Genomic DNA, 68,494 nt, shown 5'->3' with positions numbered 1-68,494 from the left:
GATGAGCTAGAAGAAGTCGGCTATCGGTCCCGGGGATAAGCCGCGACCAATCCCTTATCGCCAAGAAGTTAGATCCACATCTTAGAGCCGATGATAGCCTGCTTAAAAGAATACCCCGATTGCTCGGCATGGGATCACAGAGATGCCCGGGCTGGGACAGGAGCATCATCGGAGCATCGGCTCCCCTTAAGAAAGGATTTCGGCCATTCCAACAACGAGCACGCCGCATGAAGGCCGAAATTCGAAGAGGTCAAGAAAGAGATCGAGAAGATGTTGGTCACCGAGTTCATCGTGCCATGTGCATGCCGAATGATTCCCGTATCGTCACTCCGTAGAGAAGAAGGACTGCTGATGGCGTGTGCCATAGATTTCCGAGATCTCATCGCAGCCACTCCAAAAGATGAATATCCGATGCCTCGTGGCGAAACGTTGATCAATGCAACGCCGGCCACAATGTGCTGAGTCATGGATGGCAACGCTGGCTATAACCAAATCATTCATGGCCCGTAAGATATACACAAGACCGTATCTGCAGGTACCAGGCTCGTAGGTTTGTTCTGAATATGTAGTCATGACCTTGGGTTGAAGAATGCCGGTGCAACGTATCAAAGAGCCATGAATTATATATTTCACGCATCTGACCGGCAAGTTGGTGGAAATCTACATCGATGACGTGGTGGTCAAACTCGTTCCATGGAGGGACACTTGGATGATTTACGACGACCTAGACCGAATCCTCGGAAGTTCGGATCGAGAATGAATCCAAAGAAGTGTGCTTGGTGTACGCGCCGGTCATCCCTAGGTTTTCCCGTTCATGAACGGGGAATTGAGATCGGCCCGAAAAGTCAAGAGGCAAGGCGCAATCATGTAGCCGCCTACCACGAAGAAGGAGGAGCCCAACGTCTTGATCGGCAAGATCAACTGTCCGGCCGCATTCATCTCTCAACCTCGTCAGACGAATCGAGCCGTTCATAGCGTTGGTGGAAAATTAAATCTGATGACGAGTTTCACCGGGGAGCGTAACAACAACTGGCTTTGACGAAATTAAGCGTTATCCGACAACGCCGCCCGTGCTAGTTCCCGCCCAACAAGACATGCCGTTCTATATCTACTTATCGGAGTAGCCGACACCGTCCATCGCTTCGGTGGTGGTGCAACTCTATGAGGGTGCTTGAAAAGGTCGCTTCACCTCGCCAGAGTGATGTTGGACGCGGAGACAAGGCATCCCGAGGTCGAGAAGCTTTGCCTTTGCCTCGCTCTTCACCTGCACCAAGCTTCATCATATCCTTTTGACGGCAGAGATCATCGCCGTATGCAAGTCGAGACGTGTCATGAACATGCCGTCGCCCCTGTTTTGAAAGGCCGATCTTGGTAAGTGGATGTTTGCGTTGTCGGAGTTCGACTCTGTATCGCTCCGTATTGAAGCAGTTCAAGGGACACGTAGCGTTGGCCGATCTTATAGGGGCCGAACGGATTAATACTAATATAAGAGACTATCCGTACGTGCATGGGATATGTTCTTCGATGGATCGGGCTTGTGACGATGGTTGTGGCACGGCATTCGCTCGTGTCGCCGCGGGGGCAACATATTCTCTCGCTATCGGCTATCTAACTTCTTGCACCAACAATGTTGCTGAGTATGAGGCAGGCGCAATGGAATGGAGTTTCTTTGGAAGCCGGGGTAGAGGCGGTGGAGCTTTGGAGACTCGAAGTTGGTGATCTCCCAACCCACTGACGATAAAGTGCGAGAGTGAGTCACTTTTTCCATATTGATGGAATGTCGTGAGCCGACTGACACATTTTCGTGCATCAATTTCAATTGGGTCCCAAGGTCTCGTTACCGACGCCAATGATTCAACGCACGATGGCGTCAGATACAAGGACATACCATGACGGCCGAAGTTCAGGTGTGCGCTTCCTCGGAACAAAGATGATTGGAGAGCCGATATCTTCAATTATTTGAAGGATTCGGCTCGGGGTGCACCTAAACTGGATAAGATACACAGGCTATGAAATATGTCCTTATAGGAGATGACATGTTCTACAGACGCTGGAAGGGTTACATACCAAATGCCTCAGACCAACAGTCTAATCAGCTTTACATGAGGCGCATGAAGGCGCTCGTGAACTCACCTAATCTGCTCATAAGATGAAGTGGTTAATTAGGCAATCGTGGTTTTATTGGCCTACCATGCTTGAGGACCGCTTCCAAGTACTACTACAGGATGCCAAGCGTGTCGATGTTCGGAAAATTCAGATGGTACCCGCATTACCGATGAACCCCATCATCAAACCTTGGCCATTTCGAGGTTGGGGCATGGATATGATCACGAAAATCCATCCTCCGTCGAGCAAAACCACGCAGTGGATTTCGGCTATTACAGATTATTTCACCAAATGGGGCTGGAGGTCGTCCTCATGAAGGGCTAGCTGTAAATCGAAGATGTTATCCAATTTGTCAAAGAACATGTCATTCATAGGTTCGGGATTCCCAAACCATCACGCACCGATGGAGGTTCGGTTTTGTCTCTAAAGAATTCAGAGTTCTCTACGATGACATGGGGATTAAGCTAATCCGATCATCCCCATACTATGCTCAAGCCTACGGCAAGCCGAAGCATCCAATCAAGCCTGATCAAGCTGATTAAGAGGAAGATTGACGACAGAACCTTAGGTGTAGTGTATGAGACGTTGCCGAAGCCTTGTGGGCCTATCACATGTCATGCCATGGAGCTATAAAGACTTCGCCGCATCACACTTGTCTATAGAGCGAAGCCGTATTACCTGGGAAAATTACGGCCTGATCGAGACGTGTCACGCCGAATAACCCGACACCCGAAGAATATGCAACCCCGATGAGTGACACTATTGAGGATGCAACGGAACTTAGACTTTGGTCGTTGGAGAAGATTAAAGAGAACAGCCAGGTAGCTCGGTGCATACAATAAGAAGGTGAGACCAAAGGAGTTTCAAGTTGGTGATCTAGTATGGAAGCCGTGTTGCCACTAGGAACCAAGGATAAAGCATATGGCAAATGGTCTCCTAATTGGCACCTGGTCCTTACAAAGTCATCCAGCGCTTCCAAGTGCAATGCCTACAGTGCTTGAACAGTATGGATGGTGTGAAGTTCCATGGCCGTCAATGGCCAACATCTCAAGAAGCACTTCCTAAGCATGTGGGATGATGACGCTGAGATATGGGGGCCGATTTTAAACCGCCGTAAAAAAAAATGTGTGGCTACATACAAATCACAGCCGATGCACGTACATCGACTTGAGAAAATATGCGAAGACAACAAGATAGTTAGCAAGCCGATGCACGGACATCGACTTCCCAGAATAATAAAAGCCGATGCATTGTTATCGACTCTAGAGGAACAAGCTCAATTGAGCAGGTTAACGTATCGATTCGTGATCGTAGATCATGATATTTGAGATAAATCTCCTAGTGGATTTGCTGAGGAGTTGAATCTGTGCGGTTAAAGTTGGAGGATGGTTTGGACATGGGCTGGACCTGTTTGACCGTGTGAATAGGAAACTAGTGCAAGCCGATGCCCTGCCACCGGCTCTCTGTACAGCGACTTCGTTCGACAATCGGCAAAGTTGACAAGAAAGCAAAATTAATGGGGAATATTTTCTTCATTGATAATGGGATTTCTTACAAAGAAAGAGCCGATTGCTCGAGGGAGGAAGAACAAAAGAAAGGTCTATTGACCAATCTACTACTACTAGGCCTATACTAGTAGATCCTAGTCTACGGGCCGTCGCTGCCTCGTCATCGCCCTCGAAGATCTCGTCGGCACCGGCTGCCGCGGGCTCTTCGCCACCGCTTCCCGCAGCCCCTACGGAGCTTCATCCTCCTCGTCATCGTCGCTGTCGTCGTCATCCCACCAAGTGCGGAGGCGTTCGCCGCCGCGGGTAACCCTCGAGGGAGTCGCCGTCGTCGCTCTTCCTCCTCCTCTTCCTCGCAGGAGGTGTAACCTGCCCCAGAGAACGAGTCGTCCCCGCTCTCCGACTCCAGCCCCCCCATCAGCCAGTGAACCTGGGAGGCTTCATCTCCGCCGGTCAAGGACTTGTCGTCCCTGGACTCAGACGGAGGAGGCGTGGTCCTCCTCGATCCCACTCCTCCGGGCGGCGTATGATCCCTCCTGCGCTCGTTGCTGAGGAGTGAAGACCGGCAGGAAAGACCGAGAGGAGGAAGAGGAGGAAGAGTCCATGGTGGGAGAAGGATTTTCGAGTGCTACAGAGGAATAGAGGATGAGGAGGGGATGGAGAAGCGAATTGCTCGATGCGGTTAAATAAAAGGGATACGGTGGAGATTCAAAGGCTACCAGCTTCCGAGGAAGTGGTGCTCCAAAGAAATTTTTTGCCAGGTCACGCGGGAGAAGCGGAGGAGGCAAGGCATCATGATGATGGATATCGCGACGGTTCTCGCTCGCCACGACATGACCCGATCACAGGGCAGAGTGATTTTGGAAATTGTCATTTCCAAAACCGGGGGGCATGTTATCACCGTAATTTGACCGGACTGAGGGTGGCCGCGATTAAAGATGGGCTTGAAGAATATACATGGAAGAAATACATGAATCGGCCTTATATGCAAAGTTTGGGCTAGTTTGCCCGTGTATCCGTAATATAGTAGGATACGTGTCGTTAGATAGAGTTTGGCTCGTGCACCTGGGGATTATTCTCACGTTAGAAAGCTCCACAGACTATAAATATGTATCTAGGTTTATGAAATAAACAACAATCACGTTCACCACAACCACCTTGTGCATCGCCAACTCCTTTGTCTCGAGGGTTTTCTTCCGGTAAGCATCATGTTGCTCTGCGATCTAGGCAGTACACGTTTTATATTTGTTGCTTGCAAGTGTTGCAGCCGGGAGCAGTTGATGGCGAGTACACATAGATTTTCATCAGACATGAAAAGTTGTTCGTGCAACCCTAGACGCTTCTGTTCTTGGTACCTATCTTAGGTGTAAGGGTGCACTTGATCATTGTTTTGTAGATTGACCAAGCATTGCCTACCTTCAAGGATTAGTTAGGTGAACGTCCAAGATTTAGGGGTGTTTGCTAGTCCTAACAGATATTCGGATCACATGTTGGTTTTTGTGTTTACGCAGGGTCGGTCATCGCAGTGGTCGCTGTGCTCAATCATCCAGTAGGATGTCTGATATGTTATGAAACCCTGTCAGAGGTAGTCGCTTTGTTTATTTTGATCAAGCAGGAGTAACTATTCATCGGCACTGCATGAATCAGGATCGCCCCTTGAGTCATCAGACTGTACCTCGGTAGGCCGATCGAGGTTGCATTTAATGTTTACGTGTATGCCATGCAGGAAACTAAGCGAGGAAAATCCAACACCTTCCCCGACCAGGTATATCAGGTGGCACGCCCTTGCACAAGCATCGGACGTGCGTGCCGAGCCCCTTGCGGCCGCTTTCACTCGGAGGGACCAGGCCAGCCGGGCATTCCGGGAGCCCCGGCTCTTGGCCGTGCTGCCCCGTCGCTGCTCGCCGGTGGGTTTCCGACCGCAACGGAACCCTTTCCACCTGATGCCGTGTGAGCGGGTTCTCCGGAAAGAGCCGATGAGGTCGGCTTCGAGGATCGCTTTGACCTCGTCATACTTCTTCTTGAGCTCCTCGGTCGGATCTTCGTACGTGATCGGAGTGCCTTCCGCCATCTCGGATGTAGATGGCGATGCGGTTGATGTTGAAGACTGTCCCACCGGGCGTGCCGTGAATGTGTTGCGGTCGGAAACCCACCGGCGAGCAGCGACGGGCAACACGATGAGAGCCGGGAGGCTCCCAGGACTGCGGCTGGCCCCGGTCCCTCGAGCGACGGCCCGCAAAGACTCGGCACGCACGCCCGATGCTGGTGCAAGGGCGTGACACCCGACCTATACCCGGTCGGGAAGGTGATGGATTTGCCTCGCTTAGTTTCTGCATGGCATACACGTAAACATTAAATACGAGCCTCGATCGGCTCTCAGGTTGTCCTATGAATCGGCTCAAGGAGCCGATTCACCCATGATTCGTACGAGGTGTACGATCATATGGTGGTCCTGCTTGATCAAAATAAAGCTAAAACGACCTACTACGATTTAGGGTTTTCACCACATAATCGGAACATCCTACGCGTGATTGAGCCTGGCGGCCACGCACGGTGATCGTAAACCGACCCTAGACAAGGCCTAAAAACCAACATGAAGTTGATCCCCGGAACATCCTGTCTAGGGCTAGCAAACTACACCCTACGCGCCACTGGATCCTTCAACCCGTTTGTAAGGCCTAACTATGCGGATATTAAACTAATCCTTGAAGAACAAGGAGTAATCATAACGGATCGGATCTACTAAATAATGATCAAGCGAGGTGCCGCCCTTACACCTAAGATAGGTGTAAGGGCGGCTAGACGTCTAAGGGTTGCACGGACGAAAGCATATGATACGATGAAACAATGCTAACCCTAACACATCTATGATAACTACGTTGCTCGCCATCAACAAGGCTTCAGCACGAGCAACGCATGAACAGGGAATAAACGTGTACTGCCTAGATCGCAAGATGCGATCTAGGCAGCATGATGCTTACCCGGAAGAAACCCTCGAGACAAGGGAGTTGGCGATGCGCCTAGATTGGTTTGTGGTGAACGTGATTGTTGTTTATTCCGTAAACCCTAGATACATATTTATAGTCCGTAGACTTTCTAACGTGGGAATAATCCCAACCGTGCACGAGCCAAATTCTATCTAACCGACACGTATCCTACTATATTTACAGATACACGGGCAAACTAGCCCAAACTTTGCATATAAGGCCGATTCATGTATTTCTTCCATGTATATTCTTCAAGCCCATCTTTAATCGCGGCCCACCTCTGATCCGGTCAAATTCTAGTGATAACAACATCTAATCCTTTGTTTACAGTAAGCCGGTGAGATTGACAACCTCACTGTTACGTTGGGGAAAGTACTTTGATTGTGTTGTGCAGGTTCCACGTTGGCGCCGGAATCCCTGGTGTTGCGCCGCACTACACTCCGCCGCCAACAACCTTCACGTGTTCCTTGACTCCTACTGGTTCGATAACCATGGTTTCTTACTGAGGGAAAACTTGCTGCTGTGCGCATCACACCTTCCTCTTGGGGTTCCCAAAGGACGTGTGTCTTACACGCCATCAGACTTCCGTGTAAAGCTCATAAGGAATGGCACTAATACTTGCACCAATGTCGCATAAACCATAATAACAATGATCACCAATTCTATCAGAGAGCATAGGAACACTGGCTTTCCTAGACTTATTAGGATGCGAAACAATATTAGAAGCATCTTCACAGAAAATAATATGACCATCTTCTACATTTTTAGTCACAAGATCTTTAACTATTGCAATAGAAGGTTCAACCTTTATTTGCTCTTCAGGTTCTATAGGTTTCTTTGCACTTTTATTAACCGCACTAGTTATAACAGAATACTCCTTCATTTTAATAGGGAAATGAGTTTTTTCAATATAAGCTTCAGGAAGAATATGATCAACAATTTCAATTACAACACATTTATTTATAGATGAATCAGTTTTATCTTTGTACGGTTCATGATACTTATCAAAATTCTTCCTAGGCAATTCAAAATGAGAGGCAAAAGCTTTATAAAAATTTGCAACAACTTGAGAGTCAAGACCATAAGTAGCACTCATATTACGAAATTTATCGAGTATCCATAAAAGTTTCAATGCATTCATAATCATAATTTATACCGACTCTCTATCTTTGTCGTTCTCCCATCCTTCGGTATTCTCCCGAATCCGATCAAGAAGGTCCCTTTTAAACTCTTCTTTGTTGCGTGTAAATGATCCAGAACAAGTAGTATCCAGCAAGGTTTTATCTTGAAAAGAAAGTCTTGCATAGAAATTATCAATAATGATATTACCAGGAAGCTCATGAATGAGGCATTTGAGCATTAAAGACTTCAATCTCCCCCATGCTTGGGCAATACTCTTTCCATCATGAGGCCAGAAATTATATATGCGGTTCCGGTCTTTGTGAATTTCACTTGGAGGATAGAATTTAGAATAAAATAGAGGCACAATATCCTTCCAATCAAGGGAATCCCCATTCTTACCAATTCCACTTACCATGATGAATTATAGCAGCAGGCAGAAATAAAAACAGCACGTACAGTAAAAGTTTTCCTTACCAATTCCACTTACCAATAGCACTTCACTCCCCAGCAACGGCGCCAGAAAATAGTCTTGATGACCCACAAGTATAGGGGGTGTATCGTAGTACTTTCTATACATAAGAGTGTCGAACCCAACAAGGAGCAGAAGGTGTTGACAAGCAGTTTCGATGAAGGATTCACTGTAAATGCTCACAGACAAATATTCAGGGGGTTTTGATATAGCAGATAAATAAAGTACGAGTAAATAAAATGCGAGAGTAATAGTTGCAGCGAGTGGCCCAATCCTTTTTAGCACAAAGGACAAGCCGGTTTGTTTACTTATGATGACCAAACGTTCTTGAGGACACACGGGATTTTAGTCTAGTGCTTTCGCTTCGTACAGCTGATTAATCTTCATTGTTTTGATAAGTGTTGTGTGGGTGAACCTATGCTAATGTATCGCCCTTCCTAGGACTAATACATACTTGTGATTATACCCCTTTCAAGCATCCGCAAATACAAGAAAGTAATTAAGATAAATCTAACCATAGCCTTAAACTCTGAGATCCTGCTATCCCTCCTGCATCGACATACCAACGGGGGTTTAGGTTTCTGTCACTCCGGCGACCCCACAATTAGCAAACGAATACAAGATGCATTCCCCTAGGCCCATAAAGGTGAAGTATCATGTAGTCGACGTTCACATGACACCACTAGAAGAATAACACCACAACTTAAATATCAAACCATTGAATATTACTCACCATAGTTCACTACTAACATTTCGACTTCACCCATGTCCTCAAGAACTAAACGAACTACTCACGAGACATCATATGGAACAAGATCAGAGGTGATATGATGATGAATAACAATCTGAACATAAACCTTGGTTCAATGGTTTCACTCAATAGCATCAATAACAAGGAGTAATCAATAGCGGGTGAGTTTCCCCTACCAAACAATCAAGATTCAACCCTAGATGTTACAGCGGTGACGAGGTGCAGCGGTGGAGTTGGCGGTGATGATGATGGAGATGATGGTGATGATGATCCCAATGATGTCCAGCTCGATGACGGTGACGATGGCGTCGATTTCCCCCTCTGGGAGGGAATTTCCCCGGCGGATTTCAGCCTGCCGAAGAGCTCTTTTCTCTCTGGTGTTTTCCGCCCCGCAGAGGCAGCTGTGTCTTCTCGCCATTATTGCCCGCACCTTAGGTTTTCGGGTAGATGAAGTACGCGAAAGAGAGGCGGCCGAGAGGGGCTGTGGGCCCCCTCCCCACAAGGCGGCGCGGCCAGGGCAGGGCCCGCGCCGGCCTATGGGGGGCCCATGGCGGCCCTCCTCGGCCCCTCCTTTTGGCTGGCTCATTCTTCCGAAAAATAAGATCTTCGGTGTAATTTCCGTCAATTGTTGATCTTCGGAAATATTGCATTCGACGGTGCTTTTTCCAGCGGAATCCCGACTCCGGTGAGTGATTCTCCAATAATCATGAAACGTGCAAAATAGGTGAAATAACATAAGTATCATCTCTAAATATGAAATATATCAATGAATAACAGTAAATTATGATATAAAATAGTGATGCAAAATGGACGTATCAGATCCATTTATCGTGGAAGAGATACAAAGGATCGAAGAAGGAAGACCATCAGAGTTTAACCTTGGCGAGTCTGGATCCTTATGGTTTCAAAAGAGGATTTGTGTTCCAGACATCATTAAAATCAAGGAAGTAATCCTAAAAGAAGCCCATGAAACACCATATTCAATTCATCCTGGAAGTACGAAGATGTACATGGATTTAAAAGAGTTGTTTTGGTGGAATAACATGAAGCGGGAAATTGCCCAGTACGTGGCAGAATGTCATACTTATCAGAGAGTAAAAGCTGAACATCAAAGTCCCGCAGGACCACTACAACCTCTACCAATTCCAGAATGGAAGTGGGAAGAATAGGAATGGATTTTATCACCGGACTACCCATGACTACTAAAAAGAAGGATATGATATGGGTAATCGTGGACCGGTTGACCAAGAGTGCACATTTTCTAGCAGTAAATCAGAAGGATACATGTGAGAAGCTTATAGATCTCTACATCAAAGAGATTGTGAGCAAACACGGAGTTCCAAAGAACATAGTATCAGATCGAGGATCTGTGTTCACATCTTCCTTTTGGAAACAATTACATGAAGCTTTAGGATCCAAGCTAGACTATAACACCGCTTATCACCCACAGATGGGAGGACAGACTGAGAGGACAAATCAGATACTAGAGGACATGCTCATGGCTTGTGCTTTAGATTTCGGAGGATCATGGGAAGAACACTTACCTTTAGCAGAGTTTTCATACAACAATAGCTATCAAAGCAGTATCAAGATGGCACCATTTGAAGCCTTGTATGGAAGAAAGTGTAGATCACCCATATGTTGGTATGAGGCAGGATCAACCAAGGAGTTTGACCCAGATTATGTGAAGGAGAAACAACTGATCATTGATGTGATCAGGGACACACTTAAGATAGCTCAAAGCCGCCTGAAAAGTTATACAGATCAAAAGAGGAGGAGATGGGAACCAAAAGTTGGAGACATGGTATACCTAAAGGTTAGTCCTATGAAAGGTCTTCAGAGATTCAGAGTTAAAGGGAAACTTAGTCCAAGATACATCGGACCTTTCAAGACATTGAGTCGAAGCCGAGGATTAGCTTTTGAATTGGAACTACCGGGGAAGTTAGCCCTAGTACACAATGTGTTTCATGTTTCACAACTTCGGAGATGTTTAAAGACACCAGATGATCCAGTATCCCATGAAGACCTAGATCTTCAGCCAGATTTGACCTACATCGAAAACCCAGCCAAGATTCTGGAAGAGAACTGGAAGCAACTCCGAAATAGAGCTATCAAGTATTGCAAGATACGGTGGAAACATCATCCTGAGAGGGAAGCCACCTGGGAGAAATAAGAGGACTTAAGGAAAGCATATCCAGAACTATTCAGGTATTACCAACCACAACTTCGGGACGAAGTTTTCTTTAAGGGGGAAAGGATGTAATATCCCAGGATTCGAGACGACTGCAGGGTAGATTTAGAAAATGGATGTGCATTGCATCGCAAAACTAGGGAAAATTTCGCGCTTAATTGCATAAAACCTAAAAGGGAACAAGTTTCTCTCTCGACACAAATTAGGGTTAGGGTTTCGAGAGTGCGACAAACTTGGACATGATCTCTTCTGAAATTAGGGTTTTGAAAAGAGAGGGGAACCATTGCATATCATGTATTAAGTTGCATGATTGAATTTGAAATGAGTTGAGTAGAAACTCAAACTCCAACCAAACCAAGTTAATTCATAATTCAAACAATTGTTTATTCAAACAATTATTATTTCAAATAATAATATTATATTATGATAATACAAATAAGAAAAGAATACAAATAATTTATGAAAAGCTCAATAGAGAAAACTTGAGCTTTATTGATCATCACACACAATTTACATTGTCTTTACAATATTCAAATGAATTAAATATTACATAACACATTTCAGAAATTGATAAATGAGAAAGAAAAGGAAAATTACAAGGTATATAGAACTAGCTAAACTACACTATATTCATCATCTTGATCTTCTTGATCAACAAGTGGAATGAGACATTCTTGATCATCCTATTGATCCCTGCAAAAACAAACACCAAAATAGAAAAACACATTAGGCCAAGTGGCAAGGTTAGCTAAGAAATGTGAGATTGGGAGGATAACATCAAACATGCCGAGCTGATCCATAGCACAGAAGTACCAGCCATGAGCAGTACAAGCAGCTCACAAGGTGAGGTGCATGCTCACCAGCACACTCACACAGGGGGAGTCACCACACACACAACACCTTGCTGTCGACCAAAGAAGTGACCAGAGAGGGATATATAAACTTTTCAGTCCCCAAACCCTAGAAGCCATCGACACAAGCTTCAGCAGGGTAAGAACAGCAAGAGCAGTTAGAACAGGAAGAACACTAAATAGCCAAAGCCACCCAACATCAATTCCACCAAGAACTGATTGATGTAGATCAAGGAAACGGTGGAGTAGCACCAGCACCAGCTAGCCAGGAGAAGCAGGACAAGCACCAGCAAATCACAGAAGCAAAACCTCTACAGCAACAAAGATTCTAGGAGCTGGAGTGAGGTATACCCAAATTCATGAGCAAACATTGGTTTTGCTCATAATATAAGCATGTGCATCACACACACCCAAGCCAGAGGGTAAGATTACCATGTTTGCATCATCAATTGGTGTTAAACCATTTGATGCTGGCAAAATATGGGACAAGCCTGTAGAGATTAACCCTAGGGAAGAATTGGTCAAACCAACTAAATCAAACAAAAGAATCCAGCAAGGAGTTGATCCACAACTAGCCTAGCCCAACTCACGTAGCAACTACTGGTTCATTAAACCGTCAGATATATAGACAGATTATTGTCTATTTGATTTTCAACATCAAAGGCTGCTGGCAATCCAAAAAGGAACACCCAGCAAGCAGTTATCCTATTCCAGCAAGCCAAAGTATGGTGGGAGATACGAGAGCAGCAGCCAAGTGCTTCTAAGGCCCACCAACCAACCAAAAGCATCCAGACAGTTAGCCAAATACAGATATCATCACCCAGATGGGTTCAAAGAGGAGCTAGGGTCCCCAAAAATTGTTCACATCCCTCTAGCTCAAGCAAATTAGTTATAAGATTCATCACTGCAAGCAGTTCATCTCATTTATCCAATAAATCATGACAAGCTATACAGATAAATGAAATACACAAACAACCAGTAACTTAAATACTTGCAAATGATCCAATTGATCAGTACAAGCATAAGTATATGCTTTATTAAGCATTAGCAATCACCAGCACATGTTGAGGTGCTACAAAGATACAGAGAGCATCACCAACAAGGCATAGACAGAAGCACAACAAGCAACCATCAAGCAGCTGATGATCATATGACCATCAGAGCTTGCTAGAGCCTGCTAGAGCCAAGCATAGTAAAACCCAAATTTATAGTTCTACTCAAGGGGACACAAGAATACCAATAAGACTTTAGAAATTGGGAATTCACTCTCAACCACACATGTATATCAATAGACTCACAAAGCAAGTGGTAATTTTACAGCAATTGATTTAAAATAGTAAAATGCAAAGAGTAAATAATAGCAGCAGATTTCCAGTTTTCACCGGAAGTAGTATTATGTAACTTTAAGTGACTAAAAGCGTAGGCATGAGATAGTAGAGGGGTGTTGTATGAATGATTTTGATCATATAATGTAATCCACAACTAACATAGCATCCATCTCTAATTCAGTTGTGTGTAAGGGTGTGCTCCAAATATATCTATACATACTAACAAAGAGAATTTGCATAACATCTTTTATCCTGCTTGCCCCATTTTACCGGGGCCAACTTTGAACTACAATAAATTAAGGTCTATACCTTTTGAATAGCTCGAAACAAAGCACTAAGATTCATGAACGCACAATATCCTTGAACTATCACATATTCCCCTTGTTTTTCCCTATCTCTCACCTTAGGAATTTGCAGGGTCAACATAATAATAAGAAATACACCTTGCAAATAGATACCAACCTCAAATATATGATAAAGAAATATAGGTTTAGTACTAAAATCGTATCACTCGGGTCTAGTAACAAGCATTAAACATAGCAAAGGTTTACCAACACTTATACACGAATATCTTGAAGACCAAACACCTCAAATCTCGATACATAGGAATGATTACATGATAAATATCATCCAAACCCCATCCACATCTTAAGCCTATAGATAACTAGTCACTAATGGTGCTGGAGAGTGATTCCATGGTGGTTGGTGATGATGTCGGTGGTGGTAATGATGAAGAAGCCCTCGAAATCCATCTCTCTAGGGTGGAGAGCACGATCAATCTAGCCCCTGAAATGAAGACCGTGATCTCGGCGGAGCTCTGTATCGCGAAACGTCCCGTGTCTCTGGCAGGGTAGGTTTTTAGGGTATATAAGGCACCACGTGAAGGTGGGCGAGACGATGACCGAGGGCCGAATGGGCCCTGGTGGCGCGCACCATGAAGGTGGGTGCGCCACCTGGCTCCGTTTGGGCCTCCTGACTCCCCTCTCGTGATCCAAATATCCAAGCCCTCTCTTTTGATGAAAAACTTCCTTGGTATTTTTCCCCGAATTTATTTCCTGCAAAAACTGACAGAAACGAGATTTTGCTAAAAACAACGTCAGATTCGATAGTTTTTATCCAAGTGTCGTGAGATTTTGGAGAAAATCTTTGAGCAAAGTGCTTGGAGAAGTAGTTATATTTGAGATGTATCAGATACATCATTATTCATGACTTTTTAGGATATTAACGGGACTTTGTTACAAAGTCCCTTTCATTGTTATTTAATTTCTGGGAGGTAAAACTCTCCTTTTTCGTATTTTCTGTTTTAGGGACCTTCTGGACGCCTAAAAATCAAAGTCAAAAAATATCTGATCAGTTTTTCATCAAGATAAAGACCGTGGGCAAAAGAAGTATGAGAGGGGAGCCATGAGGACCACAAGAGGCTAGGTGGCGCGCCCCTTCTGTTAGGCGCGCCACCTAGGCCCATTTGGCCCTCGAGCACCGTCTCGGCCCCTTCTTTTTATAGAACCTCGATCATGCCAGAAAACCTAAGGCATAATTTTCCCGAGATTTACAGAGGCGGCGGCGGAGGCGAAAATCCTCTCCTACTCCGGGAGAGGGCACATCCTGCAGCACCGGAGCCTTCGGTGAGGGTGAAATCGACGCCACCGTCATCACCACTCCTCTTGGCGTAGGATAAGGCCTCTCCATCAACATCTCCACTAGCACCATCATCACCATCTCCATCTCCAAGATTCACTTCATCCCCCTCATAGTTTGTGATTGATTGAACCCTAGATATCGTTTAAATGCTATTTCCATGATAGATTGTGTTGTAATCCATATGCCTCTCATCCATACCATGGTTGGCACTTGTGAGTAGATCTCCATGTTCCTGAGGGCATAGGATGAATTGGCTATGATTTCCATATAATATGCAATGAGTATTTGGTCAAGTTTTTATCTTTTATGTGGTTCTACCTATTTGTCTACAAATCCCATTTTTCATGCCCATACAAAACACATTGAGATAGATTATCATTTTGTTAGAGAGAGGTCTAGAGATTAAGTTCAACTATAATCATGATTAGGTTTCTGATGGTTTAACAAAAGCACTTCATGTTAGACATCTAGATGAGTTTAAGCGCAATCTAAATCTTTTTAAGAGTTTAGATTAAGGGGGATGTTAACCAAAAGTTGCACCGTATAGAGTAGTACTCCACCGGAATATACGTGGTTTGTGTACTGCTAAGGTGAGGGTTTTCTCACCCTATATAACATGTAACACGAGGCCCTAACGGGTGATTGTTTTCATCAATAGTCGACTGTGGGGTGCAAGGGTGGTAATTGATGTCGACAGCGAGGCAAGTTTCTTCAAGCGGTAGAAGGGATTGCTACGAGGATCAGCTGGACAGGGGTTGCTATAGGGAGCGGGCAGCCTTGCTACCATGGAGCTGTCGGCATTGCTACCGTGGCGCGGCGGCGTTGCTGCAATGGGCATCCAAACTTACTACAAGGGATGACCAGGGTTGCTACAAATGTCGGCATGTGTTACTACCATGGCATGGCGGAATCGCGGCTAGCGGTTGTCGGCGCTGCTAGCATTAACCATCGCGAGTGGCCGATGGAGGAGCGACTGCGGCGGATATGGGAGGCAGGGCGGTGAGGGCTGCTGCATCGGCGAGAAGGGCTGCTGCATCGGTGATGAACGCTGCGAGTTCTCCGCGAATCCACGATGTGACACTCTGGTGATGGCACTACGTGGTTCTCTAGCGATGCTACATAGATGGACCAATAGTGGCGATGCTGCAATTTTTTGCGACGGGAGTACCGGGAGGCGATGCTGCAGTTTCACGTGGGAATGTTTGACCCTGTATACGTTTATGATCATGCCATCATACGGTTGGCGGCGTGAGGATCGCGGGATTTGATCCCTCAGGGAACGCTCAACACGCCCGTTAACGAAATCTCTTTTTTATCCCAAAAAAAGGTCACCCAAATCCCTGGGGAGACCACGCCTACAATGACATGGTCTCTTGGTTAATTCTAAAGTGAAGACAACTGCTATTCTTTTCATATCGTGTTACACTTACCCGAATCCATTTCCGGGCATGGTTTTTTTAGATCAAAGGGATCATGTCCCCGATTTCATAAATGAAACCAACATTCTACATAGTTCCATCTGTACACACACCAAACGCAACAGACAAATGCATAAGTCTCCTAGGGGTATGTTTTTTACATCTTGATCACTACTGAGATTTGTTAAAACAGCAGACACAATTGGCGAAAACGAAGTAAAAGGAAACCGAGAGCCTAACAAGAAGCTCAGCTAGCTAATCCTTCCCTTTCCACCTCAACACCAGACAGGGTTTTGCTGCCAAAAACCACAAGTCGCCGGAATGCTCCCATTTTCGCACATCTTCTTACTCTTTCCTTCTCTTTATTCTTCTCCCCCTTTTCACATCGCCAGTCTTGGAATCCATGGCGTCCAACATCTCCTTGCTCTAAACACGTCCTTCGCAACCTTCTCCAGTAGCTTAGCGCAGGAGACCACAGCCGGTCCTTAATGCCCCCCTTCACCTGCAAAGAACTCCAACAGTTAATATAATAGTAAATCTTGAAAATCACTGCATAAGGTTCATCTGGCCATTTTCCCTCAAAACAAGCTGAATTCCTTGTCTTCCAGATACTCCATATTACAACAGCAATCCCCACAGCAAGCATTTCCTTTTTTTTCCCCAAAACTTTTCAACCAACTCCAAATACATTGGTCAGCTGAATCAAATTGGAAATTGAAACCAAAAGTACAACTAATCACATTCCAAACCAGCTAGTGAAAATTCCGAACCAGCTAGTGAAAAAAGAGTTGTTGCAAGTCTCTCTCTCTCCCTCTCTCTCTCTCTCTCCCTCCCTCCCTCCCTCCCTCCCTCCCTCCCTCTCTCTCTCTCCCTCTCTCTCTCCCTCTCCCTCTCCCTCTCCCTCTCCCTCTCCCTCTCCCTCTCCCTCTCTCTCTAAAGCCTCCCCTAAACAGTATATATCACTCTTACGGAAATTTATTTCTAGCCCCGACATCTGTTCAAACAACCATAGGATGACTTTCAGATTTCTAGCCTGCTCTATATAATCCTCAAGGAGGAGGATGGTGGCATCTGCATATTGCAGAATTGACACTCCCCCTTCTATTAGATCTGTAGCTAGCCCAATTAACAAATCCACATCTTGTGCTCTTTTTATGAAAACTGTTAAAATATCAACAGCAATATCAAAGAGAAGAGGGAAAAGGGGACCCCTGCCTCAGCCTTGATGTGTTGAAAAATAGGATCCAATTTCTCCATTAACATTAATCCCTACCTTATCACTGGTTACTGTTTTCATAACCAAATCCATCCATTGAGTTGGATATCCTTTCACCTCCATATATTGATACAAGAAAGACCATTTAACTTTATCAAAAGCTTTCTCAAAATTAATCTTAAAGAGGATCCCTGACTTCCTTCCGGCATGGTAGTGTAGTAAACACTACCGGTAGCGCATTGACATGAAAAAAGCACCAAGTTTCTGCAGGCAATTGAATACGAATTGCAAATGTAAATAAACCCAGCTGTTCAGATGTTGTTCTTTTATTACAAACGCTGCTCATGAGAATGGTGATCATTCTATTGTCGAGCTGCAGCAGTAAAGCAGGTGGCATGAACAAGAACGTAGGTAGATACAGATACATTACTACTCCGTAGTACAATCGCATCGATCATAGTTCCATCGAGAGAACCGAGCTGGCCGGGAGCTCACGCCGTCCAGCGTTTCACGTTCTTGGCCCAGATGATGTGGCCGTAGGGCATGAGGTGGCAGACCGGTGTGCCGCCGGGCTTGGTGCCGAGGAGCCTGAAGGAGATGTGCTCCGGGTTCCACATTGACGTGTCGGTGTGGCACACGGTGGCGATGGTCACCCCGTCGACGGCGCCGCGCGCGCCCTCCATCTCCACCATGTACGCCCTGGACGGGCCGGTGGTGTGGCAGCGGTACACGGTGTACGGGAAAGGCTCTGGGTGGCACGCCACGAAGACCGGGCCGCCCTCCACCCGCTGCACGGCGCGGACGGTGTACGTCTGCAGCGGCGCGCCGTCGCGGGGCAGCGTCGACGTCACCGGCCTTACGTCGCGTGTCCCCAGGACTCCCATGGCGCGCTCCACCAGCGCCTCCAGAGACGTCGCGCAGAACTTGGACTCCCCAGCCATTGTCGGCGTCTCGCAGGCGCGCAGCGTCGCCTCCATGCTGGATGCCATGGTGGACCCCGGCGCGACACCGAAAGCCGCGAGGACGCCTGGTAGAGCGGGCGCCATGAACGGGACGGAGTCGGCGACGCGGCGTGGCAGGAAGCCCAGCGCGGGGGCCGAGGCGGGAGGGAAGTGGAACGGGAGACGCTCCCCGACGCGCACGGACTCCTCGTGGAAGAATACCTTCGTCTTCGTCGGTTCCGCCTGGCCGCCACCCATAGCCGTGCTCGGCGCCTTGTAGTCGTACCCGAAAGGCGTGTCAGCAGCGGCGCCAGCAAGTCGTTCCCCTGCTTGGTTTGTGCTCGGCGCCTTGTAGTCGTACCCGAATGGGGTGTCGGCGGCGGCGACACGGCGTTCCTCGGCTTGGTTTGTGCTCGGTGCCTGCTTGCTGTAGCTGTACCCGTAAGGCGTGTCGGCGGCGCCTCCGCCGCGGTAGTCGTCGTAGTCGAAATCACCTGCTCGGGCAGCAGCGCCGGTGCGTTTGCTGGAGCCATCACCGGACGACGAGCGCCTGTAGTCTTGGTAGTCGAAGGGGGGCCGCTCCTCGGCCTTGCTCACGAAGCTGCTGGTGTCTGCGTGCAATATCCATCCATGCATTAACTCAACGTCGATCAATGCGTGCATTTTTGTAGTAGTGTGGGATCAAACTCGAGAGAATAAAGTCAGTGAAGGGAGACGAGGAACATGCATGCAGATGCAAGACGGACCTGCTGCAGGGCGGAGGAGGCGGAGGATGGCGTCCGGCAATGGCGAGTGCGGCAGCACGGTGCGCCAGAACACCTCGGCCGTCGCCGGCGCCGCGTGGCCCAGCTGCCCTCCAGCCTGAACCTGAGGAGAACGCAACCGTACGTGTTAATCACTCTGACACCAGTTTCACGCATGAATGGCGCCCTATCTCATGCAAAGATGCACGCCTAGCTCAGTGGCTTCTTGGGCCATTACCGCGACTAGGGCGGCAGCGAGGAGGGCGATGAGGAAACGCGCCATGGATGTGCGCTGCTCAGAGGTCGATTGAGGGCGTTGTGCGTGGGAGTGATGTGGTGATCAGGCGGCGATACTTATAGGCGCCCGGCTCGACGAGAAATTGACGCGTATTCGCATATCAAGCATCCAATTATGAACACTGCCCTATCAATTACTCCACTACCGAATGGTACATACTACTTGCTACATTCAGTATATTTCATTTACATCATCAAAGCGAGAGAGTTCGTACGCTGTAAGCATGTCAGCTATAGGGCATGTTTGACTCAAGGCCTGGGTATTAATAAAAAATTGGTGAAATGAAATCATTAGAAAATTTTCTTATGTAGGTTGTTAGTTTGTGGGTGTACGATTTCTCCTTTTTTTGAAATGGAGGGCAAGCCCCATCCTCTACATCAATCGATGCATACGGCTTTTTTTAATTAATTTTATTCAATAAAGAACTTACAAAGAGCATACACCAGAAAACCCAACGCCACCACGCAACACCTACATACAGAACAATAAGAGCAAAGCATGCCAACAGGGCCTTGTACCCTGAAAACGTGAAAACTCCTCATCAACTAGGAGTTGGAAACATAGCATACCGCTAAAAAATCATGTCCATTATATTTCATAGGAAATTTAGCTCCATCGTAGTCCACTTGGTAAGAATCGTTTGCTTTTTCTGTGACACAATCAAACAAATTTTGCTACAAATAAAATCCATCAGAATACAAAGGGGCATGGCGTTGCAACATTGTGTTTTCCCTATTCCTGGGTTTTTGAAATCATGCGAATCAAAGAGCATTTTATAAGTTACTACTGATGAGGATTAGTTTCCCGATCTTTCACGATGCACCTTGATGATCCATAGGACCGATAAATCTTGAACTCCCTTGACAGATTCAAGGATACTCAAGCACATATGATTACTCTTGACAACTCAAGAACTCACACATCTTTATTGGATAACTAGACGAACGTCCGAGACGCCGTCATAGGGCCAACCCCGTAGGGATGGTGATACTGGAACCAAAGGTTCTACATGATCTGAATCAAAACTAGACTACTCAAACCCTAGCCGCCCCACCTCCTTATATGAGGGGGAGGGTGGCCGGCCGGCCAACCCCTATTGGGTTGGGGCGCCCACTCATGGGCCTAACCCTAATTCGACTTGGACAGGCCCAAGTCAAATAGACTCTATTAAAACCCTAATTTGGCCCACGACATGACCTGGCTACATTATTTCCTAGATAACAATGCTACGATACAATAATAATGGTACAACCTTAGACTTAATCCTCGTATCTATGGCTGTCCTAGTGTACCATGCCTGGATATCCATATCATTCTCCCCTTCTTCAAGAAGCGTTGTCCCCAACGCGTGAGGGTCTGCTAGAAAAAGGGTAAGTCAGATAAGAACATCGCCGATCTTCATCCTCAAGCCTCGCCAGTCTTCCACACCACATCCTCCCTCTCGACTAGCTTGTCTTGAACTTGGCCCCCCTTTGGTCTTTGACGCCGTCAACCTGATTGAGACATAGGCATCCTCCAAACACAAACTGAAAGTGTAACATGCATACCACCCAAGACATACAGAACAAATTCCTGCACGCCATAGATCCAAATAAGCCGAATACACCCGAGTATGCGCCCTTCTGAAACACCAATGTCTTCTTCCTTGAAAAACAAAATTTGCCCTCCACGACGAACAGCAACAGCAGCAACAACAGCAGCAGGAAACAGCCAAAAACTGACTCACGGCAGAAAATTCCTGTCGCGGCAGAGAAACTGGCAGAAATCCTGCCGCGGCAGAGAAAACTGTCAAAAATTCTGCGAGGTCGGTCGGCCGGCCTGGTGACCGGACCATCCGGTTGTGGAGCCGGTCTGCCGGGCGGCGCACCGGCCGCCGGACGGATCTGCCTTCTTCCTCGCGAAATTTGCTGCCGTGGCACAGATTTCCGCCGAAACCCTGCCATGGCAGAACTTGAGCAGCGTTCCTCCTTCTTCCCCCTTGCAGCCACCACCTCCGCATGCACGAAGGCCGTGAGAACTTGACTCTGCTGCCCAACTCCTCCTCCTTGATCTTCACCAACACCATGGCGGCGACGTACCCAATGGTAGCCACAGCAATCGAGCAAGAACAACTGAGCAACAAACCAATCTGCACCGTGATCAACCTAGCAATCTGATACCACATGATGAGGATTAGTTTCCCGATCTTTCACGATGCACCTTGATGATCCATAGGACCGATAAATCTTGAACTCCCTTGACAGATTCAAGGATACTCAAGCACATATGATTACTCTTGACAACTCAAGAACTCACACATCTTTATTGGATAACTAGACGAACGTCCGAGACGCCGTCATAGGGCCAACCCCGTAGGGATGGTGATACTGGAACCAAAGGTTCTACATGATCTGAATCAAAACTAGACTACTCAAACCCTACCCGCCCCACCTCCTTATATGAGGGGGAGGGTGGCCGGCCGGCCAACCCCTATTGGGTTGGGGCGCCCACTCATGGGCCTAACCCTAATTCGACTTGGACAGGCCCAAGTCAAATAGACTCTATTAAAACCCTAATTTGGCCCACAGCATGACCTGGCTACATTATTTCCTAGATAACAATGCTACGATACAATAATAATGGTACAACCTTAGACTTAATCCTCGTATCTATGGCTGTCCTAGTGTACCATGCCTGGATATCCATATCAAGATGATATGGGGTGGCCCGATCTTCTCAGTAAGCAACGGTGGTGATGATGATCACGGGGTGATGGCAGCGGAGAAACACGACGATATAGTGGATGATAACTTGTATGACGCAACGAGATCTCTCGATTGGTCCCCGTCGCCGGATGCAACAGCTCTCAACCCCGCAAGATATTCGCAACTCCACACACTTGCGCACGTAGCCGCCGACCACGAAGCGGTAAGTTGCAACCGTCTAATTCCCAATGGAACAACGAGATCACACAAGACTTAAACAGGATCTACACAATATCCAAGCAATATGGTGTAGGGAATTCAATAGTTTTGCAGAGCAAACAACTAAGAACTAGGGTTTATCTTAAACGTGGTCTCTTTTAGTACGCGGCAAACCCAACACAAAATCCATACTTATATCCTGCCAAGGCGTAGTAGGTGCCGGTAACGGAGTATACAAACCGTGAGGCTTCAGCTTGGACTTGGACTTGTTGCAAGTAATGCATCTCCTCACATATCTATCCACGTCCCGCCTCATCTTTGGCCAATAAAAGTGGTCAGCTAGCATGAGTAGCGTCTTCTCACGCCCAAAGTGACCCATCAAACCTCCAGGCATGTGATTCCTGCAATAAGAGCAAACGCACGGACGATTCTCGGAACACATAGTTTGTTAGCTCTAAACAAGAACCCATCATGTATGTGATATTTTTCCCATGCTTTACCAAGAGCACATAAGCGATATGGTTCAGCAAAATCATGATCAGTAGCATACAAATCACATAGTATCTCTAAACCAGGAATTTTAACATCAAGTTGAGTTAATAGCATATTCTTCCTAGATAGAGCATCAGCAACAATGTTATCTTTTCCCTTCTTATGTTTAATGATGTATGGAAAAGACTCAATGAACTCAACCCACTTAGCTAGACGCTTATGCAAAGTAGATTGAGCTTTCGGGTATTTTAAAGCTTCATGATCGAGAATGTATGATAAATTCTTTTGGCCACAAATAATGTTGCCAAACCTCAAGAACTCTAATTAAAGCATACAATTCTTTATCATATATACGATAGTTCAACTTAGCACCGGATAATTTCTCAGAAAAATATGCAATTGGGCGACCCTCTTGCATCAACACACCACCAATTCCAATACCACTAGCATCACATTCAATCTCAAATTGCTTATTGAAATCGGGAAGTGCAAGCAACGGTGCAGAAGTTAACAATCGTTTCGGTTCATCAAAAGCATGATCTTGGGCAACGCCCCACTCAAAGACAACACCCTTTTTAGTCAATTCATTCAAAGGTGCAGCAACGGTAGAAAAATTGGGCACAAAACGGCGATAAAACCCAGCTAGACCATGAAAACTTCTAACTTGACTCACATTCATGGGAGTAGGCCAATTTTGAATAGCTTCAATTTTAGACACATCTACTTCTACTCCATGCTTAGAGACAACATAACCCGAAATATGACCTTATCTTTGCAAAATGTGCACTTCTCAAGATTACCATAGAGTTGATTATCACGCAACACTTGCAAAACATGTCGAATATGTATAGTATGATCAGATTCATTGCGGCTGTAGATTAATATGTCATCAAAGTATACAACCACAAATTTGCCAATAAATTCACGCAAAACATGGTTCATTAATCTCATGAAAGTGCTAGGTGCATTAGTTAACCCAAAAGGCATTACTAACCACTCATATAAACCAAATTTTGTTTTAAAGGCGGTTTTCCACTCATCCCCTTCTTTCATCCTAATTTGATGATAACCACTACGCAAATCAATTTTAGAGAACACAAGCAGCACCACTCAATTCATCTAGCATATCCTCTAAACGGGGAATAGGATGACGATATCGAATAGTAATGTTGTTTATAGCTCTACAATCTACGCACATACGCCAAGTACCATCTTTCTTAGGAACTAGAATAACAGGAACAGCACAAGGACTAAGGCTTATGCGGATATAACCTTTGTCGAGTAACGCTTGTACTTGCTTCCGTATCTCCTTCGTCTCTTCGGGATTAGTGCGATATGGCGCCCTATTGGGCAGCGATGCTCCGGGAATCAAGTCAATTTGATGCTCAATACCTCGCAATGGCGGTAGTCCTGCGGGTACCTCCTCCGGAAACACGTCGCCGAATTCCTGCAAAACACTAGAAACACCAAGAGGAAGAGGGGTCATGTCGTTAGAAACCAAAACCGTACCCCTGTACAAAAGCACAAGAGGCATGGCCGTAGGATCCTCACTAAATTCTCTCATGTCTTCTTTGGTGGCTAATGAGACTAAGGAATTCACTCTCTCACTTTTCGTTATATCACTCACGGCATTACAATTCTCTCGCCTATCTATGGATGCATCCTCCAAATTTACTTCAATCTTCTGACGAGACTCATTGACAATCTGTTGTGGTGACATAGGCTCGTAAGTTAATTTTCTTGCCCTTGTACTCCAAGTGATATGTATTGGCTCGGCCATTGTGTTGCACAGAACGGTCATAGAGCCAAGGCCGACCCAATAAGAGGTGACAAACCGTCATAGGAACCACATCAAAATCAATGCAATCCTTATACGGTCCAATCTCAAACTCAACACGCACCATATGGTTTACCTTCATCTCACCATTGTCGCTCAACCACTGAATATAATATGGATGCGGGTGCGGTAGGTACTTCAACTTCAGCTTGGTGCATAACTCCTTGCTTGCTAAATTGCGGCAACTCCCGCCATCAATAATGACCTTGCAAGCCTTGTCAGGACCAACCAAAGCTTTGGTTTGGAACAAATTGCAGCGCCGAGTAGATGCACTAGGCAACACATTAAGAGCACGCTGCGACACAACAATGGTACGAGCATCGAAGGATATGCATCTTCACCATCGGTGTCATAGTCATCATCGTCCGGAGCATTTGGATCAACATCATCTCCAGTCTCATACTCATTGTCCTCATTGATAAACATGACTTTGCGGTTAGGACAATCTCTCTTGAAGTGACCCTTGCCACCACATGTATGGCAAAGCATATCGCGGTTGCGCGTTGTAGACACACTAGAACCACTCGTACTTGCCGCAGATTCGGACTTCTTTGCATTAGATACATTGGAGACCGGTTTGCTAGGCGGAGTAGAGTAAGGAACGGAGCGCGTCGACGGTGCCGCGCGCCGTAGAGGGCGCGCGAGGTGTAAAACGCCCAGCTCCCGTAGCACGTCCTTTAACCTTTGCTTCTTCAGCCAACTCGTGATTCAGCTTCTCTTGCATGATGTAACAATTGATTCATATCGGTGTAGGTGTAATGACGAACAATGCCTTTAACATCATACTTCAATCCATTGAGAAAACGCTGCATTGTCATTTCTAGAGACTCACGGACACGACCACGCTGCATAAGCATCTCCATCTCCATGTAGTACTCATCAACAGTCTTCACACCTTGCCTCAATAGTGTTAGCTTATCAAATATATTCCGCATGTAATTTGTAGGCACAAAACGAGAAGTCATAACCTCCTTCATAGCACGCCATGTACGGATAGGTTGTGCACCATCTTCGTCGCGGTTACGAATCAAAGAATCCCACCAACGTAATGCATAACCATCAAATTCGAAGAAGCAAGCTTGATCTTCTTATCTTCGAGTAGTTGGGATGTAAGCTCCATAACTTCTCAATCTTGAGCTCCCAAGTGAGATATTCTTCAACATCAGCTCCCCCTTCAAACTTGGGTATGGAAAACTTGGGCTTACCCAATCCATCTTCTTCATCTTGCCCACGACCATTACGGCCAAGTGGAGCCCGACCACGCGGACGATGACCATGAGGCGCACCACGAGCATTGTGTGCGTCATCTTCAAGCTCAGGATCTTCATCATCGTCTTGTTGTTGTTGTGTAGTCAAATTCTCAATAGTAAGGCGCATATCGGTAAGAGTGCGCTGTATATCGGTCATTTGATCAGCCAATCCAGTGACGGTGATATTAGTAGCATCCAGCGTACTGTTTGATCTCGTCAACTCGTATCCTTAAGCTCATCATCCTTAGTGCGGAATTCACGTCGCATCTCGTTACGAAGAGCTTCATACTCCCTCCATGTGACGATATCTCGCCGAATTCTTGTTTTCCTGGTTAACAATCTTATTATCACTAGCGGACATGATTAGTAGGTTAGTGCACTAAATCAAAAATATATGGTGGTACTCTCACAACTCACTCAAAACCGATAAGAAAAGGAAATCTTACCGTTCCAAAGTAAATTAGTGTTGCTTACCACTTGTAGGAACAACTAGTGCACGGATGTAGCGAAGCGAATATCAAGGGTATAAGAACAATCACACGACAAAGCAGGATATATGTGGGGCTGTAGGTAGGCTACCTATTTGCACCAATAACAAGCTCTAGCGCTGACCGTAGACAACCAAAGATACTCACACAAGGCGATATAATGAGGCAATGCAACTATATGTGGGAAAGGTTGCAATGCACTAGAGAGACGCTAGCAAAGCTCAATGAAACGAGGCACAAGATTGCTCAACTACGGGTGCAGTAAAGTAAACTTAGGCCTTCACTTGATTCAACTAGCACAACACTTTTCTTTTTAATTTTTTCTTTTTGTATAACACACGCAGCTATGTAGCTCTTTTTGCTTTTTTTTTTTTTTTTTTTTTGACTCAACTCCTTGATAACACGGCCAACAGAAATTGCAAAGCACCAAAACCCTAACGAGCAGCCTGTCGAGCGGTAAAACTAGTCTCTTCTGGGGAAGTTCCTAGTCACGTATATCGATAGAGTCTGTGTCTATGGTTGGAAACAAGCACACTGTACGCTATGTGGACTCGGAATAACAAAACTGACACACTATAAGAAACTAGACACAAGATGATAGGGACAACGCAAACCCTAACAATTCTACTAGAAGAAAGATAAAGATACGCAAAAACAACTACGAAAAGCAACTAAAACTCGAAATTAGTGCAATCTAAGGCTATGGCAAACCCTAACCCTAATTTTTTTTTATGGCTTTTTCGGATAGGAAAACACTCACAACTCAACTATGGGGTGGATTGTGGATGGCTTACCGAGGAAAACTGGAAATCTGATACCAAGATGATACATAAGTAATAGGACTTAGGCAGTATAAAGTTCTCATCAATCAAAGTACCGTTTAGAAACAAGTTCACCTGTTGTTTAAGTAGCTTCGCACGAGCTCTTGTAATTGGTCCAATCCGAACTTCATTGGACTTGAGCTTCACAGCGAGGTTCATCATCATTTGCTAATGACGGAGGTAGTAGTGAGGTAGGGATGTCCTCATCATCTCCCCCTTCAAAAGGCGTCGACCCCGACGCTCCAAGGTCTTCTCCGTCATATGGTGTCAAATCAGCAACATTGAAAGAATTATCGACACCAAACTCATCAACTCGGAAGATCTATTGAGTATGCATTATCATTGATCTTGGCAAGCACTTTGTAAGGACCAGCACCACGAGGCTTCAACTTAGACTTCCTCAGCTTCGGGAACCTATCCTTGCGAAAATGTACCTAGACCAAATCACCAGGCTTGAACAACATCTCTTTGCGCTTCTTGTTCATCCTTGCAGCATTGCTCTTGCCTTTCTTCTCGATCAACTCTTTAGTCTTCTCATGGATCTTACGCACAAAATCTGCCCTCTTGGATGCCTCCATATTAACTCTCTCATGTATGGGCAAAGGCAACAAGTCAAGTGGAGTAATGGGTTTGAAACCATACACCACCTCAAAAGGACACAGCTCCGTGGTAGAATGTACCGCCACTGTTGTAAGCAAACTCCACATGCGGCAAACACTCTTCCCACTCCTTCGAGTTCTTCTTGATCATGGATCTCAACAGTTGTGACAAGGTTCGATTCACCACCTCAGTTTGACCATCGGTTTGAGGATGACAAGTAGTACTCGAATAGTAGCTTTGTCCCCAGCCTTTCCCCAAAGTGTCTTCCGAAGTAGCTCATGAACTTCACATCACGATCGAAACAATAGTCTTCGGGACTCCATGTAGTCGAACAATCTCCCTGAAAAACAGGTTAGCAATATGCGACGCATCGTCGCTTTTGTGGCAGGCAATAAAGTGTGACATTTTAGAAAATCTGTCCACTACCACAAATATAGAATCATGGCCTCTGTCAACTACACTACATGATTTCTCCTTAATTAATGAATGAGGTAAATATTTTGCCTCCGTTCAAAAGAAGAATAATCAACTATCCGAACTTCGAAGAAAAATTCGTCAATTCCTTTTTTTGCATATTTGTTATCTTTTGTCTAGCTGATTTTCAGCTTGGCATCATTCCAAATTTTCATTTGCATGATTCGCTCAATCTCATACACAGTTTTGATGATCATGTGTCACTGTTCGGTTGCCCATGACACCGGAGGACAAAACTCAAGATTGATAGCAAAATTCAAAATAAGCTAGCTTGTCCACCACAACTTATAATTGAGTTCTATAATTGAGATTTAAATACAAATCCCTAATTGATTAACTTACACTCCCTTCGTTTCAATTTATTTGAAGTTCTAAGTTTTCCCTAAGTGAAGCTTCTCAAAGTTGAAGCAATGTTTTTTTTTCAATATTCACAATGCCCAATATATACATAATGCAAATATATTGTATGAAGATGTATAATAAACTTAAATTGATGATGTTACTGGTAAACCTTAATATTTTTTGCATAAATTATATCAAACTTACATTAGTTTTTTTTGTGTGGGTAAACATTAAAGTAGTTTTACTTCGAACAAACTAGTACCTCAATTATTTTGGAACTGCGTAAGAGTATTCCTCAGTTTTGTTTTGTTTAACATCGTGTCATAAAATTTTAAAATACTACTAGTAAGAAATATATATGGCCAGTACATTTGCATATGTACTAGTGTTAAATATATATATTTTTCTGTTCATTTCTCAGCAAAACAAGGACATGAAAATATTATTCGCTATTCATAGTAGTCATCAGTTAAGCCAACAACCCAACACTGATACGTCAACAAGGGCATACAGTCTCCGTACCACAAAAGATATCTTGGATTATCTTTCATGGGGCCGAGGGAGTATTTAACTTGAGTAAGAGGCTTAGACATCTTTGATGCAGAGATGATTAAGACTTAAGCAGTCATTTTAGCACTACTGACTCTGTACTTAAATAAGATGATGTTTAGCCTTAAATTCTATCTTTTCAACGCATTTTAAAGTAGCAACAAAAATCTCTCCCATCGCACGCAAATCAAACCCAATAATATTTAGAACATGTTATCTTCACTTTCTACATGCATTTAGTTCATTAGATGTGAAAAAATTAAAGAGAAGAGTGATATTGGTTTGCATCTTTCTAATGCAATTTTCTCTCTACTTGATAATCTATCTTAGAAAATTCATACTTTCACTTATTTAAGGAGGGAGGAAGTACTAGAGTATGCCTCCGTGATAGCACGGGCTCAGCCGTGACGGCGACACCAAACAGACAAAGTTCTCGATTTGAGCTGGCACGAGAGAATATAATCCTGGGCGTGACATATGCTGATCCGTGCGCGTGTGGCATGTTGTGAGGCGCGGCAGCGCCAGATTCGTGTGCCGTACCTGCTCATCGTCCACGCAATTGTTGCATGCTGCCGGACATCACGAATCGGAATCTCTATCGGCTGCTGGCCGGCTGGGTGACGACTCGGATGTGTGTTCAGGGTCAGGAATACTAGGGAACATTGGCATGCATCAAAGGTATGGCTGGTTTTATCGATTTGTTTGTTTTGGGTTTAAAATATTGATAACTAGTGCTAGTAATAGTGTTCTACCTCTTGGGGTATCGTTTTTGGAGCAGCTGCTGGATGTTGGTGGATTTCGGTGGAGAGGTGTTCATCTACCACATTGTTGCCGCTGAGTTTCAGTGGCATGGTGCTTCAGGGTATCGACGACAGATGCGGGATGATGTATACGTGCAGGATGGTGGAGCCGTCTGGCGTCATGGTGGCATCGACGACAGGTCTTGCAAGGTTAATGCGATGATCTCTCTTGAAGATGGAGTCGAGGAAGACGGCGGGAGCAACTCCTGTGGCGTGTGCGTTGGCGTGCGCTGAGAGTCTGCTTGATTGGATGTGCTTCTCACCTGCTATTGGGCGATTTGGGAAGGCATTTAGTTTTTAGATGATGTGAGTTGGTGTATTGTCACCCTCTTCATCCCACTGTAGGTATAGTAAGGTTGCTTCGAGATTGATCTTTTGTATTGTTCTTGTAAGGTTTTGTGAATATCTAATAAAAAAAACCGTGTGCATCCTTTGGATGCAGAAGCTGAGGCGATTTTCTCCCATTTCGAAAAAAAATTAATTAGTATAATTGACAACCTTGCTAATGAATACAAGCTTAGATTTGAGTTCGATAACTCACTGCTTTGTATCAGTCCGGTAAGCGTTTGCTTTGTATTAGGTTCAAATTATGTTAATAAGTTGTTATTTTCATTAGTGCTGGACATCCTTGCTGTCTAAGTTTTGGTTCGAATTTGATAACTTGTTGGCTCTTTCAGCTGCCAAGAACGTTGGGACTTTCAGCTGCCAAGGAGGGCTTGGAGATGCTGAGGAACCTGGAGGCGAGGCCGTACTGTTTCTCAAGTGTGGTTGCACTACAAAGCGATAAGAGAGAGTCAAATGTTTCCAGTCATCGCATCAGTACTTTGCCCCCACAGAGCTTGACCTTAATCACCTACTCAATTGGTACCAACAAGCATTACCTTATACGTCGATACTTTCCAAAAGGGGAAAATAATGCAGCTAAGCTAAGCTAAGCCATGCTCATTAATCTGTACTAGGATGCAATGGCGCGGCGACACGCCGCGCCCGTGTTAGCGTTATCTATGGACACCATTTTGAATGAGATTGCAACGAAATTTGGTGTTTTCGGTACAACCCAAAATAATTACCTAGTGGCCAAGAAATTCAAAGACTTCACTTGTACTCACGAATTTAAAAATCCAACTAATTATTTTAATGAATTTTAAGAGACAATCTTGGTCCTTTGACCGAATTGCAAACATGAATCACTGAAATTAAATGAATGTTAGTGATTTCAGCATTAGACGAAATATTTCCGAAACTGAAATTTAAAACCATGAGGCTATCTACTCTTCAGTGTTAGTTTTAGTTTTTTGAAATGCTCGTGTGAGTTTTTTGGGTAAAGAATGCCTGTGTGAATTGTTTACGTTTCCATACTTGTATGAGCTGTTAAGAAACAAAATATCTCTTTTCGAAAGATGTGTAATCCGATTGCTTTGATCAGGATGTAAATTAGAAATGGCATGGATTTGCCTTTTCGTGTTGATGACTGTCTTAGCTTTAAGCTTGACAAACCTATCAGTACAATTGACCTCAGTTTGTGCTGAGAGGCGATATAATGGGAGCCAAGAGTGAGGAAGTCTAGCCATAGCAGTGAGGAAGTGACGAAGTCTAGTCAGTAAAATTAGTATCCATCCCCTTCCTCTCCTCGATTCCCAAATCGGTCGATTCATCCCCATCCTCCCCGCACCGGCTCTGCCTTGTCTCCCCACTCCCTGTCCACTCCAATCCAGCCTCAGGCAGGTCGCCGGCGTCTCCTCCCTCCCTTCCATTTTGCCCCACAACGCCTCGTCGGCCAGCAAGAACGCCCGCGCGGCCTTCTCCCGACCCGCCCTCCACTGGCACAGCTCCGCGCTCGTCTGAGCGCGCCTGACCACCAACTCCAGAAGCACCGCCGATTCGAGACTGTTGCGTGACGGATCAGCCGGTGGATGCCCAGGTCGGCGAGCAGCGGCTCCACGTCCGCGTCGAGGAGGGCCAGCCGCGCATCCACCTCAACATCACCACTGAGGAGTTAGTGGCCCCCCTTTTCGCAGATGAGCTGACCAGCCCGCAGCTCCCGGCCGGCGCCGTGTCACGATGAAGTTGCAGTGGGACGTGCTCGGGACTGGTCCTCGTTGTCACGCACGGCGACCTCGCGCGGTGACCTGGGTCGAGGTCAGCTACATCGCGTTGTAGCTTCTCGAGTCAGGCCTTGCTGGCACACGGACGGGGCAGCGAGGCGTTCATAGGTTGTGGCCACGGCCCGCATTGGCCATCATGTGGATGTGCGAATGCGAGATTGTTTGATCCAGCGCCGAGGAGTATTAATGTCGCAAGTGCTGATCCAATTCAGTCACCGGTATGTTATTTTGACCTATGTAGTTATGTTGACTAATATACTTAGCTATGGTTACATATATCACAAATGTTTTGTTCATGCTTACTGCTGTCAGCAAAAACATAGTGCACAGATTAAAAATGAAACCATCACATTATAAGGTAACTGAAAACACCCTGAGACACAATTTCAGTTTGGTAACTCAGTCAACTCGAGTTCGGCCATATTGATATCACTTCCCCTCATACTATCCGTAAATCTGAATGCTATGCTTATGTGAGCTAGGTGCTAATGTTTCTACTATGCCTAAATATTATTATGATATGCTTGACTATATACAACAGGGGATCTCTCCAGGGGATAAAAAGTAACACAAAGAAGATGAAATAAAATAGACAGTCTCTGATATATTCGTTGACCGCAACTATATACAACAGCACACAGATGCAGTAGAACACTATGGCAGTTTCGGCATTTACCCAAACGAATCGAACTATGTATGTGCTTGAGTGATCTCTCCAGATACCAGACTTCTTTGAAGGAGGAAAAAGTTTGAGGGGAAAGATACAGTTTGCATACCAATGAATTCAGGAAAAAGATCACCAACAGGAGGACCACCGCAGCATGAAACCCAGCATGAACTACCCCTTCACAGAACCCACCGCGTCCACTTCCTTGCCAATCAACGGAACACAATTTAGAAACGTATCAACGGAACACAATTTAGAAACTTGTAAATTTAATACTGAAGAAGTAGTAGTTGCAATCGTTATGCTCTTTAAAAGCTGAGCAAAAAACAATCATCAAAATTGCAGAAATTCATAAATTGGAAAACTGAAGAGAGAATCATATGCCGACATAACCTGATCTTTTTTCTTGCTTTTAAGGTCCTGATATAAGGACAGCATATCATTGTAGGCGATGCAAAATTGCAAGTAAGTACAAAGTTAGGAATAACAAAGTATCTTTTCAGATAGTGATTTGCCCCAACAACCCAAACCGTACTCTGTAGCCCTCTATGTAGAACATCACTAATACCTTGCAATACCTAGAGGGAGCATGCTTGTGTTTACCGCTTAAAAAATGTGTACACTATCATTACGCATGCAGGTTCATAACGGCCTGCTGAAGCATTGCTACCTATACCAAACATCTTTTAAGTGAATATGCCTCCGTGTCTCTCAATTCGTCTTTGAAATGACATCCATTAACAATTACCACCAGTCCAGCCACATCTGAAATTGATAAAAAAAAGTAGAGAATTAAGCGGACATAAAATGCAGACAGTTTAATATGAAAAGTACAGGCTTGTAATCACTGGGAACCTGATAGAACGGTGTTATTCTCTCTGCACGACTGCAGAACATGAAATGCTTTCAACAAAAGAAAGTTTGAAGGCTCTGGAATAGCTTTGATGACCTTTGTGCGTCGACCAATCTCGATCCGATAAGGATGATCTGGTGTCTTGTATTATATTTGATTGGATGGCATGCAACCTTCCACTGTGCTGCCCTGAAACATCAGTTAAGCCTAGTGTATATTTCATGCGGGAAACAAATAATTTTGTTAGCAAGTAACTATACAACAGATGGGAATCTAGCATTGATTGGTTAAACTACAGAAAATCAGCGAGTTAAAATATAAGTGCAGTAAGCCAATATGAGCATGTGTTTGTCGTAAAAAAAAACATATGTGTTTACTTACTGTCCTTTGATAGTAGAGTGGGCATTCACAGCTAGTATGATCAATTCCGTGAGCTAATTGTGTATTTATAAGTGATAATAGGTAAATGAATTTGCTGAAAATTTAGAAGGTATCCTGGTAATAATAGTGAAGTCGACTCGAACAAATTTTGCCATGTTGCTTGATCCCTATACCCTGCAAAATATTATTTTAGTATTGATTGATATGCTTGGTGGTAAAAATTTAGTTAAAAAATTCAGAAATCAAATGTAAATTGATCTCTTAGAATGGATGCTCAGAACGCAACAACCTAGGCAAGCACCTGGCTGAACAAAAAGGAATCAGTAAGATGGAGGTGATAGAAAAACCTAGAATCACGAATACATCAGAAAAAAAGGAATTAGTAAGAAGGAAGGGAAGTCCCATGAGCGATGCGTCACTCGTCTTGACCTGGCCCTGGCCGCAGCACGGTGGGGCATCGCGATGCATCATGCCGTGGTATGTGCATAGCAAGTGATATTTTTTGAAGAGTATTGTACCATTTACATGAGGTGTGACACCAAGCACAAAGTCAATTTTGAAATTCTCTTACTCGGTTACATATACGTATAACAAAAAGATCAAGGAAGTAATCAACCATCTAAAAAATAGAAGGAGGCCGAGGAGAACAGTTTCGGCATCCTCTTTTCTTATTGATTCAAAAGAGGATAAAAGAAATTGAAGCATCTGTCCAGTTCACATATAACAAATCCTTGGATGATTTTTTCTTCTCATGAGTTGCACTGCTGAAAGAGTATATACATTGAGTTAGTATCGCTTGTATGTAGATGTCCTGAAAGTATACCTTTTTTAGTTACTGCAGTAGTAGGTCATAAGTTTCTCCATTTCCTGTTGTCACTTTCTAAGATTGTTTCCTGTGGGCCGCAGGTCACACCAACCTAGCCTGGTCGTATCATGGCAATCACTCTTCCGGCTGAGCTGAGCTAGGTGTGATGATCTCCACCTCTCCTGATCGTTCACCTTGGCACATGGTTCGCCCTCAGGAGTTTCTACATGCACAATTCCGGGGAGGACAGCAATACTGTCATGTGGAGAGTGCATGCTATGGTAGATATGGTGGCGATGAGGGCGTCCAGCGGAGCAGAATGTGTTGTTGTACCAGGTCACCATTAGGTATGTGTTACATTTCATATACATAGCTATTTTCTGAAGTAACTGAATCCAGTTGATATTGTAACCAAGTGTGTAAACATACCTGGGACCACAAATTGGATAGTGATAGCCTAACCATCATGTACTAAAATCAAATCTCCAGATGCCATGTCACTTCCATAACTAAGTGTGTAAGGACCATAAGGAATACAAATGAGCAGTGATGTATAAGAGATAGCTATGGGTTATCCTACATACTGCTCCCAAGAAGTGCAAGATTTATTTTAATATAAAAATTCTAGACACAACTATTTGATTCCAAAATACATGCCTTTCCAAGTTGTAGCATTGTAATAGCACAAAAGGCATTCCTAAAGGTATAACTTTTGTAGAATCATCTTATTATGGAAGTGAATATACTATATTAGTATTAGAATCAAGGAAAAGTTCATAATTATGAATTTGCGCATCCATTATGAACTGAACAACTATATGAAAACACAATGCATTTCTAACTTATAATTTTGCTCACGTAGGAGCAATCGAAGAGTGAATCATAGTCAAAAGGTAGTGCAGAATTTTGCATACAAAATATATCAGCACATGGATATGTATAAATAAAAATGATAGGTCTGTACAAATATGATGGCCTGCAAAGACAAACTGATCAACCAAAGAGCAGTTGGGTGCATCTCCTAAAGGAGTGCAACAGTTTTCAGGAAGTGACAAAATCATATCCCTATCATTTCAGTACGATCTAACAATTATTTACCACTGCTTGTTTTCATGTTTCCACCGAAGCAGTAGATGAAACTACAATTAAACAATGACGTAAATGTCTGATCATAAAGTGCAAACGCCCAAACTTGAAAAATCTAACTAACCTGAGGCACTCTTTAATGCCATTAGACCTGGTGAGGCATATATGTAATGTAACCAACATACTTATTGCATCTTAATTCTTCATTCCTGATTATCTTGAATCCAACAGGGTAATCATATCGCTGTGGGCCTTGTTCTTTCCGCTACTCAGAACCTGAGGTAACCAAAAAGAAGGATCAGTTTATATTGCTGAAAAATTTATTTGATCAATATACTGCAGCTTGCAATACAAAACACACATGGCTGAAAATTGGGTAGTGTTGCTGGAACCCGGAGGCGTCCATCTCCAGGAAGGCTACAGAGCAGAAGACGTAGAGATTCCACAGCAGGTTGCGTGTGTTCCAGTGACCAAGACAGATGCTGTGTCCAAGATCGTCGAGCCTGTAATGATGTCTGCCAATGTGATGGCATGGATGCATGGATGGCTGCGTCCAAGATCGCCGAGCCTGTCGGTAGATGATGTCTGCCAATGTGATGGCATGGATGGCATCGCCAGACCACCTGAGCCAGCCGATCGCACCTCCACCGCAGGACAGTAAGGTCGCCGGCCCCGGCTTGCGGCTGCTCCACCCCAAGGTCACCGCCACCGGCCCACACCGCCACCGCCATGAGGTGGCCGTCCCTGGCCGGCCCCTGCACCTCCCCTTGGTCGCCGTCCTGCTCCGCCAAATCCTCCTCGCCGTCAGCTGCCTGAGGGAGAGGAGGGCGCTGAGCTCCTCCCCCGCGCCGCCAGCCGCGCCGATGGCCGCCTTGGGAGGCTGTAGAACGGCCATGGAGAAAGAATCCTAGGGCGAAGGAGAGTGCTGGAGTGCCCCATCACCTGCAGCAGATTGGCTCCGCTCGGCCGGCCGCCCACCGAGATGTGCGCCGAGGTGCAGGATACCAACAGGAGAGAGGAAGAGAGAAGGGATCAGGGAAGATCTAATCGAAGTATAGGGGATAAATTTTGGTTCTTCTCCAGCCGGTGAGATCTTCTCCTATGTTCTAGGGCCACGTGTATGGGTAGAATTTTCTGGACGTGGGCAGTTCACAAAAGCCACCTTTTTTCACTGAATAGAGGCAAACAAAAATCACCGCTTTTGACGGGAGAGGCAACCGGAAGCAAGCCGGTAACCTTTACCAAAAAAAACGCAAGAAAAAAAAATGTAAAATCTGCTGTTGACTGAAAAAGGGAAACGTGGAGTTACGGGATTGGCAAAAAATCACCATCAACAGTGTCCTGAGCAGCCCAAGAACGTGAATCCGTCCACCCTTTATATAGGGTATAATTTTTTGAACTTCATACGTGTACCCTGCACGGAGGGAGCGAAGCCATATATATATGCCTCGTGTTCCTGGGCCCAGCCTGGCAATTACGGCCCGTCCAAGTTCTGTTCCCCTACAATTGTTTTCTTACCGTAAAAAAAATACAATTGTTTTCTTTTTCAAATAAGAAGTTTTCCTTGAGAAAATTCAAGCAAGCAATACGTGGCTAATGATAAAATCCCTCTGGTCTCTTCTAATTGATTCAGATTTTTAGCTTCCTCTATTTGAAATATATCTTACACATATTTTGAATTTCGAAAAAAATCGAAACACAAAATTCGTACGTACATCTTCACGTGCTACGCGCTCACATAGTTTTTTCTAAAAAAATCGACTTGTCATGTGACGTGTGTGAAAAAAAAACTCAGTGCTAAAAATAATTCTTTTCACAAGATAAGTTTTCTCTTTATTACATAGGCCACAAAAAATATTAGTTTTTCGTGAAACTTGACGAATACACATATATTATGAAGATGTACACGTAAAAACTTTTGTCAAAAAATTTCAACACTTTAAAATATGATTTTTTGGTAGACAGAACATTCACACCCGGGAGCCGTAAGTATTGAATTTCCGCAGCCAAGCAGATCAAGATAACTAGTAGTCAACATACAGGAAGTATTCTTCTCACCACATGAAACAAAGATCTGAGTGGCATAAGGGCATGTACAATGGTAGAGAAAGCATGCTTTCCCTTATCCCGCCACATCAGCTAGAGAAGGCATTAGATATAAGTCATACAACGTATTATCTCTTACTGCCATCTCTAGCAATTAATATTAATAATTAAATTTTGGTAGGAAATTTGTTGCTAAGGGAAGACATATGTGATACAATGGAGAAAATAGTCTTCTCTTATTTTGTAAGAGATGATCCCTTAGCTAAGGGAAGACAGTCTTCTCTCTCTTCATTCTCTGCCCTCCAACTAAGCAAAAATCTGACGTGGCATCTCTAAGAGAAGGCTGACATCACCCCATTGTACGTGCCCTAATACTACTGCTCCAGTTACATAGCCATCGTAATTTCCTAATGAATTGATCCATTAGAAGAAGAGACATCTAGAACTGCTACTAGCTTCTGAAGGAAATGCAGCTCACAACTGCTTGTCCTTGATACCACCCTAGTTACTCACAACATAGATACCATCCATAACCTTCCTGTTTTTCTTCTTCTTCATGTGACATTACTGTGTCAAGAGAAACATATCAAAGTTCAGGATGGAGATACACTTAAGTATTAGAATATCATATGGACATACAAAGAAAAGTAGCCACTTCACTGATAGTCAAATATTATGTATGCTGGTACTTCAAAAAAGAATTGTTCCTACAAAGTATTTTCCTAAGCTCCAGGGTATTTTCCTGACCTCTTGGCCGTAATCAATGACTTCTCCAACTTGCGCACCAACAATCTTCATTGGCTCAATTCCGCCAACATCGTCCTTATCCCCAAGAAGGAAGGGGCCGAGGAAATTACCGACTTTAGGCCTATAAGCCTCATACACGCCATCGCCAAAATGATGGCCACCCGCCTTGCCCCTCATATGAATGACCTTGTCTCCAATGCGCAAAGTGCCTTCATCAAGAAAAGAAGTATTCACGATAATTTTTTGTATGTGAGGAACTTGGCAAGAAGGTTACACAAGTCAAAGACCCCCACGCTTCTTTTCAAGCTCGACATAAAGAAGGCTTTCGACTCCGTTAGATGGGACTACCTTATGAATTTACTTGAGCATCTTGGCTTCCCTACAACTTTTAGAGATTGGGTGTCCGCCCTTCTTGCTTCGGGCTCCTCAAGAGTGCTCCTCAATGGCCTTGCCGGTGACCCAATCAAGCACGGGAGGGGCTTGCGCCATGGAGATCCGTTGTCACCGCTTCTCTTTGTGCTCTCCATTGACCCGCTACATTACATCCTTCGCAAAGCCACCCAACAAGGACATCTACACCTTCTAAGAGGAAGAACCCCCACCTTCCGCACATCTCTCTACGCCGATGATGCGGCCATCTTCATGGCGCCATTCAAAGAGGACATCAACTTCTTGGCCTCCATCTTGGACCGGTTTGGGCAGGTTACCGGCCTTGTTACAAATTGTGCCAAAAGCCAAGTAGCGCCCATCCAATGCGGTGGAATTGACCTTCAAGATGTCCTACAACCTTTCCCCGCGGCGCTCACCACCTTCCCAATGAGATACCTTGGTTTGCCTCTATCCTTAACAAGATTGAAAAGGGTCCACCTCCAATACCTTGAGGATAAGGTGGCCGGTAAGCTTGTGCCTTGGCTTGGCAAGCACGCCTCTATGGCCGGCCGCAACATCCTTGTTAAGGCGGTCCTCACAAGTGTTGTCATATACTTCATCACCGTGCTTGAATTACCGATGGAGGTTCTCCTAAAGATTGATACCATCCGAAGGGCTTACCTTTGGGCGGCTTGTGACAAAGTATCGGGAGGAAAATGCAAGGTCAATTGGGATCTCGTTTGCAAGCCAAAGAATAAAGGAGGCCTTGGTATACTTAACATCCACAAGTTTGCTTCCGCCCTACGGTTGAGGTGGCTTTGGTTGGAATGGACGGATAACTCCAAGCCGTGGAGAGGGCTTGGAAACCCTTACAATGCAAGTGATAGAGAGCTTTTTGCGGCGGCTACAAAGGTTACCATTGGCAACGGTGACAAGGTCCTCTTTTGGGATTCTTCTTGGCTCGACGGGCGACGGCCAAAAGATATCGCACCTCTTATATACAACATATCCAAAAATAAGAGCTCCACCGTCCGAAAGGCCCTACAAGACAACTTTTGGACCTCCCAAATCAACTTGCAAAATGGCCTCACCATTGAGCATATCACCCAATTCTCCAACCTTTGGGAAAAGCTCGCAACCATCCACATCAACGATGACGAACATGATACAATCACTTGGAAGCTAACTACACATGGGTGCTACTCCTCGAGCTCGGCTTACAATATGCAATTTGAGGGTCTCACAAACTCAACCATGCCGGCCATGGTTTGGAAACCTTGGGCTACCCCCAAATGCAAGATCTTCACTTGGCTCGTGCTCCAAAATAGAGTGTGGACGGCGGATAGGCTTCAACGCCGGGGGTGGCAAAATTGTGGAAATTGCAAACTTTGTAACCAAGTCCAAGAATCCGCGGCTCACCTTCTCTTCACATGCCGCTTCACTAAAAGAGTTTGGGTAAACATCAAGGAGTGGCTTGGCCTCGTCGATGTCCACCCAGAGAGGTGGCACGAGGCTCCAAATGTTCATGAGTGGTGGAGGTGCTTTGTGCAAAAGGATGGGCAATCCAAGAAGGCGATGGCTTCGCTCGCCATGCTCGTGTCTTGGGAGATTTGGAAAGAGAGAAATGCGCGTGTCTTCCGGAACCATCAGTCCACCGTCGACATGGTGACCACAAGGATAAAAACCGAAGTGACAATTTGGGGCTATGCCGGGGCGAAAGCGTTGGGTAATGTAATGCCGCGAGAGTAATACCTTTAGTTTGGGTCTTGGCCGCGGCCTTGACCATGTTTGGTCTGTAACACTCTTAAAAACTTCTTCTCTATCAATGAAATGGCAAATCTTTTCTTGTTTCAAAAAAAAAGCCTTCATATTTCAGAAAGGTAATATTTCCTTTATACAGTTTGCAGCCCAGTAAATAAACCTCTGGTTATAGAAGGTCAAATGTCACCAAAGCACAACTTACCAACAGTTAACATGTGATGTCCACTAGTCATACAAATATATATCAGAATCAGGAATCATGCATACAAAATGTACAGTCCACTAAGCAATAGCATGTATCAACACAGAGATATGGAACATTTGTTCATATTCCATTATACATTCACATTCTGGAAAAAGAACATATGTTATACTTCTATAAGTCCTATTTTTAATTTGCACTTAAGAACACCTAATAGTTTAGAAAACAGTGATGCAGCAGAGCGAGGGTCAATACTAAAACACCAAACAAGTCAATTTTCAGCACCACTTCAAATTACAATCATGAGACTATTAAGAAAAGCAAGTTCAGAATTATGTCATTTGTTGTCAACACAAGAGTTAACAGAAGCAACCATGTCATAGAGTGGTCGGCCAGCTTTCATCTGATATATCTAGCAAATGACAGTGATAACCATTGACACTGTCAATATAATTCTGAAATTAGTCTCAAGTTCATATAAATACCAATGAGAAACTGGCATTGGGGATGAAAATATTTGGGTGATACATAATTTGGATTTGAATATATAGTCATCCAAGGTAAAGGGTAACTGTGTCTGAACCCAGTAGATTTTTTGCCTTAGGGGGCATGTATATTTAAAGGGAGCATTTTGTAATCTTTTGGCAACCAGAAAACAAGTCTAACACCTACTTCTCTAATTTCACTTATCTATCCACATCATCCTTCTCAACTAACCAATCAAACACCCACCCCACGGGCATAGGACACCCTCGTCCTCCGCGCAACACCCGTGTTACAAAAATGTGTCCCCTATGAGACAACAAGTTAAACATCTTGTAATATTACCACATAACAAATGTGGTTTCAAATAATCTTACATTGAGCATTGTCTACTGTCTCTTAACTAGTATTGTTAAAATATCCTAAGCAATCAATCATACAACAGATAAAAATCCAAAGTTATACTGAACAGTGTCATGACCAAAATACACTGCAAAACTATGTAACCTCAACAAGAGTAGTGTACAAATCATCTAAGGCCAAAAGACAAACCTTGCAGGATCATACTTGAGTGCGGGAAATGTGGGAGGCCAGATCATCCTAAAAGGATGGGCATTACCCAAATGACCCTCTTTTGTTTCATACACTTTACGCAATGTCCTAGACTTGATATCCAAGTGAAGCGCACAAGGACCCATCCTGAAGAACACAGACTCAGAGTAGTCCCACACCTGGTTTATGAGAAGAGCAGTGTGCTCATCCTCATCCATGCAACCTGATATCCTCAAGTTAGCACACATCTCACGCATACATATTGCATCCACCAGCAACCAGTTGTCCACCTTGTGGAGCCAGATGCGAAGTTGAAACTCCTCAACATGGATGGCATATAGACTGGAAGCATCATCAGCACGTGCCAATATGGCGGTACCCCTCTTGCCATGCTCCACGCCTTGTGGAAGCTGAATTGTGGAGACACTCGAATCTATCAAATCCAGGACAATGATCTGGCTCAGGCCCGCCGGCAAATAAATTTTGTTGTTGACAATCACAACATTTCGTTCAGAAAGCGGATGAGGGTGTTGGTTTATGACGAAAAGATGGTGCGGGATCCAAGAACCACTATGCAGAACATATATGTGCACCTTATATTCTGGTTTGCCCAGGGTACACTCCACATACAAGTAGAAGTAGGAAATGTCACCGTGGTCTTCTTTGGAGAGGGCTGCAGTAATGGCCTGCCTGCAGTAATAACACTGGCCGGGTCGTGGACACACATCTCTCAGGGCACCGCGACAGCGGGCTGTGCTCTGTATAGCCTTTCCACCATGGTTTTAAATAGCGGGCTACAGGCTATAGCCGCGGCCTCCCAAAACAGCTATAGCCGGGCTATAGCCTGGCTATAGCCGGCTATTTAAGGACTTTAGCACCTTTAGCCGGGCTATAGCAGTTAGCCGCATCATGCGGGAAAGGCTATAGCCGGGCTATAGCCTGGCTATAGCCGGCTATTTAAAACAGAGCTTTCCACCCACGGCCGTACGAGGCAATGAAGACGCTGCCGTTCCGGCATCCATGGATGATGTTCGATACGCTCGCCCGAAGCTTGCGTGCCGGATGACGTTAGCGAGCTCCGGGGGCTGAGGCAGCATCGGGACGAAGGATGGCGATCGAATCCCCAGTTCCTCGATGTAGAAGCCGAGGAGGCGGGGCGGGTGGAGCTCCCGGAAACGGCGGAGGAAGGCGCGGTCGGAGGCGTGCCCTAGCCAGCGCTTGCAGACGAGGGCGGAGCGGACGAGGGTGGTGGGGAAGCCGACGCGGAGGAAAATCTTGATGAGGAGGTCGTCGTCGTCCAGCACCTTGGATACGCCCGCCGCCGCCGCCGGCTGCCTGTCGCCATGCATTTCTGTGTTGACTTCCGTGGTTTGGGCAAGCTAGGAGAAAGGGGATCATGGAAGGAACAGATAGCTGATGCTGACCTGAAAGGGAAGTCTAGGGTGTGTTTGGATCGCTACCAAAATATCTCCTACTAATTTTTTTGGAAAGCGCTAGGAATCCCTCAGAGGTACCGAGTCCTTCCAGCCTCCTGCTTCACAGACTGACACGTGTCCATTTTTAGGCAAAATTTTAATTTTGCTTCATCGCAGCAAAAAATACCCGCTTTTGCTTCATTGAAGCAAAAAACGATCACTAAGAAGAAAAACATAAAAAACCACTTGAACGCCAAATCTAAATGGAGAGCCGGTTTTTGCTTCGTCGCAACAAAAAAATACCCGCTTTTGCTTCATTGAAGCAGAAAACGGTTCGCCTAGAAATAAAAAAGAAAAGACTCGTCGGAGACAGATTTTGTCCAGCTTGCAGCACCGCAACCTCCGCTTGAAGCTCCGCCGGTCGCAGCATCCGCCCTCGTTGGTCGTAGGCTGGTAGCATCTGCAGTCGTCGGTGGCAGCATCCAGCAGCCCGCCTTGTAGCACCGTCACCGCCGGCCCGGCTTGCACCACGGCCGCCGCCGATCGTAGCATCAGCCATCGCCGGTGGTAGCATCCGCCGGCCCGCCTTGCAACACAGCCACCGCCGGTGGTAGCATCGCCCGACTCCATTAAAAGCACCGCTCGACACCATGGGAAGCACCGCCCGACACCATGGGAAGCACCACCGTTGCCGGTGGGCGGCGCAGTCGGTGTTGCCTAGAAGCACCAGCCATCTCGCGTGGTAGCACCCTTCATCGGCAATCGCAGCACCCATGGCCTCCATCTCGGGCGATGGCGGGGCGCCGAGGGAGCTGGGCTTGTGGCTTCACCGCTAACCGCACGTAGCAAATAAAATTATACTACTAAAGTAGCATAACCACCAATAGCATGTCTACTACGGCCATCATCACCGCCGCCTTCTCCTTGCAGCACCATCGTACGCACATGGAAGCACTGGCGCCCACCTATGGAAGCATCTCCGATAGACCATAGCAGCACCGCCGACCATGGTTTGTAGCACCACCGCGCACCAGTGGATGCGCCGTCGTCCGCCTATGGCAACACCGTTGGCCATGGCTGGTAGCACTGTCGGGCACCGGTAGAAGCGTCGTCATCCACCTACGGCAGCACCACTCCACCGGTATCATCGTCACCCCCGCCAGCAGCAGTCACGAGTGGCCTTTGCAGCAGCCGATACCGGCCTTTGCAGCTCCGGCGGTCAGCCTTTGCAGCTTTCCCCACCACGCCGTTCGCTGACGCATCCCCTTGCAGCACCGATGACTCACGCTCAACGCAGCGTCGTCCTACTATCGCCGCACCGTCGGCCAGGCCTCGCAGCAACGTGCACAGAGCTCACATCGCGGTGGCGCCGACTACCAACAACCGGGAGCACGATGGCGCCGGCTTGCAACATGCACCTTGCAACCCCTCCAGGGGTGAAGCATGGCGGAGGTCGGGCGGCGCGCGTGGATTTCGAGCGGCGGCCGGCGAAGTGGAAGTTGAGGTCGCCGGCGCGGGTGGATTTCGAGCGTCGGCCGGCGAGGTGGAAGTGGCGGTCGCTGGCGCTAGAGGGTGCCCCGGGGAACGCTGTACAGCCGGCAAAGAGTCGCGGAATGGAGGTGGAGGCGCGGGGAGTCGCCGGCCGTTCATGATGTAGGGGAGGAGGCGGTGCCGAGGAATCGTAGGAGGTGGAGAGGATGGAGAAGGCGCTCCAGTGGGCGCCGGCTAGAGATCGGGGGAGCGCGGGGCAATGGCCGGAGATCTTGAAACCACGCCGGCCTTGGCAGTTCACGGGAATAGGAAGTGATCTAGGAGAAAGGAAGGGGAATTGGAAGAGATAAGGTGTGCGGGACCCATCTTGGACGTGTTGTGCGGACGACCACGGGACACGTGTTCGATGCGCGAGCCAGAGGTTACGAGACGGCCGTGCCTCCGAAGGATATGCAGCATTTTCCAAAAAAAAATCATGATTATCAAAAGATTGGTTCTTATTCGAATAATTGTCAACTTTTTGGCAAATGGTCTACTACCAATTTTAGTTCATATTTTTAGGGGATATACATGCTAATATTAAATAACTTGTGGGCAAGAATAGCTCAACAAAATCTTTATTAGCTAAAATTTTGTGAGGGTAATCTTGGACACAAACCAAAAACACCCTTCGCTCCTATATCTAAACTATTGCGGCCCATGTAAGCAGATCAAACCTAGTTTTAAAGATAGGGACGGGAGAATCTCAAAATAAAAAAATGGTTTATAATTTAGATGAAAGGTTTTCAAGATATTTTGATTTGAAAAATTGATTCTTTAAAAAAAAGTCATCCCACCTTTTATGTAGCCTTCTTTCATCTCTTCCTCCACTTTGTTTCTTCTTGCGACAAGTGTCATGCGCAGACCAATTTCGGTTAATGTTTTTGCACCACGTTAAGCAACATATCAGATGCACAACGCGCGTACATCCTTTCACTGACGTAGAAGATGGTGTCTGATTTATTAAAGAAAACCCGGCGAAAACCGACACACTCAGAGCCGGTCCCGTCAGAACACCAACACAATAGAGGCACGCACACGCTCGTTGGCAACACATCGAAGACCACCAAAGCATGTCAACCAAACTAACACAACTAATGGTGACCCACTCTCTTGAGCTAGCCAAGCTCCCACCACTGTGGAAGAGAAGAAGCTACATCTGCTATGTGAGGAGCAGACCCGGGATGCTCTCACAGAGGTGAAGAAGTCTGGATCCACAATACCATCTGTCGTTGCCTAATCGACGTTACCTCGGAGGAGGGATCCTCACGAGGGGGAGAAGAAGTAGGGCCATAGGGCGGAGAGTCCTCGGGACGGTGGTACGCGATTTACCCAGCTTCGGAACACCTGCTCGAAGACAGGGCCTACTGCTGCTTGTCTGGAATTATATGGGTGCTTTCGTCTTGTTACAATGAGTTGTGGTTGTCCCTCTATGGCTCCCGGGATCCGGCTTATATAGGCGCACGGATCTAGGGTTTACACGGAGAGTCCTAGCCGGAATACAAGTTACCTAACTACGGTACATTATCTTGCCGTGTACGTCAAGGATCCGCCTTCCTCCACATATCGTACCGGATCCGGCTACCCCTAACGGGCCAGGCCCGACCCGACTCCTATTGTCGGTTCGGTGGATCCAACTCCTTGTTCCTGGGCTGGACTTCATCCATCTTGATCTACAGCAACTGGGCCGCCCCGATGGGCCTCATGCCACCACCACCGTCTATGGGCCACCCGGGCTTGCCGGATCTAGGCACTGTCGATGGTACACCCATGAAGTATACCCACAACACCATCCACCAGAAGTGGTGTCCGACATGCCGATGACCAATGTCAAGAGTCACCTCATCGTCCACACGACACAAGGGCAAGCACCCTCAAAGTTGTTGAGCACTAGAAGACGACGCTCCAACATTATGCTACTACACTGCGCATTGTGTGTCAACCAAGACCACCACCTTTCGGGGTCGCCGTCTAGACTTACCACTGCTCGCTCTCGAGTCAACACCACACGAACCGACAACCCGCAGTCTAAGCTGCACAGGGCAATCGGCCGTAGACCACGGCCATGCCACAAACTCATTTGGATTGTTGCCCCGACATGAAGTCTGACGGTTTCCTATAGGACACGTCTGATAGATGACTATGCTGCCACCCCCATGGTAAAGGTCGCCACAAGCCACCCAAGACGTTACAAGCTACATCCCTCTACCTTAGAGTTGTTTCCGCACATCCTTATAGGGTTGCAACCCCAGCTCTTTGCATCCTACTCCAGGTTGCCACCTTATCCACCATCCCCACCGGCACGGCGACACTTCCCGACAAGCAATCTACTATCGCCCAGTGAAGGTCATGCTCTCCAAGACGATGCCCCAAGGAGATGCGACGAGACCGCTGCCGTCGCCCGCTACGGGCAAGGCTAGAACTTGTTTTTTCACTCGAAGAGCACTAAACCTCGATGGAATGAGAGGTAGGATCCCCCATGCCTCCAGGAAGGGAAACGACATCCTGGGACATCACCCTCGTCGACACCGACCTGAGTAGGGGGCTGAGTTTTCACCCGGAACTTGCACACCCTCCCACCAAGGACTCCCATATAGGCAGGCAGCCGAAGCTTAGCAGGTCGGCCAGTCTCAAACATTCATGTTCAGGACCTAGACTCCATCTTAAACTTGTGTACATGTTTGGAGCGGTTAACACGTTGCACTTGGAATCCTAGGTTTCAACTTCACCATCAACAACTACGCGCCATGTATATAGTAAAGATTCAAGTGGGACATACATGGGATATGTTTCTGCCTGAGCTCACCCACCGGAATTAAACGCGATAGACTGTTTTTGCGGGCAAACGGGAGAAAAGATACTAAGATAGTGGGACCAACATGACCCACGAGATCCAAATAGCCGGCAAGCAGTATGGACATGTGTCAACATCAGAGGAAGCGGCGTGGATGGCCGGTACGGAGATATACGGTTGTGAGTCTACGACTTTCCCCACGTATGCTCAAGCGGTCTATAAACGGGACAAACTAGAGTGACTACTTTTACCCCCAACAACAGAAAGGTAGGTTGCATGCAAAGGAATTAAGTGGGCGGTGCTGGTGGGACTCCCAATCTCGTGTTAGGCGATTTTCCCATCCCACTTGAATCTTTAGCTCAGACTTGTTTGGTTCATGATTTTGTAACGTACTTTTCTTCACAATGTTGTAACGTAACTTGATAACGTTGGTGACAAATTCCTCTAAAATAAATTTGTTTCAACTTATCTGTAATCAGATTCCTTGTAAACAAATCCCACCCCTATACAAATTCGATACCGGTTACACCACTCCGGTAACAGATCGGGTTGCCCAGCAGAGTCTCTCCCTTCAGGTCTGCTGCATCGAGCCCGCGTCCACCAACCACTGAGTGCTGCCGCCGGTAGTGGTACAAGACGGCAACCCGCCCCTCGACCTCCCCTTCTTCACCAGCAGCGGCGGGGCGAGGAGGAGCTTCTTCCATTGATCTCTTATGCTCATGTTTTCAGTTGTCTTGGATCCCTTCCTCTAGATCTTTGTTTAGATTAGAGATCTTTTTGGTATTTCATGGCGTTCATGATCTGCTAAAGAGTTGTGATGTCTCCCTAATTCCCTATCCCTTTCCGTTACCTATGTGGCTATGTGAACCAAAATTTTCCACTCTTAACATACTCTCTACCGGTTGCGAAAGCGCCCCTGCAAGTTACAGGAGGCCCAGCAAAATTCGACCGTTGCCTGCCTCACTAAAGTTGCCGACCGTTGGGCGGACTCGCACGGCACAACCAACCCCTTAAGCCGCCGCCGCGCTTACCAAAAACCAACACTGGATCATCACGCTTCTACTCCCCTCCTTCCTTTTCTGCCTCCCACATCTCACATCTCACATCAACTCAAACCTTCCAAATCAAGCCGAAGCTTCCAACCCAAATGGCGGAGCCCCTGAAGAACGACGCCCACGTCGTGGAGATCCCGGTCACCGGCGACGGCGCCGGCGCGTTCCTCGGCAAGGCGGCGTCGGGGCAGCACCACCCGCTGGGCGAGATCGCCGACAGCGGGGGCCACCTGCTGCTGCTCAAGCTGTGGCAGCGGGAGGAGTCGCGCCTCACCCGCCGCGCGTGCGCGCTCGAGGCGCTCATGGACGCGGCCCGCCGGGACGCCTTCTACCTCTGCGCCGCCTTCCTCGCCCTCCACGGCCTCTCCCTCGCGCTCCTCTTCGCCGCCTCCGTCGCCGCGGGCACCCCCTCGCGCGCCTGCGGGAGGTGGTGGGCGCCCTCGTCCCTCTCCCTGGCCGCCTCCCTCGCGCTCGCCGCCGCCGTGCAGCTCCGCGTCTGCGCCTACTGGCGCGCCGCGCGGCGGCTGCGGCGGGAGCGCGGCGACGCCCGGGCACTGGCGCGGTGCGTGCAGGAGCTGCGCCTCAAGGGCGCGTCCTTCGACCTCTCCAAGGAGCCGCAGTGCGGGGTGACCAGAGCCAACTGCGCCAGCGTCGAGGGCGCCGGGGCGTGGGGGCCTCTCCAGTGGTGCTACCGGAACATCGTTACTGCCTGCCTCCTCGCCGTCGCCGCCGCAGCCTTGCCCTTCGGGAAGCTCATCCTCTGCGCGTAGAACAGAGCCTATCCAATTTTTCGGTGAGTTGAATTCACTTCTTATGAGAATTCAGTATTATCTCTGGATTAGATCTTCAGAAATTTAATTCATGACTGATTTTCATCCGGTGGTATGTGAAGATTTTTTATGACTCAAATGACCGGCGCTTGAAATTTGATCTTCATAAATGACGATAATCTGCTTTCCTACTCGCAGGTTCGCAAGCTTCCTGACTAGTTGATTCGGGCGAAACCAGAGAGAGGGGAACGCACGCGGGTCTTGTTTGCATAGGACAGATCACTGCTTGTGCTCCCATGATAAATTCACAACATTGTTTTTCTTCGCCGTCAGAGGGCCTACGCTTTGTAACAATTCATAACTTCTTTGTATGATTCATTCACAACTCAAAACGAAATATTCATTTACACATCGTTCTGGTTACTGAATTCCCCCTTCAGTTCCTCAACTGCCGTTTCGATTCAGGCAGATTGTAAAGAAAGAACAAATGTTTAGTGATACTCTTGAATCTTGATGCTCTGCTTTTGGTCAGGTTGTAACTTCCGTGCAAACTTGGCCGCAAATGTATTCAGTTTTTTTAGGGCTGCATGATGCCAACACAATTCTCCCTGCAATCCTGATCCTATGGTTTTGATCAGTCCAGAACAGGGCAAATTCTATGTGCAACATAATCACTGCAGCACTATATGTGAATATAAGCTAAACACTCATTTCCCCTACTTTATTAGTAAAACCACAATCAATGTTGACGATGTGCCAATTCCCAGCCACGGACAATATAGGCGTTCCATCACTCAGATTGATTTACAAGATTTTATGTAGTTCTAGGATGAATACAAGATTTTGCAAAGCCCATAGGGTGGGTCTTCTGTTGGCATGCAGCCATTTCCTGGTGCCAAGAGCAGTTATGCTTTTCGCATGTGCCCTCGCGGCCCGCGAGTCGGACCGTGCCATTCGTGGTCAGTTGATGGTGAAGCGCCCACTCCTTTCCGAGGCTGCCATGGCGGCCAGTCGTTGTCCATCCTCTTGCTTGGCAGCGGCACCCTCCATGTCCGCAGCATCGGCCACACCCACCTTGCCAACCAACCGATGTGCAGTTGCAGCATGTTCTTGCTAAGCAGGCAGAGCTGCTTCGTTCTGAGCTTCAAGGTTGTCTTGAGCGTGTTGAGAGTTTTCTGACGAGGGCAGAGGCTGCTTTTGGTAGGCTCGTGGTTGCCCCTAATGTCACTCCTCCACCTGAGCTCCATGTCGGCTCTGTGGATGATAAAGAAGCGGGTCTCTATGACTACTTCTCTCCTCGTGTTAGTCCCTGCTCGTCGTTGTAGCCCGTTGTGTCGGCAGCATCTGGCAGTGAGGTCAGTGTTAGGGTCACAGTTCCGGTGATGCAGATCATACCCAAGGTGCTTAATCTATGTGGGAAGCCAGCTTCGCTGAAGGTGGGCTCGATTGGTACCTTGTATGTGGCTTTGTGGTCCACACCAACATCAGTTGAGCCTAGCAAGTTGCTTGATTCCGTCGGTCGTGGAGGTTTGGGTGATGAGCTTCTCCACTCGCTTCCTGTTTGGTGCCGAGGTTGTCGCATTAGGGGCCGATGCTGTATGTACGTCGACACCTATTCCAGGAGCTCTCTTTGCCAAAAAGTTTTATGACTTTCTCACCAGCTTGGAGGCTGATAATCCTGGATGTGGCAAAACTATTGGGTGCCTTTTGAAGGAGAGGGCAATCAGGAACAAAAGTAAAAAAGGTGGGTTCTGGATCATTGAAAAGCAAAGCCAAGAAGAGTGATGCCTTAAGAAAGACGTATGCGGCTTGAAGAATATCCTCTTTTGGGGTTGCCGAATAGGTCTTGTTGTGTTAGTGTTGGAGTGTTTGTTAGTGTCACTTTGTGGTTTTTTGTGTTGGCTAGAGTGGGTGTGACCCTGTTGTTCAGGCTGTTAGACTTTGTTGTAGGTGTGTGTAGGCGTGTTGTTTATGGAGACATGGCCAGTTCTCATCCAATTTTCTTCTAAAAACTAGGTACTATCTTCTTAATTAATAGATGAGGCAAAGTTTTTGCCTCGATTTAAAAAAAAATTATATTGTGATGCTCATAGCAAGTGTAGCTACCAAAGGAGCAAAGCCTTAAGATGCATGCATACGTCTGAACTTTGTGTGCCATTAACTCTGCAAGTCTTAATAATGCCAGAAAAAACTGTTGTTAATACACAAAGCTCTTATTAGGTTCCCCCTCTTTGATGATCGAAATGTGCTGTGCCTGGAACACAGTTCTCCTACAGTTTCAGAAAGAAAAAAATCCAAAATTGGATTAAAAGACTGGTTAATGTGAGCTTAACCATGCAGTTGGTTAATGTGAGCTTAACCATGCAGTTAGGCGCTCTTCAAAATTTTGGAGTTCTTTCAAGAATTTTCTAAATGGGATTTATTCTGACCTCTTAGCGTGACAAAATATGCATTGTAATGCTAATTGAGCTTCTCCTTCATTTCTTTCAACTGATGTATTCACTACCTCAGGAAATGGAATTTTGTTCCAGTTTAGGCATATTTAACTTCAAGAACAGATAGACAGATTCATGGTTTCCTTTTGCTCTTCAAATACTGTATCCCATACTGTAGTCAGATCGAATGCTAATTTGGCCTGCCTGCAAACTTATTCAGTTTACGAAGGCAAGAGACTTTTCGCGGCGAAAAGAAATGAATTCTAAGTGACACAAACACAATTCTCACTGCAATACACCTCCAAAATTCTTGAAAGAACTCCAAAATTTTGATTCAGCGTGATAGTTTTTCTTTTCCAAGCAAAAGAATGCAAGGGATCATCACTCCAAGCAAAAGAATGCAAGGGATCAACACTAGCTAAAATAACAACTCTACCAGAGTTTCTATGACTTGGCAATTCACAGCCCTGAACAATTCAGATGCAGCATCGCTCAGATTGATAAAAGGTGAACTGCCTGAGATGTTCAGGCTAGGGTATCTCTGGTCCGTTGCTGACAATTAATCGATCTACCCCAAAAGCCCCAAGGAACAAGTAACTCGAAGAGAATAAAAACAAATGATATAAAGTTAGACAAGTTAAAGCGTAAACAAAGAAGTTTGCACTGTCAATAACCTAGTCCTAGGATGCATAATAAATTTTAAAAATAACACCAAGAATCACATGAACTACAGAAAAATCAACTTCAGTGCCTACAACCATATGACATCAGAGGCCATCACATAATCCAGTTACCAGTGCCTACAACCATAGGAGTACACAAAGAAAAGATATAATCTTATAAACTTCATGAGCTGTTATACACTATCAAACAATACCAATCGAACATGTATCTGATTATCCGAAGAATATATCAAAGGCAGCCACCATACCAATTAAACATACGAACGCAAGCTAAAATGTACACAAAGATCTGGCTCACAATCGTTGTATTATTTGAGTTTCTAATCTGCAAGCCATAACGAGATTATTACAGGGAATATGCATGAAGTCATTTCACTGCAAATGAAGATGGGTAACAATGATCCAAAAAAAATGCCACAAGATAATTATGCTAGAAGTTAGGCATGTATCAGCATCATACAATCTGCCTGAATCACAACAACCTCCCCCAATCCTTGAATTGAATGGATTACTACCAGAGGAGGCCACTCAAATGATCACAACATCTTCAAGTTCTTATGAGGCAAGAAACGAACATAACCGCATTAAAGCAACGGCAGAATTTTAACTTAAAACTGCTAAATCATATAGATGCTAGTGCGGCTGGACGTGGCAGAGTCATGCCATACTAACAAATGCATGAGTACCATATGGAGAAGCGTAATACATATACACAAAAGCTAAAAAATTACACTAAGAGGAGATATAGTCATATGAACTTCATGAGTATACACTACCAAACAACTGTACTAGTTTAGCATGTATATGAATAGTAAACATATTATACACAAAAGCTAAAAATTACACAAAGATCTGGATGTGTACCGTTTGAGTTTGCACCCTAAAAGCCACAACGAGATCATAGTTACAGTGTAGTACAAATGAAGCTATTTGACTGCGGATGAAGCTGAATAACACTGATTGAAGAACGCGACAAGATAATTAATGTTAACAGTTAGACATGCATCATACAATCTGCGTGAATGATGGCAACCTTGAGGAATCCTCGAATGGAATCAGCCCTACCAGAGGAGGCCACTCAAATGATCACAACATCTTCAAGTTCTTATGAGGCAAGAAACAAACATGACCGCATTAAAGCAACGGCAGAATCTTAACTTAAGACCGCTAAATCATATAGACGCTAGTGCGACTGACGTAGCAGTACCCCATGTCATCAGTGGCAGGGTCATGCCAGACTAACAAATGCATGAGTAAGTTTATATCATACGGAGAAGAGTAATATTTATAAACAAAAGCTACAAAATTACACTAAGAGGAGATATAGTCATGTGAACTTGATGAGTATACACTACGAAACAACTGTACTAGTTTAGCATGTATATGAAGAGTAATACATATACACAAAAGCTAAAAATTACACAAAGATCTGGCTCGGTACCGTTTGAGTTTCCATCGTAAAAGCGACAACGAGATCGTAGTTACAGTTAGACATGCATCATACAATGTGCTGATTGAAGAACGCGGCAAGACAATTAATGTTAACAGTTAGATATGGATGATACAATCTGCGTGAATGATGGCAACCTTGCGGAATCCTGGAATTGAATCAGCCCTCCCACCAGAAGAGAGAGGGCATCTCAAATGATGACAACATCTTCCAAGTTATTATGCGGCGAGCGAACAAACAAACATAGCAGCCATGCAGGCACTAGAGAGCAACAACAACATAATCTTATCTTAACTTAATAAAACCGCTAGAGGCATACACATATGGAGATGGTTACTGCTGCGGGACGTAGTAGTAGCCCATGCCGTCTGCGGTGGGCATGCCGGCGGCCGGGTGCTGCATCCCCGCGGCGACAGCGGCCTCGGCGTCCTTGGCCTCGTCCCTGGGCACGATGTCGACGAGGAAGTCGAAGACCTCGGTGCGCGCGATGGCGGCTGCGATGTCGGACTTCTGCAGCGTGCGGCGCTTGTTCTCCTCGGCGTGCGCCCAGCCGCGGTGGGTGAGCTCGAGGATGAACATCTCGCACGCGCGCGCGAAGACGACGGGCGCCTCGGCGGCGATCATGCGGACGTCCTCGTCGGCCTTCATGATCTTCTTGATGCGGGCGAGGGGCAGGTTGTGGTTCTTGAAGTCGGTGGTGGCCTCGATCTCGCGGTACTGCTCGGCCCAGAAGGCCTGGAGCTGCTGCATCTGCTGCTGCGCGGCGGCCTGCTGCGAGGCGGCGGAGACGGCGGGGGGCGGCGGCGGGGGAGGCGCGTAGAGCGCCGGCGCGTGCGGGTAGCCGGCGGCGGCGGCGCCCGGGTAGACGCCCGGCGGCGGGTACCCGACGGGCGCGCCCAGCACGGGGACCGGCGGCGGCGGGGTGGTGGATTTGGGCTCCATTCCGGCTAGGGTTTGGGGGATTGGGGGGAGTGGTGTGGAGGAAGGGAGTGACCCTGGATTGGTTTGGTTTGCTGATGCTGCAGGTGATGCGGGGGAATGGAGAAAGAGAGGCTTGTCGATCTGGGGAATTTATTAGAGTTTGCTTTCTGGATTAATTTCTTTCAGAGATTAAGACGAGACGGTGTGCGTGGCGAGCCAGATAACCACTTAGGGCATCTCCAACCGGGCGACCCATCCCGCGCCCGCGCGTCCGGATGGGTCGAAACGGACAAAACCGCGGCCCAGCGCGCGGACCCATCCCTAAAACGGATGGCCGCGGCGTCCGGGACGACCCAAACCCGGCCCAAATCTTGGACGAGTTTGCGTGGCCGCGGACGCGAAAGGCCGGTCGCCGCGTCCTCCCTTGTCCGCCCTCGGCCCGCCCGTCTCGCCTCCCAAAACGAAAACACTCCACCGTACTCCCAAAACCTAGAGATGGCCGACGAAGCGATCGCCGCCGCCACCGCCCCCGACACCACCGCCACCATCGAAGAGGAGGCACCCGCGGCCGTTGCCGGCTCTCGCCGTGGAGGCGGCTCCTGAACCGGCGGTGGCCGAGCCCCCCCGGGCCGCGGACGAAGAAGGCGAAGGCCGAGCTCACCCCGGAGCGAGAGGAAGCTCGAGAGCGAGGAAGAGGGCGACCGGCGCAGGGCGGCCGGACCAACGGAAGAGGGAAACCGCCGCCGAGCCGGAGCGGCGGCGCGGCGGCGGAGCGGCTTCTCCAACTCCGGACGGAGGCGAAGAGCGGTCTCCTTCAAGAGCAAGCAGGCCATGCTATTTTACGGCCACCCGGCGCTCGGCCGGCACATGATCATCCCCGGCACCGGCGCGGCCTCGGTGGGGAGCTCGGCCTCCTCCGTGACCCGGCCCCTTCCTCCAAGGTCAACTGCCCCGCCGACTGCCCTATTTGGGCACGAAATGGGGGCGCATGGGCGGCAGGCGTACCAGTCACGGGATGGGTCACCGGAGGTGGGCGAGTCCATGACGGGGCCTGATGAGGACATCCCTACCTCACTACTACCTCCGTCATTAGCAAATGAAGATGAACCTGCTGTGAAGCTCAAGTCCAATGAAGTTCGGATTGGACCAATTACAAGAGCTCGTGCGAAGCTACTTAAACAACAGGTGAACTTGTTTCTAAACGGTACTTTGATTGATGAGAACTTTATACTCGCCTAAGTCCTATTACTTATGTATCATCGGGTATCAAGAGGAGACATGCATCGCACGAGGAGAGGAGCAGCTGGACGTGAAGACGGACATCAAGAAGGCCGTGAAGCTGGACATGGAGCCGGACATGAAGATATCTCATGGACGCGCGAGGGAGGAGCGGGAGGAATGCGCGAGAGGAGAAGAAGAAGTCCGAGGCCGGTCCGGAACCCGGTCGACCGGCCACCCGACCGGACCGCCCGGTCCTCGGCCCGGTCGACCGGTCGTAAACCGGCCACCAACCGGAGGAAATTTATCGTACGGAGCGAGACCGGAAACTTCGCGGTCTTCCGGTTTCCGACCGGTCGACCGGACCCCCGACCGGACCGCCCGGTCCACAGCCCGGTTGACCGGACCACGGACCGGATCGCCCGGTCCACGGCCCGGTCGACCGGATTCCGGACCGGACCGGTCCGAGTCCGTCTCGACCGGATCTATTCCGGGTCGGTTATTTTTGTATCTTTTCGATCAGAACTCGTCCCGGACACCTATATAAGTGCCCGGGACGCCCCCTAGCTGCTTTAGACCACGTTTAAGATAAACCCTAGTTCTTAGTTGTTTGCTCTGCAAAACTATTGAATTCCCTACACCATATTGCTTGGATATTGTGTAGATCCCGTTTAAGTCTTGTGTGATCTCGCTGTTCCATTGGGAATTAGACGGTTGCAACTTACCGCTTCGTGGTCGGCGGCTACGTGCGCAAGTGTGTGGAGTTGCGAATATCTTGCGAGGGTTGAGAGCCGTTGCATTGGCGACAGGGACCAATCGAGAGATCTCGTTGCGTCATACAAGTTATCATCCACTACATCGTCGTGTTCCTCCGCTGCCATCACCCCGTGATCATCATCACCACCGTTGCTTACTGAGAAGATCGGGCCACCCCATATCATCTTGGTATCGGATTTCCAGTTTTCCTCGGTAAGCCATCCACAATCCACCCCATAGTTGAGTTGTGAGTGTTTTCCTATCCGAGAAAAGCCATAAAAAAAAAATTAGGGTTAGGGTTTGCCATAGCCTTAGATTGCACTAATTTCGAGTTTTAGTTGCTTTTCGTAGTTGTTTTTGCGTATCTTTATCTTTCTTCTAGTAGAATTGTTAGGGTTTGCGTTTTCCCTATCATCTTGTGTCTAGTTTCTCATAGTGTGTCAGTTTTTGTTACTCCGAGTCCACATAGCGTACAGTGTGCTTGTTCCCAACCATAGACACAGCCTATCGATATACGTGCCTAGGAACTTCCCCAGAAGAGACTAGTTTTACCGCTCGACAGGCTGCTCGTTAGGGTTTTGGTGCTTTGCAATTTCTGTTGGCCGTGTTATCAAGGAGTTGAGTCAAAAAAAAAAAAAAAAAAAAAAGCAAAAAGAGCTACATAGCTGCGTGTGTTATACAAAAAGAAAAAATTAAAAAGAAAAGTGTTGTGCTAGTTGAATCAAGTGAAGGCCTAAGTTTACTTTACTGCACCCGTAGTTGAGCAATCTTGTGCCTGTTTCATTGAGCTTTGCTAGCGTCTCTCTAGTGCATTGCAACCTTTCCCACATATAGTTGCATTGCCTCATTATATCGCCTTGTGTGAGTATCTTTGGTTGTCTACGGTCAGCGCTAGAGCTTGTTATTGGTGCAAATAGGTAGCCTACCTACAGCCCCACATATATCCTCGCTTTGTCGTGTGATTGTTCTTATACCCTTGATATTCGCTTCGCTACATCCGTGCACTAGTTGTTCCTACAAGTGGTAAGCAACACTAATTTACTTTGGAACGGTAAGATTTCCTTTTCTTATCAGTTTTGAGTGAGTTGTGAGAGTACCACCATATATTTTTGATTTAGTGCACTAACCTACTAATCATGTCCGCTAGTGATAATAAGATTGTTAACCAGGAAAACAAGAATTCGGCGAGATATCGTCACATGGAGGGAGTATGAAGCTCTTCGTAACGAGATGCGACGTGAATTCCGCACTAAGGATGATGAGCTTAAGGATACGGTTGACGAGATCAAACGGACGCTGGATGCTACTAATATCACCGTCACCGGATTGGCTGATCAAATGACCGATATACGAGCGCACTCTTACCGATATGCGCCTTACTATTGAGAATTTGACTACACAACAACAACAAGACGATGATGAAGATCCCGAGCTTGAAGATGACGCACACAATGCTCGTGGTGCGCCTCATGGTCATCGTCCGCGTGGTCGGGCTCCACTTGGCCGTAATGGTCGTGGGCAAGATGAAGAAGATGGATTGGGTAAGCCCAAGTTTTCCATACCCAAGTTTGAAGGGGGAGCTGATGTTGAAGAATATCTCACTTGGGAGCTCAAGATTGAGAAGTTATGGAGCTTACATCCCAACTACTCTGAAGATAAGAAGATCAAGCTTGCTTCTTCTGAATTTGATGGTTATGCATTACGTTGGTGGGATTCTTTGATTCGTAACCGCGACGAAGATGGTGCACAACCTATCCGTACATGGCGTGCTATGAAGGAGGTTATGACTTCTCGTTTTGTGCCTACAAATTACATGCGGAATATATTTGATAAGCTAACACTATTGAGGCAAGGTGTGAAGACTGTTGATGAGTACTACATGGAGATGGAGATGCTTATGCAGCGTGGTCGTGTCCGTGAGTCTCTAGAGATGACAATGCAGCGTTTTCTCAATGGATTGAAGTATGATGTTAAAGGCATTGTTCGTCATTACACCTACACCGATATGAATCAATTGTTACATCATGCAAGAGAAGCTGAATCACAGTTGGCTGAAGAAGCAAAGGTTAAAGGACGTGCTACGGGAGCTGGGCGTTTACACCCCGCGCGCCCTCTACGGCGCCGGCACCGTCGACGCGCTCCGTTCCTTACTCTACTCCGCCTAGCAAACCGGTCTCCAATGTCTCTAATGCAAAGAAGTCCGAATCTGCGGCAAGTACGAATGGTTCTAGTGTGTCTACAACGCGCAACCGCGATATGCTTTGCCATACATGTGGTGGCAAGGGTCACTTCAAGAGAGATTGTCCTAACCGCAAAGTCATGTTTATCAATGAGGACAATGAGTATGAGACTGGAGATGATGTTGATCCAAATGCTCCAGACGATGATGACTATGACACTGATGGTGAAGATGCATATCCTTCTGATGCTCGTACCATTGTTGTGTCGCAGCGTGCTCTTAATGTGTTGCCTAGTGCATCTACTCGGCGCTGCAATTTGTTCCAAACCAAAGCTTTGGTTGGTCCTGACAAGGCTTGCAAGGTCATTATTGATGGCGGGAGTTGCCGCAATTTAGCAAGCAAGGAGTTATGTACCAAGCTGAAGTTGAAGTACCTACCGCACCCGCATCCATATTATATTCAGTGGTTGAGCGACAGTGGTGAGATGAAGGTAAACCATATGGTGCGTGTTGAGTTTGAGATTGGACCGTATAAGGATTGCATTGATTTTGATGTGGTTCCTATGACGGTTTGTCACCTCTTATTGGGTCGGCCTTGGCTCTATGACCGTTCTGTGCAACACAATGGCCGCGCCAATACATATCACTTGGAGTACAAGGGCAAGAAAATTAACTTACGACCCTATGTCACCACAACAGATTGTCAATGAGTCTCGTCAGAAGATTGAAGTGAATTTGGAGGATGCATCTCTAGATAGGCGAGAGAATTGTAATGTCGTGAGTGATATAACGAAAAGTGAGAGAGTGAATTCCTTAGTTTCATTAGCCACCAAAGAAGACATGAGAGAATTTAGTGAGGATCCTACGGCCATGCCTCTTGTGCTTTTGTACGGGGGTACGGTTTTGGTTTCTAACGACATGACCCCTCTTCCTCTTGGTGTTTCTAGTGTTTTGCAGAATTCGGCGACGTGTTTCCGGAGGAGGTACCCGCAGGACTACCACCATTGCGAGGTATTGAGCATCAAATTGACTTGATTCCCGGAGCATCGCTGCCCAATAGGGCGCCATATCGCACTAATCCCGAAGAGACGAAGGAGATACGAAGCAAGTACAAGCGCTACTCGACAAAGGTTATATCCGCATAAGCCTTAGTCCTTGTCTTTGTTCTCGTTATTCTAGTTCCTAAGAAAGATGGTACTTGGCGTATGTGCGTAGATTGTAGAGCTATAAACAACATTACTATTCGATATCGTCATCCTATTCCCCGTTTAGAGGATATGCTAGATGAATTGAGTGGTGCTTCGCTGTGTTCTCTAAAATTGATTTGCGTAGTGGTTATCATCAAATTAGGATGAAAGAAGGGGATGAGTGGAAAACCGCCTTTAAAACAAAATTTGGTTTATATGAGTGGTTAGTAATGCCTTTTGGGTTAACTAATGCACCTAGCACTTTCATGAGATTAATGAACCATGTTTTGCGTGAATTTATTGGCAAATTTGTGGTTGTATACTTTGATGACATATTAATCTACAGCCGCAATGAATCCGATCATACTATACATATTCGACATGTTTTGCAAGTGTTGCGTGATAATCAACTCTATGGTAATCTTGAGAAGTGCACATTTTGCAAAGATAAGGTCATATTTACGGGTTATGTTGTCTCTAAGCATGGAGTAGAAGTAGATGTGTCTAAAATTGAAGCTATTCAAAATTGGCCTACTCCCATGAATGTGAGTCAAGTTAGAAGTTTTCATGGTCTAGCTGGGTTTTATCGCCGTTTTGTGCCCAATTTTTCTACTATTGCTTGCACCTTTGAATGAATTGACTAAAAAGGGTGTTGTCTTTGAGTGGGGCGTTGCCCAAGATCATGCTTTTGATGAACTGAAACGATTGTTAACTTCTGCACCGTTGCTTGCACTTCCCGATTTCAATAAGCAATTTGAGATTGAATGTGATGCTAGTGGTATTGGAATTGGTGGTGTGTTGATGCAAGAGGGTCGCCCAATTGCATATTTTTCTGAGAAATTATCTGGTGCTAAGTTGAACTATCCTATATATGATAAAGAATTGTATGCTTTAATTAGAGTTCTTGAGGTTTGGCAACATTATTTGTGGCCAAAAGAATTTATCATACATTCTGATCATGAAGCTTTAAAATACCTGAAAGCTCAATCTACTTTGCATAAGCGTCTAGCTAAGTGGGTTGAGTTCATTGAGTCTTTTCCATACATCATTAAACATAAGAAGGGAAAAGATAACATTGTTGCTGATGCTCTATCTAGGAAGAATATGCTATTAACTCAACTTGATGTTAAAATTCCTGGTTTAGAGATACTATGTGATTTGTATGCTACTGATCATGATTTTGCTGAACCATATCGCTTATGTGCTCTTGGTAAAGCATGGGAAAAATATCACATACATGATGGGTTCTTGTTTAGAGCTAACAAACTATGTGTTCTAGAATCGTCCGTGCGTTTGCTCTTATTGCGGGAATCACATGCTCGGAGGTTTGATGGGTCACTTTGGGCGTGAGAAGACGCTACTCATGCTAGCTGACCACTTTTATTGGCCAAAGATGAGGCGGGACGTGGATAGATATGTGAGGAGATGCATTACTTGCAACAAGTCCAAGTCCAAGCTGAAGCCTCACGGTTTGTATACTCCGTTACCGGCACCTACTACGCCTTGGGAGGATATAAGTATGGATTTTGTGTTGGGTTTGCCGCGTACTAAAAGAGGCCATGATTCTATATTTGTGGTAGTGGACAGATTTTCTAAAATGTCACACTTTATTGCCTGCACACAAAAGCGACGATGCGTCGCATATTGCTAACCTGTTTTTCGGGGAGATTGTTCGACTACATGGAGTCCCGAAGACTATTGTTTCGATCGTGATGTGAAGTTCATGAGCTACTTCGGAAGACACTTTGGGGAAAGGCTGGGGACAAAGCTACTATTCAGTACTACTTGTCATCCTCAAACCGATGGTCAAGCCGAGGTGGTGAATCGAACCTTGTCACAACTGTTGAGATCCATGATCAAGAAGAACCTCGAAGGAGTGGGAAGAGTGTTTGCCGCATGTGGAGTTTGCTTACAACAGGGCGGTACATTCTACCACGGAGCTGTGTCCTTTTGAGGTGGTGTATGGTTTCAAACCCATTACTCCACTTGACTTGTTGCCTTTGCCCATACATGAGAGAGTTAATATGGAGGCATCCAAGAGGGCAGATTTTGTGCGTAAGATCCATGAGAAGACTAAAGAGTTGATCGAGAAGAAAGGCAAGAGCAATGCTGCAAGGATGAACAAGAAGCGCAAAGAGATGTTGTTCAAGCCCGGTGATTTGGTCCGGGTACATTTTCGCAAGGATAGGTTCCCGAAGCTGCGGAAGTCTAAGTTGAAGCCTCGTGGTGCTGGTCCTTATAAAGTGCTTGCCAAGATCAATGATAATGCATACTCGATAGATCTTCCGAGTTGATGAGTTTGGTGTCGGTAATTCTTTCAATGTTGCTGATTTGACACCATATGACGGAGAAGACCTTGGAGCGTCGGGGTCGACGCCTTTTGAAGGGGGGAGATGATGAGGACATCCCTACCTCACTACTACCTCCGTCATTAACAAATGAAGATGAACCTGTTGTGAAGCTCAAGTCCAATGAAGTTCGGATTGGACCAATTACAAGAGCTCGTGCGAAGCTACTTAAACAACAGGTGAACTTGTTTCTAAACGGTACTTTGATTGATGAGAACTTTATACTGCCTAAGTCCTATTACTTATGTATCATCAGGTATCAAGAGGAGACATGCATCGCACGAGGAGAGGAGCAACTGGACGTGAAGACGGACATCAAGAAGGCCGTGAAGCTGGACATGGAGCTGGACATGAAGATATCTCATGGACGCGCGAGGGAGGAGCGGGAGGAATGCGCGAGAGGAGAAGAAGAAGTCCGAGCCGGTCCAGAACCCGGCTCGACCGGCCACCGACCGGACCGCCCGGTCCTCGGCCCGGTCGACCGGTCGTAAACCGGCCACCAACCGGAGGAAATTTATCGTACCGGAGCGAGACCGGAAACTTCGCAGCTTTCCCGGCTTCCGACCGGTCGACCGGACCTCCGACCGGACCGCCCGGTCCACGGCCCGGTTGACCGGACCACGGACCGGATCGCCCGGTCCACAGCCCGGTCGACCGGATTCCAGACCGGACCGGTCCGAGTCCGTCTCGACCAGATCTATTCGGGTCGGTTATTTTTGTATCTTTTCGACCGGAACTCGTCCCGGACACCTATATAAGTGCCCGTGACGCCCCCCTAGCTGCTTTAGACCACGTTTAAGATAAACCCTAGTTCTTAGTTGTTTGCTCGCAAAACTATTGAATTCCCTACACCATATTGCTTGGATATTGTGTAGATCCTGTTTAAGTCTTGTGTGATCTCGTTGTTCCATTGGGAATTAGACGGTTGCAACTTACCGCTTCGTGGTCGGCGGCTACGTGCGCAAGTGTGTGGAGTTGCGAATATCTTGCGGGGTTGAGAGCTGTTGCATTGGCGACAGGGACCAATCGAGAGATCTCGTTGCGTCATACAAGTTATCATCCACTACATCGTCGTGTTCCTCCGCTGCCATCACCCCGTGATCATCATCACCACCGTTGCTTACTGAGAAGATCGGGCCACCCCATATCAGGGCCGTCACCTTCGTCCATTGACCTGAACCGTGCGCCGGCGAACTCCAAAGGCCCGAAGAACCTGGGAGCCGCTGCGACGTCCGGTGCACGCAACCTGTTCGACGATATGTCGGCCGCGCGCGCGCAGGCACCGTCCGCCGTGCGGGCCCCTCCGTCTTTCGCGCGGACAATGCCGACGACCCTTCCATATCCTTCGACACAGCGAGCTCCCCAGCCCACCTCCCATTGACACACAGGAGGGCACCGCTCGTCCCGGCAGCATAAACATTGAGGAGGAGCCGTTGTTCGGTGAGGGCCTCACACAAGCCGCAGCTGCACAAGCTCGAGGTCGCCGGGTAAGCAAACGAACCGCCAACTACACGGAGAAGGAGGACAAGGTGCTCGTCGATGGATGGTTGACCATCGGGCAAGATGCGTTGACGGGTGCCGAGCGTAAGGGGTCCGCGATTCGGCGCCGGATCTATGAATACTTCCATGAACATCGCAAATATGGACAGGAGCCATTTGAGAGCGACCGCAGCGAAATATCGCTCCAAAAGAGGTGGGGAGCAATTCAAACGGAGTGCAACAAGTTCCAGGCGGCGTATGAGCACGCGAGGCGGCTCCCCGTTAGTGGCATGGGTGTGAAGGACTTGGTATGATTCATAACCTCAACTTATTCATCCGATGTTTGCACATTTGTTTATCGTTGTTGTCTCGCTTTGCTCTAGGTGTGGCGAGCTTTGGAATTCTACAAAGCCAACAATGGAGAGAAGACCTTTGCCTTCCCTCATTGTTGGAAGGAACTCCACGGCACCCCCAAGTTCCGGGAGGGGTACGAGGGCTACATGGCGACCTTGACTGGCAACAATCCCGCCAAAGATGCCACGGTCATTGACCTTGATGGTGGGCAGCCTTGCGGCAGCTCCGCTTCTCGTGCAAGTCGTCCACGCGGCCACAAGTCAACCAAAGCCGACATGAAGCGTGATGCGTCGTCCATGCTATTGTATGGCACTTTGAAGGAGATGCATGCGGACAGAGAGGTGTCCACGGACAAGAGGGATGAGAGGAGGCGCCGGGAGAAAGAAGAGGACAGGAAGAAATTCTTTGATGTCCAGCAGAAGAAGCTTGAGATTGAAGAGGTCAAGGCGAAGACCAAAGCTAAAGAACTTGAGCTCAAGAGAGAGAACTTGAGCTCATAGCAATGGCAAGGGCCAAAGAGGTGGAGCTGAAGGCGAAGGAAGTTGAGCTCAAACGCCAAGCCGAGGACAACCTCATCATGAACGCCGACTTGACCAACATGAGCGAGGCAAAGAGAGCTTGGTTCGAGAAGAGACGAGAAGGAGATCCTCGAGCGCCCAAATTGAGTTAGACAATCTCAATTGCAATTTTTATATTTTTCTCAAACTATGACACATTTTATTTGATTTATCATGGTACATTTGATAATATTGTATGGTATTTGATAATATTTTATGTTTCCTATATATTATTTTATGTTTACGAGATATTATTATATATCAAAGTGAATACGTGGCCGAAGGACCTATTTTCCAAAGAAATAGGCCAAATGGCCAAATGGGTGGCCGCTGCGTTGGGCGCAGGACGCGACCCAAACGGACGCGCGGACGCGGGGCTCCGTCCGCGCGTCCGCTCGGGCACGCAAACGGCCCAAAACGGACGGCCCAGCGCGTCCGTTTGGGTCGCCCGGTTGGAGATGCCCTTACTACCATTTCCAACGTAGTAGGGGGGTAGCAGCTGGCAGTGACCGACGTGTGGAGTATAGTGCAGGGTTAAATATCTGCCGTCAACATCGCATTAACGCTGACTAACACGACAGCGAACGCCACCTAGGTATCTTCGGGTCTAAATGTTCATAGTTTACTCTATCTTCACACATATTAAGATTAAGCCATCTCTAACGGCGGCGACGCATTTCAGATCTTCAAAATGTTCGCGAGCGTCCGTTTGTGTCGCCTGGTGGACGCGCAATCTATTTGCGTCTGAGGCTGGCTCCATCGGGGCGACGCATTTTCGCCGCAGGCCAGATTTCAAAAAGGAGATTGTAGCCTCAAATTTGCACGAAATTACAACCGCAAATTGAGGTCTGCAATATGTTCATCACACTTCACAAGGTACGGCGCAAACTGGAGAAAAATGGGCACAACAAGGCCTAAACAGCAATAAAAATAGTCCAAAGGATCAGACGTCTCGCGCGTGGATTTCGGCGCGCCTCTTCATGAACCATGCCCTGGTGTCGTCGTCGACGCCGCTCAAGTCGGCAAGCATCATCCTTGTGTCTTCTGCATGGGTCTTGGCCTCGGCGTCCATCCTCCTCGCCTCGGCGCCACGCAATTGTGCCTGGGCGTCTGCCTTTTTGGCATCGACGTCCATCCTTTGGACCTCAATGACCTCATTCGCGAGGTTGTGGTAGATGGCAGCTGCGGCCTCTTTTCCCAGACGCCTCTTCTCGTCCCTAGCAGCCAAGGCGGCAACATTCCCGCCCATTAGCTTCTCCATGCTCTGGGTGAACGCAATGGCCTGCGCCTCCCAGGCTAGATCGGTCTTGGTAGCCTTATGGCCTCGGGGACGAGGTGGAAGGGCTGGATGGCCTTGATCGTCGTCTTCGCCGTCGAGGTTGACCACTGTCCCATTCCTCACAGCTTCGTTGTAGGACGCAAAGCTTGTCTTCCACTTTTGCGCGTCCTTGAGCACGTCCCAGCAATGGATCATATGGAAGCCCTTCTTATGTGTCGCCCTGAACTTCTCCAAGCCGCGGGATACCTGCAATCATAGCTGCCAGTGATGTACACAGAATGATGCAAATAGTGTAGAATGATGATGGTTGTATCGTGTTTACCACTGTCATGACGCCAGCGCCGCTTACGGGATGGTTCTTAGCATGTTCGACCGCCAGCAGAACTTGCTTGTCTCTTGTTTGATGTAGTTTCATCTTTTTTGGAGGGACTCTTCCGTCCGAGGGCTTGGGATATGGTAGGGCGGGTGCATCTTGGTCTCGTTGTACTGGTGCATGACCTTGGCCCAATAGATCTTGCCCTTTTGCTGCGCGCCATTAATACAGTCATGGCTCGTTGTCAGCCATGCTTCGCACAAACACTTGTCCTCGTCGTCGACGAAGCCTTGTGTCCTGCGGCTCTCCCCATCCTTCTTGGTAGCAATGTCCGTGGGGACAGGCTGTGTTGGCGCGTCATCGAAGTCGTCGACGCACACGGGTGTTGGATGCGTCTGCTGGGTGGCGAACAACCATGCGGCTTCGATGTCCTCCGCATCTTGCGTCGGTGACCACTCATCATGCGGTCCTGTCCCGGCCCCGGCGTCGCCAACGAAGCCGCCGCCGAAGATCATGGCCTCGATGTCTTTGTCATGCCGGTCAATCCAATAGGCCTACGAATGACCGGACGTCAGACGCATGATACACGGCAGTCGCACACATTGAGAGAGCTCACGTACCGAGTCGTCCATCGTCGGAGCAGGCGGCGCCATTTCGTCGAACAGGATGCGGGAATCGGCATGCTCTCCTCCGGCACCTGGCGCGTCTTGTGTGTCGCGTCCGGGTAGGAGTCATCGCTTCTAGGCGTCCGGTTGAGGTCGGGAACCGCCGCCCTGTTGAACTGCTCCGGCGCCCCGGTCAACTGCACCGGCGGCACGCCGGAGGCGAACCACGACGCCGGGTGGACCTGCAAGGGAGCGGGAGTTCCGGGGACGCAGGCGGGAACTTACCGAGCTCACCGACGAGGCCGGAGGAGCGACGCCGGCGATCCCCTCTCTCTTGACGAGCATGTAGCCCTCCGCTAAGGTCGGATGGAGGGCTACTTGCGCGACGCCGGCTTTGATCTGCATCTGCTAGGCGTGCTGGTTGGCGGCCGCGGCATTCTTGTTCTTCTGGTTCTTGCGCCGGCCGCGACGTTTCGCGGCCTCGATGATTTTCTCCTCCGCGGAGAGCACCTTCTTTGCCGCCTTCGGCTTTGCCTCCCGGCCGCCGCCGGTGGCGGCCCGCTTTGCTTCCGCCGGAGCTGCACCATCCATTGTGGCTATGGTCGTGGCTACGGGGGAGTGTGTGAAAGTGCATTGAGCCCCCATGTGTGGTTTTGGTAATTAATGACAATCCCTATGGACTAATGTTTGCATTGAGTTATATTTGTAGGAGTTGTCCATAGGCAATTCTTGAACCATATGTTGGCTTCAAGGTTGCAATAAGAAGAATTTGACGAAGGATATCAAGTGTCAAGTATGTCTTGAAGATGAAGATGAAGTGAGCCCTCAAGTTACTTCAAGACATCAATATGATGAAGAATGAAGAATGAAGTGCAAGTTCAAGATGAGCCAACTCGAAGAGTTCATAAGCTTGAAGCTTGCCATGGAGAAATGAAGTGCAAGTTCAAGATGAGCCATCTCGAAGAGATCCTTTGCTTGAGTCTTGCCAT

The 68,494-nt window shown here is 47.0% G+C and overlaps 4 protein-coding genes and 2 long non-coding RNA genes across 7 annotated transcripts; 2 read left to right on the top strand and 4 right to left on the bottom strand.

The window, feature by feature from the left end:
* Window positions 1–18,076: 18,076 nt before the first annotated feature.
* Window positions 18,077–19,552, bottom strand: LOC124677099 (protein RAFTIN 1B-like). Its single transcript, XM_047213100.1, has 4 exons — window positions 19,508–19,552; window positions 19,273–19,393; window positions 18,986–19,137; window positions 18,077–18,922 (listed from the first exon to the last, which is right to left on the bottom strand). Exons 1-4 carry the CDS (start codon window positions 19,550–19,552, stop codon window positions 18,077–18,079), a joined length of 1,164 nt encoding a protein of 387 aa, XP_047069056.1.
* Window positions 19,553–31,721: 12,169 nt separating this feature from the next.
* Window positions 31,722–36,720, top strand: LOC124690624. Of its 2 annotated transcripts, XR_006998785.1 has the most exons (4): window positions 31,722–32,446; window positions 35,036–35,281; window positions 36,252–36,301; window positions 36,401–36,720. It is a non-coding gene; the product is annotated as an uncharacterized LOC124690624 (long non-coding RNA). The 2 variants fall into 2 exon arrangements; XR_006998784.1 differs by having other exon boundaries at window positions 31,727–32,446; window positions 36,252–36,720.
* Window positions 32,808–34,005, bottom strand: LOC124690730. The gene is made up of 2 exons (XR_006998789.1): window positions 33,751–34,005; window positions 32,808–33,660 (listed from the first exon to the last, which is right to left on the bottom strand). It is a non-coding gene; the product is annotated as an uncharacterized LOC124690730 (long non-coding RNA).
* Window positions 36,721–42,161: 5,441 nt separating the features above from the next.
* Window positions 42,162–43,610, bottom strand: LOC124648620. Its single transcript, XM_047188350.1, has 2 exons — window positions 43,219–43,610; window positions 42,162–42,870 (listed from the first exon to the last, which is right to left on the bottom strand). Exons 1-2 carry the CDS (start codon window positions 43,527–43,529, stop codon window positions 42,162–42,164), a joined length of 1,020 nt encoding a protein of 339 aa, XP_047044306.1. The 5' UTR covers window positions 43,530–43,610.
* A 3,051-nt stretch (window positions 43,611–46,661) lies between these two features.
* Window positions 46,662–50,280, top strand: LOC124690517. Its single transcript, XM_047223925.1, has 2 exons — window positions 46,662–49,764; window positions 49,940–50,280. Exon 1 carries the CDS (start codon window positions 49,067–49,069, stop codon window positions 49,739–49,741), a length of 675 nt encoding a protein of 224 aa, XP_047079881.1. The 5' UTR covers window positions 46,662–49,066; the 3' UTR covers window positions 49,742–49,764; window positions 49,940–50,280.
* Window positions 50,281–54,436: 4,156 nt separating this feature from the next.
* On the bottom strand, window positions 54,437–55,420 carry LOC124677089 (nuclear transcription factor Y subunit C-6-like). Its single transcript, XM_047213090.1, has one exon. It carries the CDS (start codon window positions 55,249–55,251, stop codon window positions 54,643–54,645), a length of 609 nt encoding a protein of 202 aa, XP_047069046.1. The 5' UTR covers window positions 55,252–55,420; the 3' UTR covers window positions 54,437–54,642.
* Window positions 55,421–68,494: the final 13,074 nt, after the last annotated feature.

Source organism: Lolium rigidum, chromosome 1 (assembly GCF_022539505.1).
Source record: "Lolium rigidum isolate FL_2022 chromosome 1, APGP_CSIRO_Lrig_0.1, whole genome shotgun sequence".
Taxonomy (NCBI): Eukaryota; Viridiplantae; Streptophyta; class Magnoliopsida; order Poales; family Poaceae; genus Lolium; species Lolium rigidum.
The sequence above is the reverse complement of the archived record's forward strand: the minus strand, read 5'-3'. Positions and strand labels throughout refer to the sequence as shown.

Coding starts and splice junctions, on each gene's coding strand:
- LOC124648620 (XM_047188350.1), bottom strand. CDS start 43,529: ATGCATGGCGACAGGCAGCCGGCGGCGGCGGCGGGCGTATCCAAGGTG. Junction 42,871..43,218: donor CACGCAAGCTTCGGGCGAGC/GTATCGAACATC, acceptor TTATTACTGCAG/GCAGGCCATTACTGCAGCCC.
- LOC124690517 (XM_047223925.1), top strand. CDS start 49,067: ATGGCGGAGCCCCTGAAGAACGACGCCCACGTCGTGGAGATCCCGGTC.
- LOC124677089 (XM_047213090.1), bottom strand. CDS start 55,251: ATGGAGCCCAAATCCACCACCCCGCCGCCGCCGGTCCCCGTGCTGGGC.
- LOC124677099 (XM_047213100.1), bottom strand. CDS start 19,552: ATGGCGCGTTTCCTCATCGCCCTCCTCGCTGCCGCCCTAGTCGCG. Junction 19,138..19,272: donor CCTCCTCCGCCCTGCAGCAG/GTCCGTCTTGCA, acceptor TATTGCACGCAG/ACACCAGCAGCTTCGTGAGC. Junction 18,923..18,985: donor ACGACTACCGCGGCGGAGGC/GCCGCCGACACG, acceptor AACCAAGCCGAG/GAACGCCGTGTCGCCGCCGC.